At 49.8% G+C, this 71,541-nt stretch overlaps 1 protein-coding gene across 2 annotated transcripts; it reads right to left on the minus strand.

Annotated features, from left to right (window-relative positions):
- Nucleotides 1-15,230: 15,230 nt before the first annotated feature.
- On the minus strand, nt 15,231-58,941 carry USP22 (ubiquitin specific peptidase 22). Of its 2 annotated transcripts, none has more exons than XM_031656999.1 (13): nt 58,486-58,941; nt 43,943-44,075; nt 37,120-37,233; nt 35,129-35,230; nt 33,750-33,919; nt 31,439-31,685; nt 28,643-28,748; nt 27,021-27,179; nt 23,237-23,363; nt 22,258-22,349; nt 20,298-20,360; nt 19,591-19,740; nt 15,231-18,762 (listed from the first exon to the last, which is right to left on the minus strand). In XM_031656999.1, exons 1-13 carry the CDS (start codon nt 58,654-58,656, stop codon nt 18,720-18,722), a joined length of 1,677 nt encoding a protein of 558 aa, XP_031512859.1. In that variant the 5' UTR covers nt 58,657-58,941; the 3' UTR covers nt 15,231-18,719. The 2 variants fall into 2 exon arrangements, with proteins under 2 accessions (XP_031512859.1, XP_031512860.1); XM_031657000.1 differs by having other exon boundaries at nt 31,538-31,685; nt 58,486-58,881.
- Nucleotides 58,942-71,541: the final 12,600 nt, after the last annotated feature.

The raw sequence follows: 71,541 nt of genomic DNA on the forward strand, positions 1-71,541 counted from the left end.
GTGGTTGAATTGATGCCAGGGGGTTGGAAGCCAGTGCACACTATGGTCAGGCCAGACATGGGGTGAGTGAGAGCCCCACGATCATGGGGAGGAAGGACGTGCCAGGGAGCCCCAACGTGACATGGAATCATGGTAGCCTTGAGAGCAGAGGCAGCGCCGTGGCCGGTAGGAGCAGGGGCCCCAGGAGTCTGCCTGGATGGCAGCTTCAGGTCAATGCTCCACTGAGACCTTAGCTCAGCTCTGCCGGGGTGGAAGTCGGGGGTTGGAGTCACATTGCTTTTGCTCCAGGAACTGCTCAAGATGTCACTTATTTTAGGTGCTAGAACTAGATGGGGTGGCCCTGGCTGCAGGCCTCCTGGTTTGCATTGCATTTGTGTATCTTGGGTTGGAAGGGTGCTTTTGCTTTTGTCCTGACCGTACCATGTGCCCTCACAAGGGGGCAGCAGGATGCTCCGGTTTTGCTTCCTGGGGTTGAAGCCAAGGTCCAGGGACCTACAAGGCAGGGACAGAACCACAGGGGAGAGGGTGGGCCAGTGTCACAGGGGTGAAGGAACGCCCCTAAGGAGATGCTGCACAAGAAGCTGGAGTCAGATGTGGGGATCAGGGAGGCTTTGTTTCAATGGGCGTGATCTGGGTGCTGGGAACAGGGGCTGAAGTCTGTGTGTCCCTACCACCAGCAGGATGGAGGTTCACCTTAAAGAGAGGTGGCCCCAGAAAGACCCAGGGACCCCAGGCCCAAAGGAGAGAAGGAGGTGACACTCTGGAAACCACTTCAGTCCAAGGCCACACACCAAACGGGAGACTTACACCCAGCCTGCCCTCCTGCCTTTTCCTGAACTTATACACCTGCGCATGCATGCACGCACATGCGGATATGCACGCACACGCACGTGTACACACACACGCACGTGTACACACGCACGTGTACACACACACGCACGTGTACACACGCACGTGTACACACACACGCACGTGCATGCACATACACAGACACCCGGAGGACGTAGAGTCCTCTGCAGGGAAGGCCTGAAGGTGTGCACATTTGGAGGTTGTGATGACCTCACAGGGAGGCTGTACCTCACATAGAAAAGCCCCTCTTAAGCACTGGCAGCCCACCATGTGTCAGGGACACACCTGGAATGTTCAGGGCGCCAAGAGCACAGGGAGGGAAGGAGAGATGCTTGCAGAGCAGAGGGATCAGGAAATGGGGACTATCAGGGGGAACTGCAGCCCAGGACCCCCGAGGAGGGTGGCAGAAACCTTGGCCGGGCAAGAGGTCCAGCAGTCCCTGCCCACCCCTGCCCACCTTGCCACCAGGCTCCCCTTGCTGGCTGGGCCCCCAAGGTGTGAGTGCATGGCCACTGGCTGGAACTTTCTACCCAGGTCCCCTGCCTCCTGCATGTTTGCAGGGACCTTTGCTAAAGCCAAGCCCGTCTGTGGAGAGAGAGGGGTATCGGGCCCCACTCTGCAGATGCAGACACTGAAGGCGAAGGCGGCTGAATCAAACATCCAGAACCATAGCCCCCTACCCTCCTGCTCCCTCCCTGTCCCCCGCCAGGCCCACCCCTAAATGACAAGTCCCAGTGCTGCCTAGGGGGCTGGCCCGAGCCTGCGCTGGGAGCCGCAGCAGGCTGGGGAAAGTATTTTTGGGTGAGAAATGGCTTTGAAAACAGTTTGAAAAACAAAAGAAAAAGCGTAGAAATAAACTTTGTGCCAGCCCGCCTGGTCCCAAGGCCGCGGAAACTGTGGGTGCTGCCTCCTGGTGGTAACACCTGCAAACTGCACCTCTGGGACGCTTCCCCCTGGACTTGATTTTCAGACAAGTCTAGAGAATGAGCAATTTTTTTTAATTTTTATTTTTTGGCAAAAGCTTGCGACTAGGCCCCTTTGGTCCTGGGGAACAGTAGACAGTGAGCCGCAGGGCAGGGCCTCTCCATGCCGTGGATTCCCGCCTGTCCTTTCTCACATAATCTCAAGCAAGGCTTATTTACAGCTCCTTGTCTGCCTTCCACTGGGGTGGCATCAGAGTGCCTGCCTGGCTATTCTCACCCCACATCTCTTGGGGAAGTTCCCTCTTAGGACACATGGCCCTGCCTCATTGGCTGGAGTGACTGTGTGGTATTCCCTCTCGGGAGCGTGCCATGCTGCATTTAACCCTTCATCCCCTGTAGATGGAAGGCTAGGCTGGATCCAGTCTTTTGCAACCTGAACAATGTTGGAGGAATACGATTTGTGTGCTGGGGGAGATGCAGCCCTAGAAGTGAAGCTGATGCAGCAAGGGGAGCCAGGGAGGCATGTTGTAAATGGTGGGGGGTGGTTCCAAATGGCCCTTGAGAGTCCACCCCACCACCAATATGCAAGGTGCCTGTGCTCCCACTCCTGGCGTGACAGGTAGAAAGTGATATTTTTCTTAGTTCTAATTTGCATTGATTTTCTTAGGCTAGGGATTTTGAATCACATGTGTATCCTAGGGGCCAGGCAAGAGCTATGTTTCATTTTCCACAGAAAACCTCGGATCACTGGCCTGGGCAGAGAGGAATGAGAAGCTGGGGCACCTTCTTCATGTCCTCAAGAGCAGCGAGTCTCTGTTCTGGTCATTCAAACTCAGTGCCCTAAAAATGACCATCATGTGGCCTTGCATGGCTCTGTGGGGTGGCGGGGCTCAGCTGGGTGCATCTTCTGCTGCTCTTGCTTGGGGTCTCTCAAGCAGATGGTCCTGGGGATGGAGCCATTGGAGGCTTGGCTCTGATGCTGCGATGGTCAGGCCTCGCTTCTCCTCCAGATGATCTCAGGACCTGTCCCTCTTCATGGGGCCTCTCCACCTGGATGACCTGAGTGGTGCTCAAAGCTCCTAAGGGAACAAAAACCAAGGGTGTCAGGCCTTCTTGAGGTGGAGGCCCAGAGTGGCACAGCCTCACCCCCACAGCACTCTCCTGGAATGAGTCCCAGATAGTCCACAAAGGAGTGATATTGGGTGACCGAGCTCTGGGCGTGGTCTCTCAACACTCACTACCCCAACCTCAGAGTGTGGTCTGGGTTTCAGAATCTCACATTGAAACATTTGAAATGTGTGCACATGTTTAGTCTTCCTGATTGAATCAATCCAGTTCATTTTCACTTAGTAACATCTTGTAGCCCGGTGTTCTGTCTGTGCTCTGAGGGCTGGCAGCGTCTCCCCTACTCATGCTTCCAGGGTATAGTTTGTGTTTGATTCCAGAGGTGAGTAGGAGCAAGTAAGCCTTGGGTGTGTGGCACCAAGTTTGCTGGTCCTGGGGGCTTTACTTTCCTCCTTTAGGCCTCTCTGAGCTCTGGGCACCGGACATGAAGGAAGCCACCGGCTGGTGGAGTGACACTAACTCATCCCAAGTTCCCATCTCCCCCCTGTAAATGTCAGAGTGACACTGATGACCCCTAAGAGTCCTAGCAGCTCTGTCACTAGAGATTCCTGAATCTAAGAGCGTGTGTGAGGAAGAGGGGCAGCACCAGCCCTGGGGCCGCTGTGTGGCCCTCAGGCTTGGAGCACCCACCTGGGAGTTGGTCAGACCGACCCCCAGGTGCAGCTCTGTGACTGGGAACAATATCTTAAAGACTCAGTTTTGTCATCTGTAAAATGGAGTGTGAACGACGGATGCTGTGCAACACAGTCCAGCAAGTCCTCAAAAAATGAAACAGAGTTATCATGTGACCCAGCCATTCTTCTCCTAGGTATATACCCGAGAAAATGGAAAACATTTGTCCACACAAACATGTGGATGTGAATGTTCACAGCAGCATATTCATGATAGCCAGAAAGTGGAATGAACCCAAATGCCCTTTCCCTGATGAATGCGTAACAGATGTGTCTGTCTGTTCCGCCTAAAGAGGAACGAAGGTCTAATACACAGCATGGCAAGACGTGGTGAACCCTGAAAACACGAAGCCAAGTGCAAGGAGCCAGGCACAAAAGACCACGTGTTGTACGATTTCATTAATATGAAATGTCCAGAATAGGCAAATCCATAGAGACAGAAAGGAGATGAGCGGTTGCCAGGGGCTGAGGAGAGGGGATGGGGAGTGACTGCTGATGAGACAGGGTTTCTGTTTGGGATAAAGATGGTCTCAGATTAGTGGCCATGGCTGCACAACCTTGTGATGTGTTGTACATTTTAAAATGGCAAATTTGATGCTATACAAATTCTGTCTCAATTTTTTTTTTTTTTTCAGACGGAGTCTCACTCTGACGCCAGGCTGGAGTGCAGTGGCGCGATCTCGGCTCACTGCAACCTCTGCCTCCTGGGTTCAAGAGATTCTCCTGCCTCAGCCTCCTGAGTAGCTGGGACTACAGATGCATGCCACCATGCCCAACTAATTTTTGTATTTTTAGTAGCGACAGGGTTTCACTATGTTGGCCAGAATGGTCTCGATCTCTTGACCTCGTGATCCGCCCGCCTCAGCCTCCCAAAGTGCTGGGATTACAAGTATGAGCCACCACGTCCAGACTCAATTTTTTCAATAGGGGTAGTTGTCCACCATCAGAGCGGGAGGATGAGGGGGGTGCTATAGGGGAAGTGCCCGGCACAAAGTGGGACTCGCTCTTCTCGACATGTCGTTTTAAATCTGGCTCATCTGTCCTTCCACCCAGTGCCTAGAGGATGCCCAGCTCCAGGGACAGGGAAGAGCTTTTGGGATAAGGAGAACTTCCAAGGGGAGGGCTTTTGCCTGGGCTAGGCCTGTCTCTGGCATCCAAACCGGGAGGCACAAGTCCTGAGTCACAGGGCGGCCAGGTGCCCTGATGCCCAAGGCCCACCTGGTGGCACCTGCAGTCCTGGGTCTCAGTGTGATGTCGCCTGTCCTACTCTCAAACCACAGTGCGCCCTCTGTGTCATGCGCCCTAAACCTGTGGATTCAACCAACAGCGGCTGTAAAATACTCAGTAAAGAAAGTGAATAGTTGCATCTATACTGAACCTCAGCAGCCGTTTTATCTTGTCGTTATTCCCTAAACAATACAGTATAACACCCATCTACATGGCATCTATATTGTATTTGGTATTATAAGTAATCTAGAGATGACTCTAATTGTACACAAGAATGTGCATCGGTTATATGCAAATGCGAGGCCATCTTGTATCAGACACTCGGACATCCGTGGATTTTGGTAACTGTGGGGGATCCTGGAACCAATCCCCCATGGATACCAAGGGACGACTATAAACGCTCACCCAGAAAGGTTTCTCCTTGGAAGAAGGGCCCAGTTCAGTATGCCCAGGGACATGCTCCCTGGAGCACTGTTTATCTGTCTATTCACCCATCAGCCCATCTCCAGCGCTCTCCCAATTACAGCCCTAGCAAGTGGAGACAAGAAGGCTTAGCTCATATTTCCAGCTCCCGTTTCCAGCTTCGAGGCCTTGGGAAGTTGCTGCCAGGATCGGGGGAGGGATCAACCTCCTCCAGCAGCCTGGACCCAGAGAGCATCCCAGCAGCCTCAGGGTCAGGAAAGGAGCCCAGCCTCTCTAGGAGCCAGACGGGCCCCCAGCAGGGAGATGGGAGGATGTGGATTGCTTGAGCCTAAGGAGGGGAAGAGGAGAAGGCACTGCAGAGAGGGGTCTCACGCTGTCTTGCAGCTCTCCTGGGGCTGAATCTGAGTGCGGATCAGCTGGCCCTGGTCTACAGCACGCTGGGGCTCTGCCTGTGTGCCGTCTTCTGCTGCTTCCTGATGGTGGTGACCTGCTTCCTCAAGAAGGCGGGGTCCCTGCTCCTGCCAGCCCTGCTCAAGGACCTGTCAAAGTACAGCCAAGTCGTCCCAGGGTGAGTGCCTGAAACTGGGGTCCTCGCCCTTCTTGCTGCTTGGGTGACAAGCCTCAGGCCATCCCTCAGTCCTGTCACTGCCCCTGCTTCTAAGTGGAGAGGCCCGGGGCTCATCCTTGTTATTCAGGCCTGGGGCTCATCCCTGTTATTCGCTGTAGCTTGATAAAATCAGTTTAAGACATCCTGGCAGGCAGATACCCAGGAGACTGGCACCCGGGAAGGGTGGGTGTGGAGTGCCGGCCCTCAGGTTTGCCTGGGCCCAGGATTCTCAGGATGCGGGCCTTCAGGGCTAAGCCCAGGAGGAGGTGTCCCCTTGGGGGGTGTGGCAGGCTTGGTGCTGTACAGAAATGAGAGCCACAACCCAGGGTAGGGACCCACGGGAAGGTGGCAAGATGGCAGGGCTCAGGAGCCCTCCTGGGCAGCACTGACAGCCCAAAATACCAGGCAGGATGCGGGGCCCCAGAAACTCATCCATGGCTGGTGGGAATGCGACAGGGCACAGCCACTTTGTAAGTCAGATGGGCTGTGGCTCACAAAGCTCAGTGGCCTTGTACCACATGTCCCCAAAGTGTCACAGATATTGACCACATTGATTTGAAAATTGACTTGCAAATAAAACCCGCCTGCCACATTCACTGCTTGACTGATTGTCGCTCACACCCGGAGGCTGCCCAGATGATCTTCACATGGGAACTGGGGAGGAAGGGGGTTCCACTCTTCAGACAGAGACAACTCCGTGAGGAAAAGGAGCGAACCCCTGATGCCCGCAGGAACATGGGTGGATCTTAGATGTGTGTTGCTGAGGGAACGAAGCCAGACCCAACAGGCTACCACCACAGGATTCCAATTCATCGGCCATTCTGGAAAAGGGCAAACCAGAGAGACAAGAGAACAGGTCAGGATGGCCAGGCGCTGACAGAGCTGGGAGACTGCAAAGGGGACACGCTGGGGATGAGGATGAAGGAGCCGCTCCAGGAGGGGCTGCCGTGGTGGACGGGAGGCTCTGCACATTAGTTAAGAACCGTGGAACTGCATGTTCCGAAGACTGGACTTCAATGTGTGCAAAGTGAGAAACAGGGGAAGGAAAAAATCAACCAGAGTGAAAATGATCACTGATCCGACTGCACCCCTGTGATATTTGCATCGCAAGGAATGTGGGTTTTACTGAAAAAACTCCTAAAAACTCAGGTGTCCTGAGGAGCTCACAGATCATCTGAACCCAGAATTGTGTTCGTTGTCAGGGTTTGTAGACAAAAGGAAACTGACAGCATCCACACAAAACAAAACCCCCTTTTCCCTCTTTTCTAGGCAGCAGGAATTATGTGACATCCTCGTGGCCTATTCTGCATATAACCCTGTGAGTATTCCCGGGCAGCGATATTCCTGGGCCACGAACCCATATTCACAGGCATGGGTGTCTCTCGGGGGTGTTGGCACTTCTTGAAAATTCAGTGTTCGTGACCCACCAGGATGTAGTAGGCAGGACTCAAGCTCACTTGCTGGCGTGGACACCCAAGCAAGGGGGCGGCGCAAGGGGTCAAACTGAGATGGAAAGGGGTTGAGGCCCAGAATCCTGGTGTCACCTGCACCCAACCACCACGTCTCAGACGAAGAAATGACCTTGCGGCCGGGCGCGGTGGCTCAAGCCTGTAATCCCAGCACTTTGGGAGGCCGAGACGGGCGGATCACGAGGTCAGGAGATCGAGACCATCCTGGCTAATGCGGTGAAACCCCGTCTCTACTAAAAAATACAAAAGAACTAGACCGGGCGAGGCTGGCGTGGCGCCTGTAGTCCCAGCTAGCTCGGGAGGCTGAGGCATGGAGAATGGTCGAGAACCCGGGAGGCGGAGCTTGACAAGTGAGCTGAGATGCCGGCCACTGCACTCCAGGCTCTGGGCGACTGAAGCGAGTTTGCATCCTGAGGAAGCCTCTTCTTCACCAGAAACCTGGAAGGGATCCAATTTCCCCTTTGCCCGAACCCCGTAGGAGCCCAGCAGACAGGGAGGGGGTCACCCAGGTGATTGCTCCTGCTCAGTTCCCGCTTTCCAGACCATTCCAGGCAGGAAGAGCCACTAAGCCGACTCCATGGGCTGCCCACATTTGGTGTGCACCCAGCTGCTCTCCTGTGCCCAGCAGGCAGCCCCTGGGCCATCACAGGACCCTTTGTGTGGTGGTCAGCACCCTGCCACCTGCCCTCATGGTGGGTGCAGTCCACAGGTCCTACTCCAGGCCTATCACAGTGGCCTCCCCGGCCTGGCCCAGGATAGGGGGCATGAGCAATTCTTGTCTGTGCCCTTTTGGGGCCATGTGAGCTTGGGCGCTGGCTGCAGGAATCCCTCCAGGCTCCTTGTCAACTGAGTCATGTGTGACCTGTTCAGTCCTCATTCTGAGTGCCAGGGGAGAGGTGCAGCCTCTGCACCCCAAATCCCCGGGGACCTGTGGCAGGTGTCCCTGAGGACCTCTGCCATCTCTGGTGACATGAGTCCTCCCAGGTGGCCTCAGCCCTCCCAGGAGACATCCTTCCATGGTGACTCTGGCTCTTGCAGGAGGTGGGCTACCACAGGGACCCGAGCCGCATCACCGCCCCCCCCCCCCCCTTTTTTTTTTTTTTTTTTTTTGAGACGGAGTCTAGCTCTGTCGCCCAGGCTGGAGTGCAGTGGCCAGATCTCAGCTCACTGCAAGCTCCGCCTCCCGGGTTTACACCATTCTCCTGGCTCAGCCTCCTGAGTAGCTGGGACTACAGGCGCCTGCCACCTCGCCCGGCTAGTTTTTTGTATTTTTTAGTAGAGACGGGGTTTCACCGTGTTAACCAGGATGGTCTCGATCTCCTGACCTTGTGATCCGCCCGTCTCGGCCTCCCAAAGTGCTGGGATTACAGGCTTGAGCCACCGCGCCCGGCCACCCTCCTCCTGTATCTGCTGGAGGAAGATGCTTTCTGGGTGTTGGACAGCTGCTGGACAGTCAGAGGCACTCCCTGCAGGGTAGGTGGACAGCTGCCCCCGGGCCTCTCACAGCAAGGCCAGGGGACGGCCACCCTGGCCGGTGATCCCAACTTCCAGGCAAGGTGTCTTCCTTGCATCCCAGCTTGTTTGGAGTCTCCAGGATGTCCCTGCTGAGGTCCCACAGCAGCCTGGGCCTGGACAGGGACCCTCTCACCTCAAGTCAGACGCTTTTCATCCCCAACAGCAGAGGGACCCATACCTCCCCCTGGCCGCCCTCTGTTGCCCGAAGCCAGCCCCGACTTTGTGCAGGCGCCACTCACCTCCCTGAGGGTCCTCCTGCCTCCCAGCTGGCTGCGCTCCCAGCCACCCTCCCTGCACATGAATGGGCCGACGAAGCCCAGATAGCAATGTCTGCCCATCCCATGTCCCCTAGCCTGACCCCACATCCAGCACCCCAGCACCCACCCCCTTCTCCCTGCTGGCACCCACTTGCCTCAGCCCTGCCCCATGGTGTCAGAGGCAGGCCTGTCCTCCTGGCACCTCAACCCAGGAAGCCACTGGGCAGCGCTTCCAGCCAGGGCCCTCCTCCTCAGGGCTGAGGCTGTGTGGTGGGATCACTGGATGGTAGAGAGGGAGGCCTTGGGGCCCGGGGTCCCCTGCCACTACCCAGCAATTCCAGCTGACGCCTCCACATCTTGGGCGTGGGCTCTGATGGGGTGATGGGTCGGGGGCTTCTCAGTATTCTACAGCCCAAATATTGCCTGGCTCCGGAGGCGCCTATCGCACCAGGAGCAGGTGCTGCAAAGTCCTTCCCGAAGATCATGAGACGCGCCTGGTGAGTGAACGACACCCTGGGTCCCATGGGCCAGGGGAGACTCGAGCCCCTCATGGGGCTGGCAAGAGGCCGAGTCCCAGCCACGGCCCGACCTGGGATGGGGATTCTCCATGAATTTGAAGTTGGGTGTCCTTTTCCTGCCCCAGAGGATCCAGAGGCGCTGGGAGCAGGGCTGAGCTCTGGCTAAGCAGGGCTAAGGGAAGTGTGTCCACCGGGCGTCGTGCATGGATGTGTTGGGAGACCCTTGGGCTTTGCCCCCTGAGGAAGGGTCTGCAGAGGGGCCTGGAAGGGAGGATTGCAGGGGCCTGGAAGGGAGGATTGCAGGGCAACTCAAGGGGCCCTGAGCACCTCTGCCCCTCCCTTTAGGACAAGGAAGGGCTGTGCGTTGATGGTTTCATGCTGCAGTGGCTCCTCCGGTGTTGCACTGATGGGGCAAGGAGGCACAGGGAGACCCCAGCTCATGAACACAGTGCCCAGCTGCTGCAGCCCAGGGGTCCAGCTCCACCAGGAGGACTCGGCTCACCCCCAGCCCGTAGGAGGCACAGGCAGGTCCCTGCATGACACACACACCAGGCCCTGCTTGAGAGGGGGCATCCCATGGCAGAGGCCAGGGCTTAGGCCCAGCCTTATGGGCAGACTGGGCCAGGACCCGACTTGGGAGGACCCAAGGAAGCCCAAAGTCCTCAGGAAGCCCCGCCTTCCAGAAGCCACATCACTGCCGAGGTGTGTCCCCCATGAGGAGCTGCAGGACCTGGTCTGACCCAGCTTTATAGGGGGGTCTCATCCCATGGAGAGGAGTCCCCAGCACTCCAGGGGACTGAAACCCCAGGGCGCTCTGCTCAGGCCTCCGATCCCAGCCCAGAAAGACAGGTCCTCCCACACTTGCTGTCCTCACGAAATCCTTCGGGCTCACCCTGTAACTGTGGGATGTGCTCGTCTTGGAGGGCGAGCGGGTACTGATGGCCATGGCGCATGCATCATTCAAAATACACAGGGGTAAGTCCCGTGTGCCCGAGGGTGCCTTGGGGAGCACGAGGCACAGACCCCGGCTGGCCTGAGGGACGTGTCCTTACACTGTTCCTGTGACTCTCTGCTCTGTCTCAAGGAGGGGTCTGGCCTGGTGGGCTGGGCAAGGCATGATGACACTGAGCCCACCCTGTACATGACCCAGATGAAAGTCAGGAGTGTGGTGAGCACTTCCCTGCCCGGCCTCCCCCAGCGGTGGCCTCCTGTGCACAGCCGGACCCTGGGGTGGCCAAAAAGGACCTGGCATCACCCAGTGGGAGGTGGGCCTGGTGGAAACAGGGAGCGGACACCGATCCCCTGCAGGGAACCCTCCCAGCCTGATGCCCACCCTGTCCCTAGAGCGCCTCATGAAGCTTTGCTAGAGCACCGTCTGGGAGTTGCAGGAGCGACTGTCTCAGAGCTGGGCCCTGGAGGACAACGCGGTCCTCAGGAACCTTCAAACCTCCATGAAGGAACTCAAGGAAACACCGGGACCTGCCACCCCCAGGTGAGCCCCAGCACCAGGTCCCCTCCCGAGTCACCCTCTGGGACAGTCAGTGGCGGGGAGTGCCCTGGCCCCACCAGCCCTCCTACCTGGTCTTCCTCCTGCATCTCTTCCTCCTCTACTCTTTTTATTTGTTTGTTTTTCTGAGACAGAGTCTCGCTCTGTCACCAGGCTGGAGTGCAGTGGAGTCGATCTCGGCTCACTGGAACCTCCGCCTCCCAGGTTCAAGCAATTCTCCTGCCTCAGCCTCCCGAGTAGCTGGGACTTCAGGCACACGCCACCACACCCAGCTAATTTTTGTATTTTTAGTAGAGATGGGGTTTCACCATGTTGGCCAGGCTGGTCTCGATCTCTTGACTTTGTGATCCGCCCGCCTCGGCCTCCCAAAGTGCTGGGATTACAGGCGTGAGCCACCGCACCGGCCTTCTTCCTCTCCTCTAAGGAAATAAAATGGGTCTGCCAGCCCTCAGGGCAGGCACTGAGCGCATGTGTCCTGGCCATGAGGTACAGATTGGCAATGGCTGTGGGCAGGACCCCTGACTTCCTTCCCCCACTTTCCACATTGTCCCCATCGCCCTCTCAAAGGGCCCTGAAGGGCACTGGGACAGTCAGATCCAGGTGTGGGAGCCCCTGCCCCCACCTCCAAGCAGCAGGAACCCCTCATTCTTGAGTGCCCCTCCAAGGGTGTCAAGACAACAAACCAGGTGGACAAGAGAACCAGTGTCCCTGACCCAGAGAGGATTTGGGCAGAGGGCATGGGGGAAGCCCTGACCCAGAGCCAGAACCAAGAGTTCAGCCGGGCGTGGGATCGGTCCAGCCCTGGCATGGGGTGGACGGCCTGGAGGAGAGAGGGAAACCCGTGCCCATTCACTTCTCACTCACTGTGGAGACAGACCCCATGCGAGGTGGCAAGGGGGTGGGTGATAGGTGTCACCTGAGTTCTGACTCGGGGCTGCTGAACAGCCCTGAGATGAGGGCGTGAGGCAGGAAGCCCCGAGCCAGCCGGTACCCTGGGGACCATTTCAGGAGCGACCTGAGGTTCCCTGAAAGCTTCCCCACCCCAGGCTGCACACAGCCCTCACCCTGGGATCAGCAGCCTGCAGGGGCGTCCTCAGTGTCCGGCCAGGGGGTCACACGGGGACCTGGAGGACTCCAGAGGCCCAGGCCTGTGGGGCCCAGCCCTGGAGAGGCCCCATGGGCTCGGTGAAGATGCCGACCATGTTGGTTTTTTCCAGCAGAACTCAAGTGAGCATCCTCAAGGGTGTCCCCTGGCATTGGGCCCCTATGTGAGGGGGACAGACTGGCTCTCCCCACCCCACCAGCTCAGCTCCAGGGACTCATGCCATCAGTCCCTGCAGGACAAAAGCCTTGTCCTCCCCCAGCTTGGCCTGACTGGGCTGTCCTCAAGGCTGAGGCCGAGGCCCAGCAGCACAAGGCGGCTTCACCAGAACCCAGTGAGGCAAGCCACTCTGTGAGGGGCCCAGAGGCTCAAGATGAGGCCAGCCTGTCACCCAGTGAGGTCAGGCCTTGTATATGAAAATGCCTGTGCTGGAACTCTATGCCACAGCGCCCGACAGACCTGGACGTTGGGAGCCCATGGTTCCCCAGCTACAATTTTGAACAGGGCTACTGTGCCCCTGTCACTTCCAACATCTTACCTGGGCAGCTCTGGAACCACAGGCCAGGCCTGGTCCAGCAAACCCCCTGGGACCCTGACACCAGGCCCTGCCTGGGCTTATGACAGAGAGGACGCAGGTCGAGAGACCCCCCAGCAGCAAGGTGGTGCCTGCCTGCAAACCCCCCTCGGTAGAAGAAGAACTTGGAATGGAAGGAGCCCAGACGGTACCCGCCCAGCTGCCTTACAGCCCCAGATGGCTGCTGGACCTTGGTTTTTATTGCTATTTTATTGTTTGGCCTTTGGGCCTTGGGAAATCCCATTTAGTGGGGAACTTGGTCCCATCAAGGCCTCTGGAGGGAAGGCTGAGCATGGGGGTCCTGCAGCCCCAGCCAGCCTGCCTCAGGCCAGGGGGCCACACGGGGACCCTAGGACTCCAAAGGCCCAGGCCTGTGGGGCTCAGCCCCGGAGAGGCCCTTGGGGCCTCTGACTCCACCTGTGGGTCAGAGCCCATCCCCCAGGTCCTGAGTCCCAGGCCAAGGGGCCTGGCTTCAACTCCAGTCTTAGGAGGACAGGGGCACCGCAGGCCCCCAGGTGACCACGTAGGGGACCAGGGCACTATGAGCCCTGATGCTGTAAGGATTCACATCGGAGAACCTGGGTAAGCCAGGCCAGAGACGCTGAGCCCGTGCAGTGATGAGGATGTGGGGGGTTGGCTCAAGGGGTCAACAGCTGTGAACACTGCTGCCCTTTCCCAGCCTCATTGCTGCAGTGCAGGCAGTCTGCACCCCGGAGACTGGCCCACCAGTGCCCCGAGTGCCCCAGCTTGCTATGCCAACATGGCACCTGGAGGCTTCGAGGCCCCGCCTGCCACACCATCTCCCTCCTGGAAGCCTTGTCCTGCAGCCTAGCCCCTGCCGCAGCCACAGCAGGCACCACAGCCAAGCGCCTTCCAGCCGGGCTTCCCAGAGGGCAGGGGTGCCCTGCAATCACCTCCTCAGCAGCTCACACTGTGAAGATAGTTTCATCCACATTCCCATGTTCCCACCAAAGAGAATCGCTGCAGAGGATGCTCTTGATCCTGAGGTGGGGAAAACGGCACGCCAGGTGGATGGAGTCAGCTCCTTTCCCCAGCCACCACGACTGCTGGATGGGCCCGTGGACAAAGTGGCCATCAGACAGACATGGGAGGGAAGAGGCTCAGCATCCTGCTCGTGCCCTGACCGGGTTGACCAGGCCGACACCACTGCCGAGTGCCCCATCTGCTGATGAGAGACTTGGTGTCGATCACTGTTTCCCAGGAGGACCGGTTGGCCACCTATGGGCAGGCTGCCCACACTGTGGAGAGGGCTGAGATCGGCCTTCACTGCAGGGAGCCCCTACCTGGACACAGACTCGCCGGCCCTGCCTGTTGCCATCACAGCAGCCCACAGGGCATTGCTTGCGACCAGGGTACCCCATTCACAGCGAGGGATAGGCAGCCGTGGCCCCTGACCAGGGAACTAACTTCTCACTGTGTCAGCCGCCACCTGGAAGCAACTGGGCTTACGATCGCCGGTTATGCTGAAGTGGTGAGGTTGTCTTACGAGATGAATGTTATGCTTTCCACTGGAAACCAGTATATGGTGCTGACTCTCCCACAACCAGAAGGTGGAGTTGTGAGAGTGAAGGTGTGAAAGTGGACGATGTTGACTATTGTACCCAAATGTCTCCAAGTTTTCCTACGCCTGTTCCGGAGAAATGGAGCTTTGCTGGTTGGAAGGTCTGAGGACCCAGGCAGAGTGAAGCTTCCCCCAGGCGACGTAACAATGGTTCTATTTAATATGAGGAGACAGAACTAAAGTCTGAAACCCGGAGTGTTCTCTGGTGTTCTTGGTGTTTCCATGTAAAGGAAGTCAAATAACTTGCCATAAAGGTTGGCCACAGAAGCATCTGAAAAAGGAGGGGGCAGAACTATTCAGAACTCAAGAGGCTTCAGAATTGAAGATGAGGCTGAGCAGGAGACTCCTGACCCGCTGAGGGCAGGGGAAGTATGTGGGGGCGGCTGGGAGAGGATGTCATCGAGGTCCACCATGGCCTCGTGACCTGTCACAGAACCATGCACTTGAATAGCTGTTCACATCTTCTCTCCACTGAGGACAGTATTTCTATCCATTTGCTACTCTCCATGCAGGGAGCTTGCTACAAAATGCACATAACCACAGCCTGGGTCTTGTAATCCAAGCCTGGCAAGGATTTAGCATGTCAAGGGCTTCAGGTCTGAAGGTCCATGGTTGTCCTGAATCCAGGATGTCACCTTCCTGCCCAAAAAAGGAGGGACGAGGCTCAAGCAGCAGCAGGCCACTCACAGAAAGGGACGAAATGTTGAGTGCATGGCGTTCCTGACACCCAGACAAGTCTTTAGGCACAAAGCCAGGCTGTAGCTCTGGCCACTGACTCAGACCAGGGACGCCCCCATGCAGGCCGGTCTGCCCTGGCTGCTCTTCTCCCTCCTGCCACCCTCTCCTCGGCTGCTTGTGTCAATAAAAGGAAAACCGGCCAGTTTTCAGAGAAAATGTAGCTTTATTATGACAGAAAAGAGACTACAAAGCATTAGGGGAAGAGAAGGAGTCACAGAGCTCCTCAAAATGGGAGGGGAAAGGAAAGAGTAAACATCTTGGTAAATAAAGTCTCCAACCACAGCACAGTCAATTGGAATTTTTTTTCTTAATTTTTATTTTCAAACTTACAGTAAACAAAACAATCACTTAAATTGGCAAAAGAACAGCAATTTTACACAATGAAAAGCATACACACCAAGCCAAAATACAATAGCACTCGGGTCTATATGTTGCAGTGGCGCTGGCGCCGGAGGGAACGCCCAGGGAGGTTGCAGTGCTCACCAGGGAGCCCAGGTCCACAGAGGGCCCCGGGGCCGGAGGGAGGCCGCCCACATTCCCAGCACATCCCCTGTCTCAAAGCACTCCCTTCAGGCATCTGAAGAGGGAAAGGCCATGTGGCTTCCTGGGAAGCACTGAAAGGCCAGCCAGCATCTCCGAAACACAGGCCATTTTTAACAAAGCTGTGAATGTGTTGGGGTCACCGAGGGGGCCCATTAGTGGTCAGATGCACTTTGTCACAATTTACACCTACATGGGGCGATTACTAGGCAACGGGAGAACAGGTTTCCTGAATTTCATAGCCAGATGGGGAGCTAAAAGGAGAGATTCCTGAACCCAACATGTAAATATTTTGTTCCGACAAAGTAAATTCACAAGAGCACATCAAACACAAGACCTAATGCAAGGGGCAGTGCCGGGGCCGCTGCCTGCCTCCGGTGAGCAGCTCTTCAGCAGCACGCATGGGGTAACTGCTTAGAACGGCAGTGCCACAGTGGAAGGCGGCGGATGAACTTGGATACAAAAGTTTAGAATAATGCCCACCAAGAATGCATGTGACTCCACCTCTCTTCCCAGTTCTAATGTTCTCAGAACACCAGACATCCCCGAATGCAAGTGGAAAGAGGAAGGGGACCAGGGGTTGGCAGTGGGGAGGGGAGGCAGGGCCTGGCCAAACCCGGGCAGCTGCCAGAAAGGCCCAAGGCCCACACACTGCCTTCTGCATTTCCGCAAGACACCCCAGTAAACCAGGGCGTCCCAAGGTGGCAAGCCTTCAGGGAGGCACTGCCCAGCTCAGAATCCTGTGGGCCAACTTCAGTCAACTCTCCTATTAGATTTGTTCCTGATTAAAAGACTGCTCACAGGCCAGGCGCAGTGGCTCATGCTTGTAATCCCAGCACTTTGGGAGGCTGAGGTGGGTGGATTGCCTGAGGTCAGGAGTTCGAGACCAGCCTGGCCAACATGGTGAAACCCCATCTCTACTAAAAATACAAAAATTAGCCCGGCGTGGCGGTGTATGCCTGTAGTCCCAGCTACTTGGGAGGCTGAGGCACGAGAATTGCTTGAACCCCGGAGGCGGAGGTTGCAGTGAGCCGAGACTGCGCCACTGCACTCCAGCCTGGGCAAGAAGAGCAAAACTCCATCTCCTCACTTCATTAAAAATCGTCAATATGAACAGACTGCTCATCCTCAAAAGAGATCTTCAAAGCACTGTCATCGAAACAGCAAAACTTGGTCACAAGGGGCCATTTCTGAAAATCTCAGCCCATCTGTTTCTCTGATAATTCATTTTATAAAGCATGCTTCCACGTGAATTAAATGCAGAAAGACGACAGAAAATGAACTGAGCACGTGGGCAAGAAACTGCATCCCTAAGGCTTCTAGCGCCCATGACGGTTCTGCGGGCTGTGATCGCCAAGTCGTGTGTTCTCGTATTTTCTACATTGAGCAGTGAGTAGCTACTCAGCTGCCACTGTCACCGCCCCCTCCCCAGCCCAGCCAGCTAAGGAGCTGGGTCTGATCCCCACCAGCTTCTCCATGGCCTGTGAGCTAAGAATACGTTTCATGTTTTTATATAGTTTAAAAAAAAAAAAAAATCTAACTTTCTTGACACGGAACATTATATGCAATTCAGATTTCTGTGTCTAAAAGTTGTACTGGACATAGCCACACTTCTGCACTATTTATGGCAGAGACCACATAGCCCACAGAGCCAACAGTGTTGACTCCCTGGCTGTCTATAAAAACATCCGCCCACCCCCGAGACAGATGATCCTGTTCCTGCAGGACTGAAGAAGCCTCAGTTCAAATGCAGCTGGGGCTCCTGGGACAAGCCAGCCTGAGACACAGTTGCTTCATAAACTATGTTTAAGTACTTTTCCTCCCTCTTGCCCCTAGTTTATAATTTCTCAGTGGACAAATGGACAAACCATCTCTGTTTGAATACACAGATACATGCAAAATATCTTACAAGGAACAACGCATATCCTTCTACTTTCTCTTTTAGTTCTGCTGACAAGCTCAATCACGATGTCATTTTACCGCCACCACGCCCGAAAGTACACCAAACGTGAAGCAGAGGCAGACGAGACAAGATGCAGGCTCCACCAGAGGCCACTCCAGATTTGTGACCAACACACTTGGCTGCCAGGCAGTGGTCGCCAGGCAATGGGACAGAAGGCAGACAAAGAAAATATGCGGGAGGGAACCTATCAGACACCGGCAGAGGCTGCATTTACTCCAGCCTGAGATACCAGAGACACAGGATGAGCTGCAGCATGACTCTCCTCCACTGCGCTCACTGCCAGCCCCCAGCAGACACCAAGGCACCCAGAGGAGCCAGGCACACAGGGCGGGCAGCAACATAAACGGCACCGATTAAAAAGCAAGACTCGCTCTCAAGACTAAAAGAGAAGTTATCTAAATTTCAGTATAAACTCAGTACTTCATTCACGTTACTAGTATTACATTTATGAAATTCACCTTTGTGGAAAAAGGAGAGGGAGAGGGATAAGAAAATGCCTGTCTCTAGAAAACTGCGAGACGCTTCCACGTGCAGCTTGATGCTAAGTTACCTGCGGAACAGACACGCTTGAAAACGCGACGTAGTGTCCTTACTTCCGAAGCTCTGGAGGCTGCTTCACAGCCGCTGAGAAAACGGAGGTGAAGAATTCCATACTCTCCGTATTTTAACACTAAAACATGAACAGAAAGGCATCTGCAAGGCCCTCTGTCCCACATACTACGCCGCTGCGTCTTCAGCTTACTGCTTCGATGGACCCATAATCTTACGGCAGGCAGGGGCCTTTCCACACCGAGTGCTGGGGAATGCCAGGCGGCGGCCACTCCGTACTGTGAGGCCCTGGTTGCACCCCCCCATATCATGAGGATCCAGGAGATGTTCTGGTGACGGGTGTACGCTGCTCCTCCCACCCAGAGCACACCCCTCATCTCATCCATCTTCAATGCAGCTCCGGGAGCCTCCCCGTCCGTGTGGTCCATCCCGACCCCATGGGTCCCAGGTGCAGACGGGCCACATCTGCATGGGAGGTGGTGTCACCAGGCCGGGGAGGCGGCGGGAGGCGGGAGAGGCAGGGAGGATCACTTTGTGAGGCTTGCGTTGCCTTCGTTTTTCTGACCAGCTACAGATAAGGCTACTCGTATTCCAGGAACTGTTTGTGATAGAACAGCAAGTACCTGTGGAGGCAGAGACAGGGAGGAGTTTTCAAGTGGGTCCAGTCCAGATCCACCTCATCGCCCTGAAGGCTGTCCTTAATCCCAGATTCTTCCAAATAAAACCTCTCAAGAGGGCTTCCATGTTGCTCAGAATGTGAAGTGCAAAGCCCTCAGGGAGCTCATGGCAGCTGGGGTCCCCCTGACCCCTGGAGGGTCAACAGGTTTCTATGCCATGAAGGAACGAAACTGGAAAGGAGAGAGGAGCTGATAAAGAACTGATGTGGGCCAAGCCCGGTGGCTCACGCCTGTAATCCCCATGCTTTGGGAGGCTGAGGCAGGAGGACTGCCTGAGGTCAGGGGTTTGAAATCAGTTTGGTCAACATGGAGAAACTCCATCTCTACTAAAATACAAAATTAGGCGGGCGTGGTGGCAGGTGCCTATAATCCCAGCTACTTGGGAGGCTGAGGCAGGAGACTGACTTGAACCCAGGAGGCAGAGGTTGCAGTGAGCTGAGATCGCACCATTGCAGTCCAGCCTGGGCCACAAGAGCGAAACTCCGTCTCAAAAAAAAAAAAGAAGAACTGATGTGTTCAGTTCACGTGGTTAAAAAACAACTGCTTTGATGTTCTCTGTGCTAAGGAAATGCCTCCAGAGAGGGCCTTTGCTCAGGCACCTCTTCTGCCACCATCAAGGCTGGCATCCTATCCAGCACAGGCCTCATTACTTTGGTAAATGAAGGTCAACACCTTTGAGTGGTCCTAGGCTCAGACGTGGGCTGGTCTCAGCTATACCAGAGGGGAGAGCACCGTGGCCACCACAGGGCCTTCCTCCCACCCGACAGGACGCACCCTTCACTGTCCAGCACATCCTTGATGCTGGCCTTGGTGATGATGGCATCGTCACACTTGAACCACTGGTCTTTGTGCTGCCGGATAAAGCTGGTGTAATGGCCACTCTCCAAGGTCCCTTGATGGTTAACAACAGCAAACAGGGAATACCTAGTGCGGGAGGAAAGGAGAGGGAGGGCGCAGGTGGCTCAACGCCGCCACTCGAGGCCATCACCATCAGAAACCAGGCAGCCCAGGGAAGGAGTGGGAGGCCTGTGGGCCTGGCTGTCAACCCCCAGGGCTTCCGGCTGATGCACAGGAGGCTGCAGGAACTAAGGGAGCCTGGTCACACTCCCTGGCTCTAGCCTGGGTCCAGGCGCTTCCTGGAACCGCATGTCGTGGGAGTGGTGACTGCAGTCAAGCAGTGGGGATCCTGGAACACTCCAGCCTTTCATTCTTTCTACCACCCTAAGGCAAGAAGAATGGACATCGAGCTTTCCAGATGGAACCTCCCTCCTGCCAGAGGCCAGGAGTGGGACTGGGCTCCTCCAACAGGAGGCAGCATTTGTGGCGCCGCGTGGAGCGGCCTTTCCTAGTGGAGCTGCGGGCAGCCAAGCGGGAAGCAGGTCAGTGGTGGGGACCTGCGGGGTGCCCTACAGGGCAGACAGGAACCCACCCCAGCTCTTGGCCCAAGGCCTCGGACACCCACACCGCTGAGCACCACTTACTTGTTGTCATTGTTGAGACTGTCCGTGGGCTGCTGGTACTGTCCATTCATCCTGCTCTCTTTGCTGTAACAGACAACGGCAGTATTCAGCATCGTTAAAATCATCAGGCCCAGAGATACAAGCCTCTCCTGAAACTGACACTTATCCAGGCTTGACCATGCAGACGCTGCACCGGGCTGCGCTTTATGCTTCAGGTAGAAATCTCCCCGGGTTTCGTGAGGACACTGACACTCGAGCTGTGGAGGCCCCTGCCTCAGAGCACACCTGGGTCCTGGGGCCACCTGGTGTGGCCCCTGGTTCTTCCAAGGTGGGTCCTGAATAGGGCTGGTGATGGGAGCTGGATCTGGAGGAATCTGAGTTTGGTTTGTGACAAAGTAGATGGTGAAGGCGCCCTTCCTCCCACATGTAAAAGGTTAGCTTGAAAGGGTAAGCTGAATCCATTTCACAACCTAGGCAGGTGCCTCCTCAAAAGGGACAAAGATTGCTGCTCATTGTTTCATGACCAGCACCTCTCCTAGTGAGACAGGGGAGAGGCGGTGCTGGGAACAGGAAGCCATGAGCATTGTTTACTGCATTTTCCCATGGCTGTGTTTGGCAGGAAACACCAAGATCTTTGAGACCCTGACCTTAGAACAGTACTGTCACCTCCCTCAGTACGTGACCATCGTGGTCAGGCTGATGGCATGGAGCTCTGACTCTGGTGGTCTTGTTTTATTCAGGAGGTCAGCTGTGTGCCACAGCAGTGGGACAGGCCAGTAACTACCAAAAGGCAACATGCTTTCCACAGTGCTGGGGCTAGGACTGTGGCCGCCAAAAAATAACACCCTGCAAACAACAATACCCACGTCTCAACCCTCAGAACCTGAGACTGGGACCTCATTTGTAAAACCAGTCTTTGCAGAGACTCGAAGTAAAGATGTTGAGATAAGATCCTCCTCGATGATCTGCCTGGGCCCTAAAGCCAGTGACCACTGTCATGACAGAGAAGCAGAGGGAACTGGACACAGACTCAGGGGAGCCGGCTACGTGACCCAGAAATGAGGGGAGTGGCGCAGCCACAGAAGGAACACGTGGAACCACTGGCAGCTGGAGGCGCTGAGGAATGGAACCCCCTAGACCCCTGTAGGACCATGGGGCCCTGACAACACCTTGATCTCAGATTTCCGACCTCTAGAACTATGAGGAAATTTAATTTTAAGCCACCAAGTTTTTGGTCATTTGTCACAGAGCCACAGGAAACTCCTATTTGTCTCATGCACTGGTAAGCAGCTCAATGCCAAGTGCCCCATAATAGGCAGATGTGGAAAGGAAAATGCAAGCTACAACTGCAACACCGGCTATGTCTGTCTGTACTTCCAACATCTGTTCCATGAATTGAAGTGCTGCCTTCTCGCTGTGATCCTACCTCGAGGACTTTGCCGGTTCGAAAGTGGATTGAGAATTGTTAAGAGAAACATTCAAAACAAAAACAGGGTATCTGATGAAAAACCACTCATTAACATGTGCCGCATCTTAAGATCAGGATACACAGATTTTGGGAAGGTGGGGTTTATATTAATACCAACAGTCATCTTTTTTTTTTTTTTTGAGATGGAGTCTCATTCTGTCACCAGGCTGGAGTGCAGTGGCGCGACCCTGGCTCACTGCAACCTCCACCTCCTGGGTTTAAGCATTTCTCCTGCCTCAGCCTCCCAAGTAGCTGGGACTACAGGCGCCTGCCACCACATCCAGCTAATTTTTGTATTTTTAGTGGAAACGGGGTTTCACCATGTTGGCCATGATGGTCTCAATCTCTTGACCTCGTGATCTGCCCTCCTCGGCCTCCTGAAGTGCTGGGATTACAGGAGGGAGCCACCGCACCGGCCAACAGTCATCTTATCATAGGAGATCCGAGCTGCATTCCTGTCCTGATAAGATCACGGCCCCTCCAGACACAGAACCGGCCTACACCCCCACCTACCTGGAGGCCATGAAAGGGGTCATATCCAGCTCCAGGGGGAAGGACACATACGTGGTGATCTTCCGCCGCAGCTTGGCTGAGTGTTCAAATCGCTGCAGAAATAGGAAAGGGGCAGAGGGAAGAGGAAAGAAGACCAGAAATGTCATTGGAAGCTTCAGGGGCTTCTTCCAATGACAGGTGTCTGTGTATCTCTTTGTATTTTATTGAATTGCCTTGTAGCTACAGCTAGAATTACAGATTCAAAAACATAATGGTAATCCACCCAAGTCCTCACGTACAGGGTTCAAGTCAAGTCTTCAGATGATGGGACTGTTCAGTGGTAACACCAAGGGTACAAGAAGTAATCTCACAGCACACCCAGCAAAGCACAGAAAACAAAACAAAGATCCATGGCTCGTGGCAGCAAAAACAAGCAAATTGTTCCTTTCACCAGACAGAAGACATTCCTTTGCCTAGATCAGGAGTCACCCATTCCAGCCAGCAAGCTAGGAATGGGTGCTTTCCATGTTTAAAGGGTGGTAAAATGAAACAAAGAACATGCAACAGAGAATCGTAGGATCGCACGCAGCCTGTGGAGCCTGACATCTTTACTATCCGGGCCTTCAGAGAAAGAGCTTGACAACTCCTGGACCAGATCTGAATGCTGAGGGCCTTTGTCTTAAAAGAAAACGGAAAACCAGAGGAGGGGTAGCTGGAGGAACGGCAGGAGTAAAAAAAAGTCACAACCACTCCGCTTCCCAAGAAAAGTAACTCTCATCCTACTTTCACTGTGAAGCCACTGATTTTGTTTACCGCAGCACAGACAAAAGGACAATTCACAGACAGGAGGACAATTCACTCACATCGACCCTTCCTCGGTGTTCTTCCTGCTTGCTGCAGTTATGAAAAATGCAACCGCACAGCAAACCAAAAGGCTGAGGGCCGTACTGTGGACTAAAAACTAAGTCTGCCATCAGAGTTGGCTTTCTGGAAAACTTACTTTGAGATGAAAACAGGCTACGATGGGCAGTTTCTTCATAGTGAGCTGCTTCGTGGACTCCTGGTAGCTATGGCAACCGCTGCATTTGATCTTGGCGCTGCTGCCCAAGTGCTCTGGTCTGGTGAATCTACAGGCGTTTAAAGAAGACAGAAGCAGTAAGGGAGATGTAAGAGACAGAAAAACGGCAGGAAAGAGGTATTTTATCTCTTTCAATGGGTTCATTTCCCTACCAAAAACATACACACACAACTAAAAATGAAACAATGAATAAAACAGAAAATGTTGTCCACCTTCGCTGCCTGTCTCTTTAAAGAACGTTTATCTTAAATATTTTATTTCCAGGATAGGCCTGGGGGAATGGTAATAATTTTCTAACTACCACATGGCCCAGCAGTTGAATTTAAGCCAGAAAAATGAAAACGAATGTTCACACAAAAACTGTCCACAAACGTGTGCCAGAGTGTTACTCGTAAGAGTCACAAAACTGGAAACACCTCGCTTCTTCCCATGGGTGAATAATTGAAGAAACTGTGGAACACTGTACCATGGAATATGAGTCAGCAGCAAAAAAGGAAAGAACTACTGATCCTAAGCTGCACCCTGGATGCATCCCGAGAATTAGGATGCACAAGAAAAGCCAATCTCAAAGGGTTCCCTGTTACGTAATTCGGTTGACATGACATTCTAGAATTGTCAGGTGTATGGAAATGGAGAAATACGGGGTGACTGGGGTTACGGAGCGGGTGGTGGGCAGGGAGGCAATGGAGATGCTGGATACTTTCTGTATGCATGTCTGAATCCTGGCCGGGGCATCGCACCACAGGGCTGAAGAGGTCGCCATTGGGGGACCAGAGTAAAAGGTACCTAATGGCTTCTTACAACTGTATGTGATCTCAACACAAGCAGTTTAATGTAGAGAGGTGAGAGGTTGGCCAGGTGCGGCGGCTCACGCCTGTAATTCCAGCACTTTGGGAGGCCAAAGTGCTGCTCAGGGCGGATCACCTGAGGTTGGGAGTTCAAGACCAGCCTGACCAACATGGAGAAACCCCGCCTCTACAAAAAATACAAAATTAGTCAGGCAACGTGGTGCATGCCTGTAATCCCAGTTACTCGGGAGGCTGAGGCAGGAGAATCGCTTGAACCCGGGAGGCGGAGGTGCAGTGAAGCCAAGATTGCATTACTGCACTCCGGCCTGGGCAACAAGAGCAAGACTCCATCTCAAAAAAAAAAAAAGCGAGGCAAGAAGTCTGGGAAAGGTAATTTCCTGACAGTGCAGAGGCAGGAGGTAGGAGGGCTGCATCAGAAGCGTGTCTGGCACAGGTGTCAGCTGCCACTGACAAAACACATGGAACAGATGATTCAACAAAGCGCACGCCAAATTTTGAAGCTGAAACACCAGTAAAAAATTCAATCTTTTCACAACCAGGTATGTATGGAAAGCCCTTGTTTATGCTCTGGAAATTCTGCCATCTTATCTAGGGCAAGATGAGGGGGCCTCTGGGCAAAGCTGCACCTGTTTCGTTGCTAGCTTTGTGATCTGCTCTCCAAAGGACTTGAAAAGGAGCCTTTGCTTGCAATACAAAGTGGGGAAGGGCGCACTCTACCTCTCTTCCACCTTCCTGGGAGCCAGCACCACATCATGTCTCTCCTAACAACACAGGCTTTCTACACGTTGTAGTTTGTGAAGTGTCTCCCTCATGGCCTGCTGTTTTGGCAAAGCTTTCATTTTATTGGAATTTATGATTAAATTTAATTTAGCTGCAAAGACTTTCTTTAAAAAGGTTTTGGTTGGCTGGGCGTGGTGGCTCACACCTGTAATCCCAGCACTTTGGGACCCCAAGGTGGGAGGATCACGAGGTCAAGAAATCAAGACCATCCTGGCCAACATGGTGAAACCCTGTCTCTACTAAAAATACAAAAATTAACTGGGCATGGTGGCGGGCGCTGTAATCCCAGCTACATGGGAGGCTGAGGCAGGAGAATCGCTTGAACCTGGTAGGTAGAGGTTGCAGTGAGCCGAGGTTGCGCCACTGCACTCCAGCCTGGCGACAGAGCAAGACTCTATCTCAAAAAAAAAAAAAAGGTTTTGGTTTTCATTGTTTGAGGTAATTTTCCAAATTAAAAAATATGATACTCTATTATGTGGACTTAACAAGGTAACAAAGTTGATGCTTTCAAAATTCGAAACATGCAAACTTTCAGGAGGGCACAGTGGCTCATGTCTGTAATACCAGCATTTTGGGAGGCTAAGGTGGGGGGATCGCTTGAGCTCAGGAGTTCAAGACCAGCCTGAGCAATGTGGCAAGACTCTGTCTCTACAGAAAAAGAAAAAAGGCCTGGCATGGTGTGGCTCACACCTCTAATCCCAGCACTTCGGGAGGCCAAGGCAGGTGGATCAACCTAAGGTCAGGAGTTTGGGACCACCCTGGCCAACGTGGCGAAACCCCGTCTCTACTAAAAATACAAAAGTTAGCCAGACATGGTAGCGGGCACCTGTAGTCCCAGCTACTTGGGAGGCTGAGGCAGGAGAATTGCTTGAACCTGGGAGGTGGAGCTTGCAGTGAGCCGAAATCACACCACTGCACTCTAGCCTGCACTCTAGAGAGAGCGAGACTCCGTCTCAAAAATAAATAAATAAAAATAAATAAATAAATCACAAAATCAGCTAGGCATGGTGGCACGCATCTGTAGTCCCAACTACTCAGGAGGCCGAGGCAGGAGACCAAGGCTGAGCCCAGGAGATCGAGGTTGCAGTGAGCTATGATGACACCACTGCACTCCAGCCTGCATGACAGAACAAGACCCTATCTCAAAAAATAAAATAAACATGCAACTTTGGTCCTGCTGACTATGCAGCCAGACAGAAACCAAAGGCTTGTACCTCTTCTAAGGGATACTTCCACTCAACAAGGACTCTTCTGCGTTACGTTTAACTGATGCAAATAAAGACTATAAAACAATAGACAAAGTTTAGGAAGGTTTTCTCCTGTCTTTTACAATTGTATGCTACAGCTACTTAAATACATTTTTAAAAAAAAAAAATCACTCACAGTTGTGGTGACTCACGCCTGTGAGCACTTTGGGAGGCCAAGACGGGCAGATCACCTGAGATCATGAGTTCGAGACTAGCCTGGCCAACATGGTAAAACCCCCGCTCTACTAAAAATACAAAAATTAGCCAGGCATGGTGGTGCACACCTGTAGTCCCAGCTACTCAGGGGAATCACCTTAACCTGGAAGGCAGAGGCTGCAGTGAGCAGAAATCACACCACTGCATTCCAGCCTGGGCGACAGAGCATGACTCTGTCCCCCCCCAAAAAAAAAAATCACTTTGTAAATATTGCTACTTATCCCAAATGAAGCAGTACATGCACAATTTCAAAAACGGCCCTAAGAGTACAGAACATCACAACTAAGTTTCAATCATGTGCAGAGAAGGCTGTGGACCATGGGGAGAGGGCCAGGCGCGTCTCAGCTCACACTCCAGGGTAGGTGATTAGAACAAGGGCTAAGGGAGCATCCAGTTTGGCTCTGGGTACATTTACATGCGGAGGTTGGAATAGCAGATGCTGACACCGACACCTGGTGCTGTGCAAAGCTGGGGGACAGAAATATCGAGTCATCCGGTCAAAACAAAGGACGAGCTAGCACCAGAGACTGCAGCCAACCCAGGCAATGCCGCATCGTTGCCCAGGTTCTGTCCTCTGCCCAGGCCTTGGTCCTGATGGAGCACAGCCTTCCCGCCAGAAGACTCGCCCTGGCCGTGTGGGTGCAGGCCTCTCACCGTCGCAGGCAGTCCGTGAGCGTGGTGGTTCCCGACATGTGGCTTTCCCCGTTTACCACGTTGCCCTCGCTCCCTGGGCTCAGGGGCCAGAATGGGGTGGAAGAGCCGGGGAGATCCAAGCTGATGTCCCAGAAGGGGTCGATGGTGGTGGAGACCCCACTGGAAGCAGAGGGAAAACATGGCTGTGAGGACTGACACCAACCCAGCTCGAGGCAGCCTGGGGGGGGGGGCATTCCCACATCCCTTCCTCACTGTGCCCTTTGTTGCAGTGACACTCAGGTGGGATGGGGCAGGAGCAAGAGCAGCCGTGCTCACACCCAATGTGTCCTAGCTCCCAAGGTGGCCCTGGGGAGGGGCGTGTGTGAACTCGGAAGGCGAGGGGCGCTCCTCAAACAAGGGCTTCCCAGTCTGGAGACCATCACAGTCACTGAGGGACTTAGGAGGAGGATAAACTCATGGGTCCCATCAGAGGCTCTGAATTGAATCCACAGGTCTATCTCAGCTGCATCTAGAACTTGGGGCCTGTGACCCTAGGTGACACTGGAGACCTCCACACACTTCACAGTGTGGCTTTTCAACGCTGCATTTCACAAAGCCAGTTCCTTGCTAGAAATTTATTTAACAATACAAAAAACAAAAACTCGCAGACTGGGAAATTTACTCTCGATATTTACATGGGATTTAAATCTTGAGACAATCTCGTGCTAATGGAATTCAGCAGTTAAGGAACAGCGAGAAGGTCCAAATTGCTCAGAGCAAACTCGGTTTCTAATGCTCAGAGCCAAGGCCCCTAACGGTCTACGTTCCTTATAGAAAACAGCCCCTGTGACACAGGCAGCACTGGCCTTTCCCGATATTTGCTGGTCTTAAACAGTTTAGAAGTGACGATCCATTCCGGGTTCTGAAAAATTTCGGCGCATCACGTCTAGGGTTTTTAAAACTTCAACTGGAGTAAAGAACAGAGCCAGGCACAGAGGCCTACACCTGTAGTCCCAGTCACTTGGGAGGCTAAGGAGGGAGGATCGCTTGAGCCCATGGGTTCAAGGCCAGCCTGGGCAAAATAAAAAAGACCCCATGCCTTAAAAAAAAAAAAAATACCAGCAGCATGCACTCAGGTTGGATGAGAGGGTCCCTCTGACCTAATAAAGCAGTGGATTCTCCCTGCACTCAACACTTGGGGCTCTAAGCAGAGACCACACCCGAGAAGAATCAGGGCCACTACATCAGAGAAAATGGAACCAGAAACCATAAAATACCAACACACTTTGAAGCACGTATGCAAACAATCCATCACGCATGAGCCACGCCTTCTTGAAAAGGGCTATTTTACTTGGTCCCTGGTCAAGGACTGTAAGATGAGAAATGGGGGAAGCTTCCAAGAACACACTGCTGGCTGTGGACAACAGCCAAGACCTCAACACAAAGGGCTCGCATCCCAAGGGGACACCTCCGCAAGAGGAAGCACCCCCACCCCACAGCCTTCACTCTCAGGGCAGCTGTTAATCATTTTTCTTGCAGCCTCCTTAAAGACCTCTCAGAGCACACACAGCTCTGGAGACTGGGAAGATGTCAGTACGGCCCCAGAGGGTTTGACATTGCCGAGCACGCAGCCTCTCACTTACTGGCAAACTTGGCAGGTGACGTCTGACTGCAGCCCGCCTGTGAAGATCTGGTCTATGATGCAGTTGCAGTGGTTGGGGTTGTTGGCCTTCTTCCCGTTGTCATCACCTGGGGACAGACCACGGCTCTGGGATTAGCGTCTGCGCGCCCCAAAGATGGGGAGTCTCTAAGGAAAGAGCAGTTCACCCTGCAGAGGCCTGGGGAAGCCAGGGCCGGTGCTTTAAAAGGCCACGTGAGGACATGCCTCATTTTAGCAGAGGGTCTCCTCGTTATTTTAATGTGATGAGAAATTACAGCACTTGGATTTTCAATGTTCCTTTTTCTCATTCCCTAAGAGCCCCACAGCTTCAATCTCGCCAAGAAAACCCACCTAATGCCCAATGACTGAGCAGGGTAATTGATTCCCATTTTCATACGAAGAATGATTGAATCAATATTGTTCCGGTGAGACAGCTGAACATACGGTGGGCCAGGTACACCTGGGGAAGCCCCATACAACCCTGCTCCCTGACTAGGTAGCATGGTGCCCCGAGTTCAGAAAGTGACACCGCAGGACACTCTCAGGCTGTCCTCATCAGCTGGAGCCCCCAGGGGACAGCGTGTCTTCCAGTCAGTTGCATCTGGAAGTGCCACTCACATCCTCTCTATTCAATACACGCTTCATTCATATTCATGTGTGCAATCTGCAAAGAAGAAACTTAAGTAGCAGAACTTAATTCATACGTGGAATACATATTCTAAATAACTTCACTAGACAGTGGGGACAGGGCACGAGGCCACCTGTATACATGTCACAGTTCAAAGACATTGAATCATGACAGTGGAATAGAGAGTGGCCACTGACTCTTCTGAGAGGGATCTCAAATTCATGGGACAAAATGTTAGGGGACAAGAATATCCATACAGGAAGACGCAAAGAATGATGAACAGAATGGCCGGGCGCGATGGCTCACGCCTGTAATTCCAGCACTTTGGGAGGCCGAGGCGGGCGGATCACGAGGTCAGGAGATCAAGACCATCCTGGCTAACACAGTGAAACCCCATCTTTACTAAAAATACGAAAAACTAGCTGGGTGTGGTGGCACACGCCTGTAGTCCCAGCTACTCAGGAAGCTGAGGCAGGAGAATCACTTGAACCCAGGAGGCAGAGGTTGCAATGAGCTGAGATCGCACCACTGCACTCCAGCCTGGCGAGACGGCGAGACAGCGAGACTGTGACTCAAAAACAAAAGAAAACAAAACAAAAGTCGATAAACAGAAAGATGCCGTGGAGGCCAAAAGGATAAACAACTGCACGTAACCAAGGGCACGTGGCCAGGCACTTGCTAAATGGCTCTGGCAACCACGTTTCTAAACAGAAGAACCCGACATCAGACATTTCCAAGGGAATTCTGTCAGAAGCACGTCAGTGGTTTTGTCACATTTTTGGTCATATGAATATTTTAACAGCGATGCATTTTTGAACAAGTGATTTTTAGAACATCTTTCTGCTGCTTGCAGAAGGCTCTTCGTTATTCTGACTAGGTGCTTGAGATAATAGCGTAGTCGACTTTCACAGTGCTCTTTCCTCTCATAAATCATACTAGGAAACAAAACTCTACCTAAGCTACTAAACACTAAGTAACTTTCATTTGATTTCTAGGGTAAGGATTAAAAGGATCACGCAGTTTTTCAGAGCGGAAAAAAAAAGCACCAAAAGAAAACAGAACCCAGTCACATTTGACCAAAACCAGCCATTTTAGCTCAACTGTGGGTTGTTTCTGGGCTGTGATCTCAGAACCCACAGGGTGTGCGTAAGCGCCTAGCCCCGGCTGCACAGCCCTGAGACTGGTGAGAAGCGATGGGAAGGCCAGCCCACCAGGCTGCTCAACTCGGTGAACTGTCAGAACAGGACTCTGTTCTCTAAAAGACTCCAAGTTAAAATTAACCGGTAGGATATTGCCTACAACTAGCTGTGCCAGCCCAGAAGCCACAGGTAACTCACAAGCAACCAGGTGCCCTGTTAGCTGAGGGCATGGCTTCTCAGAGTGTGGCATCTGAACCAGCGGCATCAGCATCAGCTGGCAACCGAGTAGGAGTGAAGCAGCCCTTGCACCCCGGAGACCTGCTGAATCAGAAACGCCAGCACGGGCTTTAGGAAGACCTGCAAGTGACCAGCCCACTGTGTGAGAATCACCCCTCAGTCTCTCTGCCTGTAGAGACAGACTTCAGCTGCAGGTCTCTCACACTGGGATCTCCACCGTGAGGAGTGCTGAGGAGCCGATCTTGGCTGAAGTCATTCAGTCCTAGCCTCCCACCTCCAGCCCTAAGAGCTGCCCCCGCCAACTATCAACAGCACACACCTCTGAGAACCTCGTGAGGGCACCACCCTGGGGCCAGGCTGTGGGACGATGTTGTGGGGGAGATGGCCCAGGCCCAATGAGACCCCAAGAGAAGCTTTGCTCGTCCTATGTCCCAGCTCTCCGGCTATTTCAGAGCAACCACCAGTCCTTCTGGAGAGTCCCCAAGGGGAAGGAGACGGCTGGCTGATTGTGTTTGGGGGATGTCCAGAAGCCTCAGGCCTGATAACCCACAGGATCCCAGAAATGCCAAGGCAGGCAGGGACCTCAAAGCACAGGCCCAAGAGGGCTCCAAGAACTTGCTGTTCACTGTGATGGGTCACTGAGGACCTGCCATACTGCTGGAACTACTTCCTCGCCTCTTAAAAACAAACCAGGAGGAGCCTCTCTGAGGTCATTAGTTATGGTGACCTCAGAAACAAATGACAACAAAGGCTACAAAACAATGGAACGTGTCACCTGTGCCCCTTTCTGCACGAGCGCACACGCTCGCTTTGCTTCCTTCCCCTTCGAGGAAAACATCCTGCGCTGGTGGAGGGCACAGAGCCCAGCGCCCACCTTTGCAGTGTCGGTGGAGCACGTCCAGGGCCGCGATGAGGAACTCGTGGGCATCCTGCTGCTCGTAGCCTGCCAGGTGCCTCGCGTGGGTCCACACCAGGTGCAGCAACTTATAAGGGATGTGAGGGGACCGGTGTCCGGAGTAAAACTGCCACAGGGTGGGGAAAGGAAACCTTGTCAGGAATAAATGTAGACTCTGAACACAGAGTACACACAATCAAAACCTTTATCAGATGCCTACCATTGGCTGTCGTTCATTTGACACAAATGGTTCAATTTTACTTTTCTACTTTTTGCAAAGTCTATTTTTATCTGGGCTCATTGGACTTTTTGAGTCCTCATATGAATTTTTACCTTTCCACCATCTAGTTTTCCACATATAAGCCTAAAAGATGAATTATGACTTGCTACTATGAGATCACAGGCAAATAAAAGTGACTCGATTTGCCCAATACTAGTTTCCTCAAAGCACCAGCCAAACCACTCCGGCCCATGGACACCAGCACCGCCACAAAGGGAAGCACATCACTGTGATGATGCAGAATTCACCAGCATCAGCCACAGGACTCTCTGGCTCTGAGGCTAATGGCAATGAGCTCAGGGCTTGCCAGCCAATCAATCCTCTCCACCAGCTCCATTCAGGACCCAGACCCAGCAGCACACCTTCCATCCCACGGCTCCCTCACCAGGTCAGACCCACAGAAGGGTCTTGCCTGTTCAAATACAGAATTCATGACAGTTTTGTTCCTCATCAAAAAACCCCAAAACCATAGACCACCCAAATGTGTCTGAATTGGGAAACAGACAACCATAGCCTATCTACATAATGGAACCCAACTCAGCCATCGAAAGCACACGTCATGGATGCACGCAAGACACGGGTGAATCCACCCAGTATTATGTTAAGTAGGGACAGCCAGATTCTGAAAGGCTACTTCCTGCATGCATCCATCCATATGATGTGCTGGTAAAGGACACTCAAGGGACCGAAGACAGATCGGCGGCTGCCGAGGTCTGGGGACTAGGGGTTGACTTCAGAGGGGCATGAGGGAGTTTGGGGAGGTGACGGCTCTTCATCTTGAGTAGCAGCAGTTACAAAACTATGCATTCATCAAAACCCATCTACCTATACACTAAAAGGTGGATGTGACTGTAATTTACACCTTAACAAACCTGAGTCTAAAAACAATCTAACACAAGGAGCTTATCACTAAAGTCAGTGACACAACCGCCCACCAACTTCCCAGCTGCCCCCTCCTTTCTCCTATTTGGGCCGTGCCCCCAGCAGTTATGGCACATTGCAGGTACTTTGAGGAAATGGCTTAGGCGCAACCAGAGGCTGGCAATCTGTTTTTGAAAGGCCCAGGCAGTAAATAATTTCCGCTTTCCAGGTTGAATAGCCTCTGTCCAAACGCTCAACTCTGCAGCTGTGTTGCAGAGCTCAACTCTGCAACTCCACAAAAGTGACCAATGACCAGACATACACGAGTGAGCCGGCATGGCTGCGTCTCTCAGAGGTTACCAACAGAAACAGGCCAGGGCTGTTGGCTGGCTGCTGTGCAAGGCACCTGAAGAACAGGCACCAGCCTGGTTATTAGTTGAGGTAACTGAGCTGCTTCAGCTCTGAGAGGCATGTCTGAGTCACGGAGCCGGTGGGGGCTGAGGCGGCAGCCGTGATACGCCTTGCCCTGAGCACTGCCATGCTCTGACGCCAGGGACAGACGTGGACAGGAATGCTACACATGCAGCCCACAAGAACTGCCAACGTGTAGCACGTAGCTCATGAGGACAGAGGCTCTGACTGGGCATGCTTAGAGAGGCCTGGCAGCGGAGGAGACCCACATACCAGGGCGCAGGAGGGTGGCACATGCATGCCCTTCTGAGCCAGGAAGGTAGACCATGGAGGAAGAGGAATGGGGAGAATCACCCGCCTTTAGAGACAAATGTCACCCGCCAGGGAACTCTCTGCCACACGCCTCTCAAAGAGCTCCTCCTTGTTCTGAGTCAGCAGCCCGTCCCCCCAAATCATGTCAGGTCTTCCCTTTTTGGAAAACTGTGTTTTCCATAATAGACATGTATATTAAACAGTAACTTACTACAAAAGGTTCTAAATGTATCTTTCTTTATCACGGTCCACCCTATTGAACTTTTTTTTTTTTAAGTGGAAACAAAGTAACAGAAATGCTCCCCTGCATTAGTCAATGGTGCTCACCTCCTGAAACAGTGAGGACATCTCACAGACCAGACAGGAGCTGGGGCTCTGCATCTCACAGCGGTGCCTGTCAGACAGGAAGAAGTCCCGCAGAAGTGGCGTGTGGGTCAGCGCCTGCACGATGCAGTTCATGAAGCACGTGTTCCCAAGGTTGATGAGCCCGCGCAGACCTGGACACAAGTCGCCGGAGAGCCGGGGTTACCCATGTGCTGAGCCACAGGTGCCGCTGGATCCCAGTGGCTTCCTCTACCTCTACATACTCATTTTCTTTTATTCATTCATTCAAGAAGCCGGAAAACGATGAGGTATCGCATTTTGCTAGTTTTACGCCACTTTTACATGAACGGTATTGAAGAATGTCCACCACCATCGCCCCCTCCCACTTCGGCCGTTGTATGCTTTGACAGAATTACATAAATATAGTTTCTATGGCAACAGGCCAGGTCAGAGTGGAGCCTAACAAACAAACAAAACAGCTTTTTAAAAATGTTCTAGGACACTTGGACACACGAAGGGAAACATCACACACCGGGGCCTGTCGTGGGGTGGGGAAGAGGGATAGCATTAGGAGATATACCTAACGTAAATGACGAGTTAATGGGTGCAGCACACCAAACACGGCACATGTATACATATGGAACAAATCTGCACGTTGTGCACATGTACCCTAGAACTTAAAGTATAATAATAATTTAAAAAAAAAATGTTCTAGGGCCAGGTGCAGGGGCTCATACTTGTAATCCCAGCACTTTGGGAAGCCAAGGCATGAGGATCACTGGAGCCCAGGAGTTCGACACCAGCCTGGGAAACATGGTGAAACGTCTCTACGCAAAACACAAAAATTAACCAAGCATGGTGGTGTGCACCTGCAATGCCAGCTACTTAGGAGGCTGAGGTGGAAGGATCACTTGGGCCCAGGATCACTGCTCGGAGGCTGCAGTGAATTGCACTCCAGCCTGGGCGACAGAGCAAGACTCTGTCTCAAAAAAAAAAAAAAAAAAAAAAAAAAAAAAAAAGTTCTAAAGGGTATTCCCTCAATTTGTAGAAAATTCAGCGAACACTTACACTCACACACATTTCTCTCCCTGAAGATTACTGTGCCCAGCCTCACCCTGGCCAGAATCAACTTGAGTCCCTTTACCCACACAGACACCGAAGGCTGTGAGGGCAGGGCCATTGCCACACATCACTCTGCACCCCACGCCCGCTACAGGTCCCTGCAGAGAACAGGTGCTCAAGAGCTGGTCGCTGAGCACATCGATAAGTGACAGTTATGCAGGGCTTCAACAGAATCATGTGGATTTACGAAACTCACAATTCTGTATTTACTTTTAAAGCCCGGAAAGAAACCTGGCTGAGTGAGGACGCCCTCCACCCACCTATGGTGCAGTTCGAGGTGATCTTTCTCCTTTTTGGGTTGTGCTTCAGCAGTTCAAGCTCCCGTTTGGTTGGTTCCCAAGTTGAAAACTTCTCTCCAGCGCCTAAAGCAAGCAGATGAAGGATAGTTCCAAGTGCTATTAGCTACATTTTCACATCGAGTGTGCTTACGCATAAAATCTGTGGCGCTGTGCTGTCTGTCAGGGTGCATATTTCAGTGGGCGACACCCACAGCACCACGGCTTTCTCAAACTCAACTGTGCTGACACGGGCTACACACAACACTTAAAGGAGCTTCTCACAGAGGGCATGAGCATGTGAGCTACGTTTCCTGCAAGAAGAAAAGCAGCACCCCCAGTCAAAACTACCCCAAAGCCAATGCCGAAACAGTTGTTTTTCAAATGTCTTCCATCCTTCAGCACACAGATGGCAGCATCAGCACCAACGGGAACTTACATGAAGGATTCTCCTGCAAACAAGTGAAACTGAAGGAGAGAGCATGCACTTTTCAGCAAACTGAAAGAGCATAAACACAGCGTAGAGTTACCAAACTAAAATAGATGCAACAGTTAAAAATGTGTGTGCCACAAAATATTCAAAGAGAGTGGTGTAAATGCTAATCGGCATCGTATTCCATTCAATGCACACCCTATGCACTCAAGAGGTACTTGTTCCATGCCAACCAACATTTATGAATACTTCAAAATACCTTAAAAGACACGTCATGTAGGATAGATGGAATTATAAAATGATTCTAGAAGAATTCCATTTTAATCCTGGACAAACATTTCTTAGGCCTGTGCTTTAAATGCTCTGCACAAAACAATACACCCACACTTAGTCACAATGTTATTACATTTCTGAGAGTGTTCCCTGAGAAGAGGGAACACAAGTCAAAGATTGCTCTCCAGAAAAGACTCGTTAAACACAAATAACTCTGCTCACTGAAAGTGCCCCTGTTGCTACTCTTCCCTTCTCAAAACACTGGGGTGTGTTCAATGGAGAGTAATCAAGGCAAGAATGTAAAACAGGTGTCAGGTTCATATGTTTCCTTTGCCAACAGCGATGGCTTTGCTACCAGAGAGATCAGATGCTCACCTGTCAACTGGGGCAAACCACACCTGCCACTATGTCGCTATCATTGTCAACCACTACGAGCATCTGTCAGAATTAAAAATCAAAAAAAAAAAAAACACAAACAAACAAACTCAGGGAAGCCAAGACAAAATAAATGATAAAAAGCAAATGACTGCATGTTTGCACCTCTCCCTCTGTGCAGACAGCAACCAGAGCATGTGGCCACAGAGAGGCAACAGCAAGTGCAAAACCCACACTGGTGCAAGAGCCACAAGGGCAGCTCACAGGATTGCAAGGATCTGACTGTGCAGTGGGGCTGCTGGGAGACTCTGTTTCCATCTGGTGGGTTCACGCTGCTGACATTGATTTAACATCACCCAAACAGTCCAGAGTTTTAAAACAGATTCTACGACAACTGATCAGAAAATAGTCTGCTCTCCTGGGAGGAAGGAGGTATGTTTACACATAACATTACTGCAAAGAGATCGCTTGCTAGAATTCAACAGAGCTGAGGGCAAACCACTCAGGGACGTCCAGGTACGGAGTCGCCTGTCCCCGAGAGGTGTGACCTCGCCACACTGGTTCAGCCCCACATCTGCAGGTGTGCTGTGGGAGAGCTTAAGTACTGCTGGAGTTGTTCCCCTGACCCAGCTGCGGGCCCTGGGGGACCTGCAAGGGAACACCTTGGAAGCGGTCCCAGGCAAACAGGCAGCTATGCATGCCTCGACGCTAGCCCCCTCCCCTGCCGTGCACAGCTTCAGCTGACTCCACTGTGGGCTCTAGGGGAAGGTAGGGGGCCTGTTCCCACCAGCCCACCACTTCCCACCCAGCTACTTCTCTTTCTCCTACTGGGTCTGCCCTTGATGGACATGAGGGAACTGCAGGATCAAGCAGGTAAATTGAGGTGGAACCAAACCTTGCATTTTCCAAGCCTTCCGCTGCTCCTCCTTGGCGATTATTTCCATGTCTTTGTCGTAGATGTAGTCCTGGCACAGAAAGCAGTAGATGCCTCCGTACATCAGATCAATGGCTGAGGAGAGAAAGGAGGGAGGAGAAACCGATTGAATTAAAAACCACAGGGTAAGGCTGCAAGGCAGAGTTAAACACAGTGAGGTTCTGTAGACACTGACTGTCCATAGCACCTTCCTATGCATAAGCGGGGAAGCCAGTCCAGTGGGGTCTCCTATCCTGAGCAGGTGAGGGGCATGCACTGTGTTTGGCAGCTCACATCCAGGGCTGAGGTGTCTAAAAAACAGAGGCAACCCACACATACTTTTCAAAGCAGCCAATACTCCAGGATCGGGACCTCTGCCACCTTCTCTGCGTGGTATTTAAAACTGGTACAACTGCATTGGATATTTTCAGTCCTGGCCACCTGACACGGAGTGACTATGCTTCCCTCCATCTAGAATTCCTGACACCATCACCATAAAGAATGTGACAGCAACTTGCTGTGACTTTTGTGATTGGCGGCATTTGCTACTCTTACCTTAAGGACAGGGGGAAAATAGTTTCTTATCAGATGACCTTCATTGACATCTTGACCCAGAGTTACCTGAAGGTGGGTCTTCCACCACAGTTTCTCAACTGCATCTTCTATAAAATGGGACTAATAGGTTGGGAGCTGTGGCTCATGCCTGTTATCCCATCACTTTGGGAAGCCGATGTGGGCAGATCATTTGAGGCCAGAAGTTCAAGACCAGCCTGGTCAACACGGTGAAACCCCATCTCTACTAAAGTACAAAAATTAGCCAGGCATGGTGGCACACGCCTGTAACCCCAGCTACTCGGGAGGCTGAGGCATGAGAATAGCTGAAAGCTGGGAAGGGGAGGTTGCAGTGTGCCAAGATCTTGCCACTGCACTCCAGCCTGGGCAACAGAATGAGACTCTGTCTCAAAAAATAAAAATAAAAAAATTATAGTAATACTAGTATATTCTTTTTACAAACAAGAAGAGATACAATATGTATGTATAAATTTCAATTTTCTAAAACAGTGACAAGAAACTGTTCATAGTCGTTTCCTTCGAGGAGAAGTATACCTTTTCATGTTGTTTGAACTTTCTAATCATGTGCATGTCCAGTTTTTAATTGTCAACATAAACCTTTATTTTATGGAAATATCCACTTTTGCTTTCTTTGTTAAAAGGAATAATTTGTAAAAAGTCAAAAAAAAAAAATAAAATAAAATAAAATAAAATAAAATAGGACTAATAGCTTGGGCTCTTAATTATTTTATTTATAAAAGCAAGTGAGATAAAGTCCTCTGAGTGCCTGAAAAAAGGTACTGCGTCTCCATTTAACAATTTAAAAACAACCGCGGTTGGCCAGGCGCGGTGGCTCACGCCTGTAATCCTAGCACTTTGGGAGGCCGAGGCAGGTGGATCATGAGGTCAGGAGATGGAGACCATCCTGGCTAACACGGTAAAACCCTGTCTCTACTAAAAGTACAAAAAGTAGCCGGGCATGGTGGCATGTGCCCATACTCCCATCTACTCGGGAGGCTGAGAAGGAGAAAGGTGTGAAACTGGAAGAGAAACCCGGCATGGTGGCTCACACCTGTCATCTCAGTGCTTTGGGAAGCTGAGGTGAGTGGATCACTTGAGCTCAGGAGTTCAAGACCAGACTAGGCAACATGGTGAACCCCCATCTCTACAAAAATTAGCCGGGTGTGGTGGTGCATGTCTATGGTCCCAGCTACTCAGGAGGCTTAGGTGGAAGGATGGCTTGACTGAAGTGAGCCAAGATTGCACCACTGCACTCCAGCCTGGGCGAGAGTGGCAGACTCTTGTCTCCCAAAAAAAAAAAGGCGGGGGAGAGTGGGGCTTAAATCCACGCAATGTCAGACACCTGGGAGACAGCAAAGCACAGAGGAAAGAGCATGGATTGAGAGTAACTGGCACCAGCCCTCACTCTGCCACCTGCCAACTGTGTACCTTTCATCAGTTACTCCACGCCTCTGAGCCTCAGTTTCCTCTGCGGTAAGATGCTGATAGCAACCGCACTAGTGCTTCCCAAGGCTGTGTGATGGTTAGGTTAGTATATAATTTAAGTGCATCCCCAGATAAACAGGGAAGTCTTGGAACATCGCAGTTTTATTCTACTTCATGTCTTAAGCTACTATGACTTAGACTGTGGTAGCTCTTTGAAGTCTTCCAAAGCAGATCTGTTGAAACTCAAAATAGCAGTTTAAGATTCCCAAGGCTACCTTCTGCCCTACTCAAAACATTCACAAAATGCCAACAACGATGTTAAAGTCCTGGTGGGAGCTGTCGCAGAGCTCAGCCATCAACCCTTTGCCACTTCCTGTTAATCAGCAGTACAGCCCCAGCACATGGACATCACAGAGAAATCCTGACAGAGACAAGTTTACAATAAGGGTGATGAGAATTTACAGTAAGGCCGAGACATTCCGTGAAAAACAGCCCACACACATAGCTGACAACAAAAATTCTACCCTGGGAAGATAGATCACCATTCCAGTGCCTACTATGTAAATCCTTCTAGATCTAGGCCTTCTTTAAGACGCCTTCACACTGCAACACTCCCACTGCCTAAAACCAACTGACATCCACAAGGCGTCAGGACCATTCGAGGGGAGAGGATATCTCTTTAACAAATGCTGCTGGGACAACTGTATATTCACATACAAATCCTTACCTCATACCGTATACAAAAATTAACTCAAATGGATCACAGACCTAAATAGGAGAACCAAAAGTATAAAACTCGTAGAAGAAAACACAGGGGCAAGTCTTCGCGACCTCGGATTTGGTGAGCAATTCTTAGATCTGACACCAAAACCACCAGCAACAAAAAAGATAAACTTGGCTGGACGGCGGCAGCTCACACCTGGAATCCCAGCACTTTGGGAGGCGGAGGCGGGAGGATCACTTGAGCCCAGAGTTCAAGATCACCTTGGAAACATGGTGAAACCCCATCTCTAAACAAAATACAAAAAATTAGCCAGGCATGGGGGTGCGTACCTGTGGTCCCAGCCACTTAGGAGGCTGAGGTGGGAGGACAACTTCAGCTTGGGAGGCTGAGGCTGTAGTGAGCTGTGGCTGTGCCACTGCACTCCAGCCTGGGTGACAGAGTGAGATAGTGTCTCAAAAAAGGAAAGAAAAGAAAAAAGAAACTGGACTTCATCACCATTAAAAACATCTGATCGTGTGCTTCAAAGGACACTATCAAGAAACTAAAAAGAACCTACAGAAAGGGAGAAAACATTTGCAAATCATACATCTGCGCAGAGTCCAGCATCCAGAATATACCCACACACTGCAACACACGCTCACACTGTATAATGTGCATGTGTACATACAAAGAGCAACAACCACCGAACAGTCCGATTAAAAAAACGCAACGGATGTGAACTGGTATTTCTCCAAACATACAAATGGCCCAAAAGGCACATGAAAAAATATTAAACATTATTGGTCATTAAGAAAATGAAAACCAAAGCCACAATGAGATACCATTTCACACTCACTATGAGGGGTATTAAAAAATAAATGTTGGCAAGGATGTGAACAAACTGGAAAGCTTGTCCATCACCGGTGGGAATTAAAAAGGTGCAGCCACAAAAGAAAAGATGGTGCTTCCAATAAGTGAAGCAGAGTGATTTGATGACCCTGCCAGCTCACTTCTAGGTGTACATCCAAGAGAAATGAAAACATGTCCCCCTAGAATTACACACGATGTCCATAGTGGCACTATTCCTAAGAGCCAAGAAGGTGGGAACAACCCAAACGTCCATCAGCAGATGAACGGATGAAAAATGTGGTCTACATACACAATGGAGCGTGACTGAGCCATAGGAAGGAATGAAATACTAATCCATAACACAACTCGGATGAATCACAAATGCATGCTAGCAGAAAGAAGCCAGACACAAAGGGCCACATGTTATATGATTCCACACATATGAAATATCCAGGATAGGCAAACCCATAGAGACGGAAAGCAGATTCCAGTCACCAAGGGACAGGAGAGAGCGACAGGCGGTGATCTGTTAATAGCGCATTCCTCTGCGGTGCAAAAAAGTTTTGAATTAGAGAGGTGGAGGACACACAACACTGTAAATGTGCTAAATGTCACCGAGTTGTAGACTTAAAAATAGTTAATTGGGCCAGGCGTGGTGGCTCAAGCCTGTAATCCCAGCACTTTGGGAGGCTGAGGCGGATGGATCACCTGAGGTCAGGAGTTCAAGACCAGCCTGGCCAACGTGGTGAAACCCCATCTCTACAAAAATACAAAAATTAGCTGGGCATGTTGGTGTGCATCTGTAATCCCAGCTACTCGGGTGGTTGAGGCAGGGGAATCGTTTAAACCTGGGAGGCAGAGGCTGCAGTGAGCTGAGACCGCGCCATTGCACAGTGTGATACTGAGGTGACAGCTTCCAGATGTCCATAAGAAAACAACTGGATCATAAACACATCATAGAAGACAGAGGTATATTTTGCCTTAAAATCATCTCACTTCTTTTTTATTTTTTTTGAGTCTTGCTCTATCATCCAGGTTCGAGTGCAGTGGCTTGATCACAGCTCACCACAGCCTTGACCTCCTAGGCTCAAGTGATCCTCCCACCTCAGCCTCCTGAGTGAGTAGCTGGGACCACAGGCACACACCACCATGCCCTGCTAATTTTTAAATTTTTTTGTACAGACAGGATTTTACCATGTTGCCCAGACTGGTCTTGAGCTCCTGAGTTCAGGTAATTTGCCCACCTCAGCCTCCCAAAGTGCTGGGATTACAGGTGCAAGCCACACCGCTCCTCCCTCGTCTCACTTCTTTAAAACACAACAGAAAAAAAATTACTAGGAACAAAATCAGACACACCGTGGCCAGGCATGGTGGCTCAGGCCTGTAATCCCAGCACTTTGGGAGGCCACAGCCAAAGGATTGCTCAAGCCCAGGAGTTCAAGACTAGCCTAGGCAACACAGTGAGACCCTGCCTCTACAATTTTTTTTTTTTTTTGAGACACATTCTTGCTCTGTCGCCCAGGATGGAGTACAATGGCCTGATCTCAGCTCACTGCAACCTCCGCCTCCTGGGTTCAAGCAAGTCTCCTGCCTCAGCCTCCCAAGTAGCTGGGGACTACAGGCGCGTGCCACTGCACCCACCTAATTTTTTTGTTATTTTTAGTAGAGACGGGGTTTCACCATGTTGGCTGGGATGGTCTCAATCTCCTGACCTCATAATCTGCCTGCCTTGGCCTCCCAAAGTGCTGGGATTACAGGCGTGAGCCACCGCACCCAGCCAACAAAAAATTTTTAAACACAGGAAGTCACTCGGCCTCCCAAAGTGCTGGGATTCCAGGTGTGGCGGTGTGTGCCTGTGGTCCCAATGAGAGGCTGAGGTAGAAGGATCTCTTGAGCCCAGGTGGTCAAGGCCACAGGGAGCCAGGACTGCACCACTGCACTCCAGCCTGGACTCCAGACAAAGCAAGACCCTGTCTCCAAAAAAAAAAAAAAAGAAAAAAAAAAAATCAGACACACTTTTCGTGTCAGCCTCAGTTAAATCTGTGGGTCTTCTCCTTTACTATGAGTACTCCTTGTAGAGAGCTGTACGGGACGTGGGTGCAGTAACTTTATGGACTCACACGATGTTTCCAATAGGTCTTTCTAGGCTAACGCTTTTAAGAGAGCATCAAATTACAGAACTTCGGGGTGGAAAGGCCTAAAAATATCTTCACCTGGAATTGCTAAGCTCACATGAACTATTAGCTAAAACAGGTCTCCGGCTTGAACCCCTTGAAAACGCTATTCTGAAGGATATCCTGCCAACTCCATCAGCATTCCAAAGAAAACACTACTGTGTAGAAGAAAAAACATTTAATGCACAAAGTCAGAAAAAAAAGCCAGCCAGGTGCGGTGACTCACGCCTGTAATCCTTGCACTTTGGGAGGCCGAGGCAGGAGGATCATGTGAGGTCAGGAGTTTTGAGACCAACCTGGCCAACAGGGTGAAACCCTGTCTCTACTAAAATTACAAAAATTAGCCAGGCGTGGTAGCAGGCACCTGTAATCTGTTACTTGGGAGGCTGAGGCAGGAGAACTGCTTGAGCCCAGGAGGCAGAGGCTGCAGTGAGCCAAGATCAAACCACTGCACTCCACCCTGGGTGACAGAGCAAGACTCCATCTCAAAAAAAAAAAAAAAAAAAAGGAAGAAAAAGTCAAGCGCAAAACTGAGTTTTATGTAACTTCTAGAATGTAGAATGAGTTCGATTTTGCAAGGCTGTGAAAGGTAAATTAATCTTGAGGCCACACACAATGCTAAGGGAGCCTTTTCAAGAACTGTGTGACTGGAAACAATGAAACCCATTGCTGAAGGCCATAAAATCACCTACTCACATCCAACCCCTCGCTGGCCTCAGGGACCTCACATTGCATGGAGCTCTTTCCGTATAAATGTTTGCCTAAGGTGATTCCTAACTATGTGTTTCAAAGGGTCTGATGTTTCATTAGCAGGGACAGTGTAACTTTTCACAGGAAGTCAGCTGGACACAGCAGGCCATTCACTCAGAACCCTCTGATGCTAAGGCAAACTGGGGGCGCTATTCAGCTGAGCTCGGCTTGTCCCTTTCACTTCCCTTGCCAAGTGTCACCAGTGAGGGGCACGCGTTATTTGAGATAAATGACAAAGTGGACTTTTGGAAGAGTGGAACTGCAAATTAAAAATTGAACAGTAGCAATTTGGGGGCCACAACTATCCCCCCATCCCAGAAGCTTGCCTCACCCAGGTTGTGCCGCTTTGACTTCGCATGCTCGTGAATATGCTTCTTTGTGAAACAGCCGAAGAAGACGCAGTAGAGGCAGGAATGCAGCCTGTTGAGGTGGACGCCACAGACATGGCAGATGCAGGACTTGGCCTGAAATTCAGAGAAGAGGAAGGGTGAGCACTGTGTGATAGGACAGGGGTGCTCTGAGAAAACAGTCAAGCAAAGTATTCCCCCAAGACAGCTACTGGAGGAAAGGACAGGGAATTCCATCTCCAAGGCTTATCACTCTAGAGGATCAGTTTAATCCTTTCAATTCTCCCAAACAGGACTTCATTGAGTTGAAAACTAGCTCCCCATAAGAAAACTCAGCCCACAACCACAACTGCCAAAACCCTGTAAGCTACGGGGATGTTCACACACCTCCTCCTCCTGATCCTGACGGGCACCCCAAGCCCAGCTCCCATCCCCACTGCAGGCCAGCAACTCACACCTAGTCACCCTTAACCCAGACGTCATTAAAGGTTTGTGAATCCAGGTTCCAGGACCACAGCAAATTTAGAAGCAGTAAGAAAAAGGGAGGGAGACATGAATCAAAGCAAAGGACAGAAGAAAGAAAAAGGAGCAGGGCACTACCAAGAAACAGACCTCAGAAACCTGAAATGTCAATCACGGCAATGATGAGCACAGTGCTAACCAATCCTTACACTCCCAACCACCCAGGGGCGCCACTGACTCAATACTAACCGGATGTGTGAAAGGGGACAGCCACCACTGGCAACATTTGCATGATTCGAGCACAGAAATGAATAAGAAGACTTACTTATACTGAGTTTTAAAAGAATCCCTAAGTCCAGATTGATAAAACATATACACCTACTATGTACCCCTCAGATTTTTTAAAAAAGAAATTAATACTATACAAACACAAAGTCTTCTTCACAGAATTCCATCTAATAAATATCGTAGAAAGACAAAAATACAAGATCTTCATTTTATATTTATCATAGTAATAACTGATTCAGGCAAGAATCATCAGTGGATGCTAGAATCATTGGGTAAAAAATATTGTGTTGGCTGGGCGCGGTGGCTCAAGCCTGTAATCCCAGCACTTTGGGAGGCCGAGACGGGTGGATCACGAGGTCAGATTGAGACCATCCTGGCTAACACAGTGAAACCCCGTCTCTACTAAAAAAAAAAAAAAAAAAAAACTAGCCGGGCATGGTGGTGGGCGCCTGTAGTCCCAGCTACTCGGGAGGCTAAGGCAGGAGAATGCAGTAAACCCAGGAGGCGGATCTCAGTGAGCTGAGATCCGGCCACTGTACTCCAGCCTGGGTGACAGAGCGAGACTCCGTCTCAAAAAAAAAAAAAAAATTGTGTCATTCACAACTGTCAAAATAGTAGAAATGGCCCATATATTCATCAACAGATGAGTGGATGAACAAACTGTAGCATATACACAATGGAATATTAATTACTCCACCACAGAAAGGAGTAAAGTACTGACACACACTACAGTGCAGACTAGCCTTGAAAACATCATGCTAAGTGAAGGAAGCCAGAAACAAAGGATCACATATCCTATGAGTCTGTTTATATGAAATACTCAGGATAGGTAAATCCACCAACACAACTCAGATGGGACGTTGCCAGGGGCTGGGGACAGGTAGAACAAGGAACAAATTAAAACGTTTTCAAATTTGATAGAGGTAGGGCAGTGACTGCACAGTAGTGTGAACCACAAAATGTTGCTGAACAATTCCTCTGAAACGGTTAATTGTATTATGTGAATGTCACCTGGATAAAAAAATACATTAAGTTACATATACACCTGTCCCTCAGTATCTAGGAATTGATTCCAGGATCCCCTCAGGTACCAAAATCCATGGATATTCAAGTCCCGGATATAAAATGTACTTGCAAAGAACCTATGCATATCCTCCCATAAACTTTCAATCATCTCTAGATTACTTACAATACCTAACACAAAGTAGATGCTATGCTAGCAGTTACAGTGTATTGTTTCAGGAATAATGAGATAAGAAAAAGTCTGTACATGTTCATTACTGATGCACCTATCCCTTTCTTCCCCCAAATATCTTTGATTTGTGATTGAACCCACAGAGATGGAACTCAGACCGCTTGTGTATGTATGTATGTATGTACGTATGTATGTATGTACGTACGTATGCATGTACACATGTGTACTTGTGTATTGAGGCAATAGATACCTACAGTTTCAGAGTATCACTCCAGACTACTTCAGTCAATTAAACAGGAAAAGATTACCTCTACAATAGAGAACTCTGGCCAATGCCACCCTAACCAAACTTATCCCCGCCGCGGAGCACGCAGGTGCAGAGGACAATGTGGCAGCGCCTGTGGGGTGCTCAGACCAACATGATCCATCTGGAATCTGCTCCTGAGAAGTAGGGAGGCGTGTCCAAATTGAAAGACTTCTGCAAAATGACTGACCTGAGCTCTTCAAAAATATTCATGTAATGAAAGAAAAATAGGCTAGGAATTTCTAGATGACTCAAATCTAAAGACATATGAAAACAAATGCAATCCATGATCTTGGATTGAATCCGATATGCAAATTTTTAAAGGCATAAAGGATACTGGAACAATTCAGGCATTTAAAGTTGGACAATATTATGTTAGACAATACTATTTGAAAAGTTAAACTCTGAGTGTGATAACTGTATTGTGCTTATGTAGGAGACTATCCCAGTTCTTAGGAGGTAAACTATCATGATGTCTACAATCAGCCCTCAGGTGATTCAGAAAAAGATACGGAAATAAAACCAGTTAGCAAGAAGCTAACAACTAATGAATCCATATAAATGTATACAATATTCATTTTAGCATTCTTGCTAATGGTTGTAGGTTTCTTATTTTCAAAATAAACGGACAGAAGACAACTATTAAACTGAACATATGTACCCTACAGCCTAACCATTCAACTCATGGGTTTATATACAACCAAAGACACGTACAAGGACTTTTGTAGCATTATTACTTGCAACACCCCAACACTGAAAACAAACAAAATGTTCATTACTAGTAAAAAGAATAAACTCCAGTACAGTTAATTCAGTAGACAGCAATGAAAAGGAACCTATGATATACTCAACAGCATGGATGAATCTCAGAAATATAACACTCAACAAAACAGCTAAACACAATAAGCCCCTGCTGTGCTACACACTCCATTATATTCTATCTCTATTATACAACCTAGGATGCTCTTCTGCACGGGTTTACCAATCATCAGGGAAGACACAGTTTACAGGCCTTATGGAACCAACACAGCTAAAAGACAGCTTCTCTAACATTATTCAAGCAGCCAATCAACAAGACAATTGGCGCTAAATACAATAAACAGCTGTCTCTGACATACCGATAAAACCTTAATGTCTGGTATAGTCACGCACCACATAGCAATGTTTCAGTCAATGACAGGTTGCATGTACAATTGTGGTCCTGGAAGATTATAGTATCATATTTTTACTGTAACCTTCTCTATGTTTAGCTATAGATACACAAATGCTTACAATCGTGTTTCAATTGCCTACAGTGTTCAGTACAGTACATGCTGTACAGGTTTGCAGCCTAGGCACAACAGGCTCCATCACACAGCCTGGGTGTGCAGCAGGCTGTACCATCTAGCTTTGTGTTAAGTCACTCTATGACGTTCACACAAAGACAAAATTGCCTAACAATGCATTTCTCAGAATGTATTTAAACAATGCCAAAACTGTATTATTATTTTTCCCCAATCTACACTGTGGAACAGCACTTCCATTGATAATACTGTATCAGATTTAAATGTAATAGAGCCAGACGCATGAGTGATGTAGCACGCGTCTTCCGGTGTCTGGAGGAGGCCAGGAATAGCCTCTGGAGCGGCTACCCTGCAAACACTTTATTTCGGACTACTAGTCTCAGAATTTGAGATGAAATTTCTGTGGTGCTTAGTTACTTGGTTTGTGGTGGTTTGTTACAGCAGGCCCGGGTCACTCACGTGGGATTCACATTCATTTTTATTCTATCTCCCTTCACAGCACTGTAAAGTATAAAACACAGTTAGCGCATTGGCTCACGCCAGGAATACAGCATTTTGGGAAGCCGAGGTGGGCGGACAGCTTGAGGCCAGGAGTTCAAAACCAGCCTGGGCCAAATGGTGAAACCTCATCTCTACAAAAAATGCAAAAATTAGCTGGGCGTGGTGGCGCACACCTGTAGTCCCACCTACTCAGGATGGTTTGAGCCCAGGAGGTCAAGGCTGTAGTGAGCCAAGATCACACCACTGCCCTTTAGCCTGAGCAACAGAACCAGATCCTGTCTCAAAAAAAAAGAAAAGTTGAAAATGCATTCCCCGGCCGGGCGTGGTGGTTCACGCCTGTAATCCCAGCACTTTGGGAGGCCAAAGCAGGTAGATTATGAGGTCAGGAGATCGAGACCATCCTGGCTAACACGGTGAAACCCTGTATCTACTAAAAATACACAAAAAAATTAGCCAGGCATGGTAGTGGGTACCTGTGGTCCCAGCTACTTGGGAGGCTGAGGCAGGAGAATGGCGTGTACCAGGGAGGTGGAGCTTGCTGTGAGACTAGATCGCGCCACTGCACTCCAACCTGGGTGACTGACCCAGACTCCATCTCAAAAAAAAAAAAAAAATTCATTCCCCAGGCAACCGTGCGGCTCATGTTCCAAACATATCTTAGGACACATTTGCAGACAGTGGGGCTGGTGAGTAAGCCAAGGAGAGAAGCCCAGTGGGGGCACCCACATGCTAAAATGGACCCCGGAGGGGTGGCTCTGTTTAAGCAGCCCAGTACACCACTTCCTGGTGTGGTGGCTCCTGCAGAGGCAGGATTCCCCAGGCTGGCGGGTTTTCCTAGAAACTCAACCTAGAATCTACTACTCCCATAGCCCTTGCAATGATTTCTGAATTAAATCCCTTTCTCCTATAAATTAATTCAACTAGATTCAGCAGACTGTAAGTAAATCCCGAAACATCACTAGGATTTGTATATGACAGGAATTAGGAGAAGAATCAGCAATTTAATTGTTGCTCATCTTACGCAGTGCAGAAACACCCGCCAAATTCATTAATTCGGTCCCAATATTAAGAATATTCCTCTGAATATCCTATTCTCTTACCTCCTTACTCACACTACCTCCCACCCCAACCAAGAAGGATGGGGAGGAGCAAGAGGTTCGGAGGCCTTGTAGTCAACCAGATGTGGGCTTACCCTATGGGATGACTCAACAGTACATTGAATTGAGTCCAGTTTTTTAAAGTGTGCAAACATGACACACCACCTTAAGAGGTAGTACACTTTTCACACACTACCCATGACTTCCTACTGGTCTAAAACCTGAGCATCTTAGGAAGGTAAGTTTAATTCTTGTGCTTTCTCCTCAGCAACTTTTTCAAGGACTCAAATACCGACATAAGTGAAGGGACAAGTATAAAATAAATTTTTTTTTTTGAGATGGGGTCTTGCTCTGTCACCAGGCTGGAGTGCAATGACACAATCTCAGCTCACTGCAAGCTCCGCCTCCTGGGTTCAAGTGATTTCCCTGCCTCAGCCTCCCGAGTATCTGGGACTACAGGCGCGTGCCACCATGGCCAGCTAATTTTTTTGTATTTTAGTAGAGACAGGGTTTCACCATGTTGGCCAGGATGGTCTTGAACTACTGACCTCAGGTGATCTGCCCGCCTCGGGCTCCCAAAGTGTTGGGATTACAGACGTGAGCCAGCATGCCTGGCCTAAATAGTCTATCTTTTATCGGAAAAAAATATGGCACTAAAAAGCTAAAGACTTCACCAAAATTAGATAATCTTCTCAAATTAAGTTCTCCAACCTCAGAAACCTCAGCGTACAGACTCAGGCCCCTCAACCTCAGAGCCAAAATCAATCTCAGGGTACAGCGACTACAGACCTTTCAATCTATAAAATGGGTAATTTCATTCAGCAAGGGCAAGACCTCAGACTGACCTCATTTAAGGCTGGGACCCAGCAGTTACTGGTGATGTCCTTGGACAGGTCAGGAGACTTACTTGCCAGGCCTACCTAAAAAGTGTATCCCAAGTACCAAAACCAGAATGAAATTATGTATGAAATATAAAATATTGCAGCAGTCCTCCCTTACCTACAGTTTCACTTGCTGTGGTTTCAGTTACCCACAGTCAACCTCAGTCTGAAAATAGTAACATGGAAATGCCAGAAATAAACAATTCAGAAGCTTAAAACTGCCTGCCGTTCTGAGAAGCAGGATGAAACTGAGTGACAACCCGCTCTGTCCCATGACCATCCCTTTGTCCAGCTTCTCCATGCCGTCTAAGCCACCTGCCCACTAGTCACTTGGTAGCTATCTTGCCGATCACATCAACTGTTGCCGTCGTTTGTGTTCAAGCCACTTTTATTTAGCTTAATATGGCCCCAAAGCTTGAGAGTACTGATGCTGCAATTTGGATATGCCAAGAAAAGTTGTAAAGGGCTTCTTTTACATGAAAAGGTGAAAATTCTTTTTTTTTTTTTTTTGAGACGGAGTCTTGCTCTGTCACCCAGGCTGGAGTGCAGTGGCCGGATCTCAGCTCACTGCAAGCTCCGCCTCCCGGGTTCATGCCATTCTCCTGCCTCAGCCTCCCGAGTAGCTGGGACTACAGGCACCCGCCACCTCGCCCGGCTAGTTTTTTTTGTAATTTTTAGTAGAGATGGGGTTTCACCGTGTTAGCCAGGATGGTCTCGATCTCCTGACCTCGTGATCCGCCCGTCTCGGCCTCCCAAAGTGCTGGGATTACAGGCTTGAGCCACCGCGCCCGGTTGTGAAAATTCTTAATAAGGAAAGAAAACAATATTAAATGATGAGTTTGCTAAGATCTACAGTAAGAACAAATCTATCCATGAAATTATGAAGGAAAAAAGTTTGCACATAATACATAAGGGAGTCAGTATTATCTGTGGTTTCAGGCATCTATCGGGGGTCTTGGAATGTATCCCTCAAGGATGGGGGTGAGTACTGGATTATCATAAATGGGAAATGAGGAAGCCCAAGAGATGCTGGGAGCTGCCGAGGGACACACACTTGGGCAGAAGCAAGCCGGGGCAAAATCCTCCTGGTACTGACCAGCTTAGGCTAGCCTTCCTTTAAATTGAGTTCACCTCAGCCGGGGCGCAGTGGCTCACGCCTGTAATCCCAGCACTTTGGGAGGCCGAGATGGATGGATCATGAGGTCAGGAGATCGAGACTATCCTGGTTAACACAGTGAAACCCTGTCTCTACTAGGCAGGAGAATGGCGTGAACCCGGGAGGCGGAGCTTGCAGTGAGCCAAGATCACGCCACTGCACCCCAGTCTGGGCAACAGAGCAAGACTCCATCTCAAAAAAAAAAAAAAAGGAATGAACTTTCAATCCACTCAATGGATATTGCTAGACGAAAGAAGCCAGTATGAAAAGGTTGCAGACTGTATGAACCCAATGATATAACATTCTGGAAAGGAAAAAACCTCCGAGACGGAGAAGAGATCAGTGGTTGTGGAGAGTCAGTAGGTGAAGCACAGGGATTTCTTCGGGTAGTGCAGCTATTCTGTACAGTGCTGTAGTTGTGGATGCCTCTGTCAAAATCCACTGAGCTTGAAAGCACAAAGAGCAAACCTTAATGTAAATGATTTTTTAAATCATTGATGAGGCCCTACGGAATGCAGGCTGAGGGAGAAGAAACAGATTGTATTACACACATAGGACACAACTCCGCCAAGAGGGGTGGGGAGGGAAGCACCTACATAACGTGGAAATGAGGGGAGAGTGTACAACTAAAAGCAAAAGGAACTGTAACTGAGCACAGTACTTCAAGGGGTCGTTTTGCAAGGGAGTACAGGACAACAATTCTGAAACCTCTATTCAGGTATACCAAAGCAGAAGAGGTAAGTAAACAGATTGTGGACAGTGGGAGCCAGGATTTTCTCTGCTGGACAGAAAAGTTACAGATAAGCTGGAGGGGAAGGCTAGAATAATCCCTATAGATATGGATGAGACCTGGAGATACCAACATGAACTCATGTAGAGCTTCATGTGGATGCTGATGGATATATATCAAAATAATTACAGACCTGTATATACACGCATTTGTATATACACACCTGTTTCCCAGCTCTGTCCCTTGAGGGGGCCAAGAAGCCAGGATATCCCAGTAGTAATGAGCACACCAGTGCCCAGATCTTGGTTTCTAATTCCATTCTCCCAAAAAAGGAACTAGGGATCCTTGGAAAATGCTGGAGTCTAAGGCTGGGGCAGAAAACACATAAGATGATCCCAGAACATAGTGTCCTTCCAGGAAGTAAGGAAGTGCTCAAAAACAACAAACAAAAAATCATGTGGCTATGTGAAAGGGACACCGGAGCCAGCTGAAAGAGCTCCCAGTGGATACAGCCAGATGATGGGAGCAACAAAACCACACAGCACTGGATGATAACCCAAAGCATACATTCAATATCCACAAGTCCATGTTGATATACACAAGTGAGTAAAAACACGAGTGAGGATGAGCAAATCTTCCACACAGAAATGTTCCAAATAATTTAAATAGCTACTCCACCCTCAAGGAGGAGGAACAGAACTCCCCATCCCAGTAGAGTACCTATGCAGAGTAACTCTCTTCCAAAATAAACAGTACATAAAGGAGGGAAACAGTCACTCCGCACTGGAGAAACCTGGCAAACATGACCTCAGACATTCAGTCAAGGCCAGCAACCCAATACATCTTGACAGCATCATCCTTAATATACGGGAATGAGAAGAGCACTTCACCTCTGTGGTCTTCCTTCCCCAAACCCATAACCACAGCTGAATCACGAGAAAAACATCAGAAAACCAAAACTGAGGGACATTCTACAACTACATGACCAGGACTCCTCAAAACTCTCAAGGTCACTAAAAAAGACAGCCTGAGAAACTGTCACTGCCTAGAAGAGCCCAAGGGGACATGAAGACTCAAAGTAATGTGGGATTCTGAGACAGAATAAGGCCATCAGATAAAAACCAATGAGTTCCAAATAAAGTACGCAGTGTAGTGAATGAACTAAATACACAAACACAAATGAGTAGAAGTAAAAGCGGGGAAATCTGAACGAGACGGTGGATTTTATCAAAGATAGACTGTACCAATGTCAATATCCTGGTGGTAATTGTACTCCATTTCTGCAAGAAGTCACCATTAGGGGAATGGGGAAAGATACACAGGATTACTCTATTTTCTTACACCAGTATGTCAACCTATAATGAACTCAAAATTAAAACCTTAAACAGAAAAATGTTTACATTTTAGATCTTTTACTTAGACCCCACTTAGTATGAATGGTGTAATGTTTTGTTGTGATGATTTGAAAGAGCCAGTTCACTATAAAGTAAAAAGTACACTCCTCAAATAAACGAAGTTTAAAAGTCTACTTTTAAAATAGCACGTATCATCCCAGCACTGTGGGAGGCCAAGGTGAACCTCCTAAGGCCAGGAGTTCAAGACCAGCCCGGGCAACATAGGGAGACCCAGTCTTTGTTTTAAATAAATAAATAAATAAATAATAAAATACAATAGCACGTATCAGGAAAATGAGCTAAACTATTAAAAACAAGTAATAAGAGCTGTCTACAATGTGCTCACCATCATCCCAGCGCCTGGCTGAGCCAGTAAAGACTAACTGAGGCATTGTTGAATGGCTGGGAGGGATGGCTCATGCCTGTAATCCCAGCACTTTGGGAGGCCAAGGCAAGAGGATCACTTAGCTCAGAAGTTCAAGACCAGCCTGGGCAACATGGCAAAACTCATTACTACCAAAAATACAAAAATTAGCCAGGTGCAGTGGTGCATGCCTGTAGTCCCAGCTACTTGGGAGGCTGAGGCAGGAGGATCACTGGAGCCCAGGAAGCCGAGGCTGCATTGAGCCATGATCATACCACTGCACTCTAGCCTGAAAGACAGACCGTGTCTCAAAAAAAAGTAAATACATAAAAAATAAAAAAATAAAAAAATGTGTTTTGAGAACACAGTGCTATAAAATTTTAGATTCAAAGAGAGAAATGATCTTAAATATATTACCTGTTCTCTGGCCAGGCATGGTGGCTCATGCCTGTAATCCCAGCATTTTGGGAGGCCAAGACAGGCGGATCACGAGGTCAGGAGATAAGAGAGCATCCTCACTAACAGAGTGAAACCCCGTCTCTACTAAAAATACAAAAAATTAGCCGGGCGTATTGACAGGCACCTGTGGTCCCAGCTCCTCAGGAGGTTGAGGCAGGAGAATGGCGTAAATCCGGGAGGAGGAGCTTGCAGTGAGCCGAGATCGCACTACTGCACTCCAGCCTGGGCGACAGAGCCAGACTCCGTCTCAAAAAACAACAACAACAACAACAACAACAAAACTTACCTGTTCTCCAAAGTGTCTATATTCAAAATATAACGTAGAATGTTATATCACAATCACTTTCTGCCAGTTCCTATCTTTACAGACAAACCCTGAAATGGTAATAATTTTGTTATATTTAACACACACCAAAAACACAAAGGAGAGGCCACTGTGGTCGTGCCAGTCCTAAATCATGGAAATATATATATATCTTTTTTTTTTTTGGAGACAGAGTCTTCCTCTGTCGCCCAGGTTGGAGTGTAGTGGCGTGGTATCAGCTCACTGCAACCTCTGCCTCCCGGGTTCAAGCGATTCTCCTGCCTCAGCCTCGCGAGTAGCTAAGATTACAGGCGCGTGCCACCATGCCCAGCTAATTTTTTATATTTTTAGTAGAGACAGGGTTTCACCTTGTTAGCCGGACGGTCTCGATCTCCTGACCTCGTGATCCACCTGCCTCGGCCTCCCAAAGTGCTGGGATTACAGGCATGAGCCACCACGCCCAGCAGAAATATTTTTATAGTCAGCAATACAAGAGTTTTACTGCAATTCTGGCCAGGTGCAGTGGCTCATGCCTGTAACCCCAGCACTTTGGGAGGCTAAGATGGACAGATCACCTGAGGTCGGGAGTTTGAGGCCAGCTTGACCAACATGGAGAAACCCCGTCTCTACTAAAAATACAAAATTAGCTGGGCGTGGTGGCGTATGCCTGTAATCCCAGCTACTTGGGAGGCTGAGGCAGGATAATCACTTGAACCCAGGAGGCAGAGGCTTCGGGGAACCAAGATCGCACCATTGCACTACAGCCTGGGAAAAAAGAGCAAAACTCCATCTCAAAAAAAAAGAGTTTTACTCCAATTCAAGCTTCTTTTGGACAGAAACTTATCAAGCCTGGTCATGTGTTTGTCATGTTCTGCCTATTAAAAGAAAAATCAAGCCGGGCGCGGTGGCTCACACCTGTAATCCCAGCACTTTGGGAGGCCGAGACGGGCGGATCACGAGGTCAGGAGATCGAGACCATCCCGGCTAACACGGTGAAACCCTGTCTCTACTAAAAAATACAAAAAAAAACTAGCCGGGCAAGGTGGCGGGCGCCTGTAGTCCCAGCTACTCGGGAGGCTGAGGCAGGAGAATGGCGTAAACCCGGGAGGCGGAGCTTGCAGTGAGCTGAGATCCTGACACTGCACTCCAGCCTGGGCGACAGAGCGAGACTCCGTCTCAAAAAAAAAAAAAAAAAAAAAAAATCAAAGTTTGGGTACAAATTCCATAACCCACCTGTCCTTAGATAACAAAACTCGTAATTCCTATTCATTCTGGGATTCATTTCTGTAGTTAAACTGTACCTGAGATGTCAATCTCAAAAAGTACTTTTGTTTACAAAGATTATAATTCAAGTTGAAGTTTGTTTTGAGATAGGTTTTGTTGCCTAGGCTGGAGTACAGTGGCACAATCATCAGCTTAAAGTACTTTTACAGTCAAGTTCACATCATTAAAACCAAAAATATGGCTGGGCTCAGTGGCTCTGGCCTGTAATCCCAACATCTTGGGAGGCAGGAGGATGGCTTGAGTCCAGGAGTTCAAGACCAGCCTGTGCAATATAGTGAGACACTGTCTCTACAAAAAGTAAAAAAAACATTAGCCAGGCATGGTGACACACGCCTGTAGTCCCAGCTACTCAGGAGAGGCTGGAGTCCAGTAGCCTGAGGCTGCAGTGATCACTGATCAGACCATTGCACTCCAGCCTGGGTCACAGAGCAAGGCTCTGCCTCTACAAAAAAAATGATTTTTAATAAAATAAAATTTAAAAAACAAAACTGTCCTAAGCTTACAGATCTGATGGGAATCCTATGCAGGTTGTCCAACTGTTAACCACCAGGTTTGTTAAACTATTTCTCAAACCAACTCTTGCTTAACTGGGCCACTAGAGAGTGCTAGAAACGCAGTACACCGCACATGAAGTGATACAGGTCAGTCCCGAGTCAGTTAAAAGCATGGAGGGCTTAAGGGGCTCCTTGCTGGCACACTGTCAACTAGCACTGCAGCAGCCCCCACCTGAATTTTGAAAACTTTTTTCACTATCCGTATACAGCTCAACTTCTAACTGGTAAATAACATACATGTGGCTCAACAGTTTTGAAACTAAGCAACTGACATCTGAAATTAAAAGATTAATCAGAGCCATAAGTAACGCAAAAAAAAAAAAAAGTAATTCTTTCCTTTAGGAAATTACGCAAAGTTAGTTAATAATGGTTTAAACTTGACTCCTTCAGCTTTGTTAAAAATACCAGAGGGGGGGAAGAAAGGGAGAGAGAGGGATGGAAGGGAAAAAGAAAAGGAGGAGGGAGAGGAAGAGTGGGGCATTCCCCACTTCATCCAAAGTACAAACGAATCTTGGGCGCCTCACGTCCCAATCCAGACACCAGAAGGCCGGCTTCAACCAGGTCATCTTTTTTTTTTTTTTCCAGACAGGGTCTTGTTCTGTCACCCAAGCTGGAGTGGCCCGATCACCACTCACTGTAACCTCCGCCTCCCGCGTTCAAGTGATTCTCCTGCCTCACCCTCTCGAGTAGCTGGGATTACAGGCGCCCGTCACCACACCCGGCTAATTTTTGTATTTCTAGTAGAGACAAGGTTTCACCATGTTGGCCAGGCTGGTCTCGAACTCCTGACCTCGTGATCTCCCTGCCTCAGCCTCCCCAAGTGCTGGGATTACAGGTGTGAGGCCACCGCGCCACGCCAGGCCATCTTTTCTTCAAGACACACAATTCTACTAGCAAGACTCTAACTCCGATCCTAACAGAAACGTTTTATCTCTGATTTTAGTTCATCTAGACATAGTGCTTCCCGATATCTTTACAGATAAAAACAATTTTGAGTCCGGGCGCGGTGGCTTACGCCTGTAATCCCAATACTTTGGGAGGCCGAGGCGGGTGGATCACCTGAGGTCAGGAGTTCGAGACCAGCCTGGCCAACATGGTGAAACTCCGTCTCTAGTAAAAATACAAAAATTAGCCGGGCGTGGTGGCAGGAGCCTGTAATCCCACCTACTCTGGAGGCTGAGGCAGGAGAATCGCTTCAACCCCGGAGGCGGAGGTTGCAGTGAGCTGAGATCGCGCCACTGCACTCCAGCCTGGGGAACAAGAGCGAGACTTCGTCTCAAAAAAAAAAAATTTTTTTTTGAGTTGCTGCTTAATATACCCTACAATCTCAGCAGGCCTGTTGGTATTCCCATAAAAAAAAAATGCCACTCAAGGTAGAAACTGCCCTCACAACTCCCAATCTCGGACTGTAATCTACAAAAGCGCGTGAAACCGTAAAAATAAAGTTCACTCACATAGAAGAATCATGTTACGTTCTGATTTCCAAATCCTTAGCAGGCCTAACTGCTGGACGCCAAGACCGGGCTCCCGAAGGGGACTCGTTCCTGGCTAAGGCTTCCCACAACACACGGCGCGCTTCCAAGTCCACGTCTCGGCCGCATCGAAAACCCGGGCCGCGGCTCCGCACCCACAGGCTCGCTCCAGCCCCAGCACCTGCCGCACTCCACCTCCAGTTCCCCGCGGGCCCCAAGGCAGCCGCGAAGCTGCCGTCCAGCGTCCCCCAACCCGCCCCCTGCCCCAGCTCCCGTCCAAGGTCGCTCCCAGCGGCGGGTGATCGCTGCAGACCAACGCCCAGACCCCGACGGCATCCCCCACCCTTTACTCATTTTTTTGAAATATTTCTTTCTCTGCACCCCCATCCAGCCCCGAACCCTCTGGAACCAGGAGAGTTCCCCGCAGGGACCTCCCGCACGAACGACCGGGACCGCCCACTGAAGTCCCAGGCTCCCCAGGCAGCCGGGCAGGAGAACACCGCCCCCCGCCCGGAAGCACTCGCCCCTCCCGGGCCAAGAAGGATAAGGGAGGGGGAAGGCGGAGAGAGAGGAGGGGGAGGGGAGAGAGGAGGGGGAGGGAAGAGAAAGGAGGGGGAGGGTAAGGAAAGGAGGGGGAAGGGGTAAAGAGAAGATAGAGCAGAAAGAGAGGGGAAGAGGAGGAAGGGCAGGGAAAGGCAAGGGGGAAAGGGAAGGGGGAAGGAAAAGGGCCCCTCCCCCGGCCGGCCTCAGGAGAGGCAGGAGGCCGCGAGCCCGCCCCGGGGTGGGCTGCCGGGCGCACCTTGCGCTTGCGGGCCTCAGCCGTGCCGCTCCACACGAAGCACTGGTAGATGGCCCGCAGGTTCTGCTTCCAGTTGTCCACTTTGAAGCTGCCCAGGTGCGAGCAGCCCGGCGGCGCTACCGCCAGCTCGGCGTCCATGGCCTCGCCCTCCGGCTCTGGCCGGGACACCATGGGGGGCAAGGCCCGGCCGCGCGCGGGGGGCGGCGGCGAGGGGGGCGAGGACGACGCCAGCGCGGCGTAGGGGCTGCTGGGCGGCGGGCCTGGCCGGCCAAGGCACGGGCGCCGAGAACAAAGCGCGGAGGCCAGACAAAGACGGGGCTGCGCGATCGCCGAGGGGAGGCTGCGGGGCAGGCACCGCCCCCGAGCTGCGGCTGCTGCTGGCCGCCGGCGCTGCGCTCTCCCGGTTCGCGGAGGGCGTCGCGGGGCGGGGCGCCGCGGCCGCGGACGGAGATTACGTCACCCCCCCCCCCCCCCCCCGGCCGGCACCGCACTGCGCAGTCTCCGGCCCGCGCCAGGCCCTTCCCCCCTCTCGCGCGCCCGTAGGCTCTGGGTAGACCGGAGCCCAAGGAAGCGTGGTGGGGCGAGGGGAAGCTAATGAGAGCCCGCCCCTTCCCTTCCTCTATTGGTCGCCGGCCACCCCCCAGCATCTTCGGCCATTTTCATAGGCTCTCAGTACAGTCCGTCTGGCGACTAGAGGTTCCCTGTCTCTTCCATCGGACTAGGGAGGCGGGGGCGTGCTGCGGTTGGGCGGCGCGAGGCGTCCGTCCTAGCACTGAACCGGTTTGCGCCGGCCTGAGCTCTGCCGCAAAGAGGCGGGGCGACGAGCTGGATCTCTGCAGGTCGGGCCTCCATCCAGGGCCTGCGCTTTCCCACCCAACAGCATCCCCTGTTTGGGCGCTGTCTGCAGGGCCCCCGGTTACCGTAACCTGGGTCGGGCCCTGCAGTGCCGTGGCTCGGGGCTGGAACTGCCAACTGCCTGCTCCGCGCCGCTCCCTGCCTCAAGCTGCGGCACCTCCTGTCGGGAGCCCGCGGATAGCGAGGGCCACCCCGGCGCCATCCAGTTGAAAGAAGATACACGCCACACGCTGACACTTCGCATTTGCTGGTGGCTACGTTTTTCTAATGAAAAGAAAGTTAAATATAGTAATATATCTTAACCCAATAGGGTCAAAATATTTCAACATGTACGCAGTATTGCAAAAATCGTTAGTGGAATATTTTACAGTTTTTGCAAGTCTTCGAAATCTGGTATTTACACAACAGCACATCCAATTCCTACTAGCTGCTACCGCAGTGGGCTGCACAGGTGTAATCGGTATACAAACAACTGACCCAAGGCAAACTGAAAAGACCTTTAAAGACGAATGCAAACAATGTTCTGGGAGAGCCAGGGCGCCAAGAATCTGGGGGAACTTGGATGAAGTGTGAGGCGTGGTGCTGCTCCCTGGTACTCCTCCCACTGCTAACTGCTTTGCTCATTCATCCACAGATTGCAAGAAACAGCAATTGCCGTCCAGAGCCATCACAAGTTAAAAAATAAAGATTGTGATCTCACAACACTTAAAGCTACAGGGTTTAATGGGCTGACGACTGGAATAAAGTTTTTGTGGCCAAGATAAATTGCCTAGCACAGGTTTTTGCCTCATGGCCTTTGTGCTTGTAGTACCCTCTGCCTAAAACGTTTTCCCCACCCCCTAATCCCGCCTGCCCCGCATCCTTATATTCCATGGCTGATCGCTCACCTCCTTCCAGCTTTATCACACACCTCCTTTTCCGTGAGGACTTCCACTGCCACCCTAATAGAAAATTGCAAGCCCCCCAAAATTCTCCATTCCCTTACCCTGCTTTTTCTCCAAAGAATTTATCACTATCTGGCGTAATGAATATTTACTTTTTTTTTTTAATTGTTTCTTCCCTTAATAGCATGAAAAATTCCAAGAAGGTAATGATTTTTTTCTTTTTTTTTTGAGACAGAGTCTCACTCTGTTGCCCAAGGCTGGAGTACAGTGGTGCAATCTCAGCTCACTGAAACCTCTGCCTCCCAGATTCAAGCGATTCTCCTGCCTCAGCCTCCCCAGTAGCTGGCATTACAGGTGCCTGCCACCACACCCGGCTAATTTTTGCATTTTTAGTAGAGAGGGGCTTTCACCATGTTGGTCTGGAACTTTCACTAGAGATGGGATTTTTCCAGGCTGGTCTTGAACTTCTGACCGCAAGTGGTCCACCTGCCTCAGCTTCCCAAAGTGCTGAGATTACAGGCGTGAGCCACGGCGCCCGGCCTCCAAGAGGGTAATGATATTTTTATGTTTTATTGACTACTACAGCCGCAGGTTCCCAGAACTGTATTGGCTACGAGCAGGTACTCAAAATTACCTGGTGAAGCCCTGTAGTAGTCTCACTGAAAAGTGAGAATAGATTCAGAGACAGGAAGCCCCAGAATCTATGCATAAACTACATCCAGGGGTCCGCTTGACCACCAAACCACTCCTATGTGGTAAATTCCAAGCAGCCAAACCAGAACAAAAAGAAGTGAGCAGAGATGTAAGCTACTAGTCAGGAAACCACTAAAATACCAGTAATTGCCTGCTAAAACAAAAATATTAACTGTCTTTGGAGGTATATAACAAAATTCATATTTTCAACAACATAACAGTAGTAATGTCCAGGATATGATCCAAAATTATTATTATTATTATTATTATTATTATTATTATTATTATTTTGAGATGGTGTTTCGCTCTTGTTGCCTAGGCTGGAGCGCAGTGGCGCAATCTTGGCTCACTGCAACCTCCACCTCCCAGGTTCAAGCAATTCTCCTGCCCCAGCCTCCCGAGTAGCTGGGACTACAGGCATGCTCCACCATATCTGGCCAATTTTGTATTTTTTAGTAGAGACGGGGTTTCTCCATGTTGGTCAGGCTGGTATCGAACTCCCAACCTCAGGTGATCCACCCACCTCAGCCTCCCAAAGTGCTGGTTACAGGCATGAGCCACTGCGCCCAGCCCAAAATTATTTGACATATGAAGAAACAGGAAAATGTGCCCTTTTCTAAGAAATAAAACAGCAAAAATGACCAACCATAAGGTTTGTCAGATATTGAAATTAGTATATGAGGAATTCAAAGCAGCTATGGTAACTGTGCACAATGAGGTAAAGGAAAGTATGTCTGAAATGAATGAAAAGATGGAAAATAGCAATGAAGGCCAGGTGCAGTAGTTCACACCTGTAATCCCAGCACTTGGGGAGGCTGAGACAGCAGGATAGCTTGAGGCCAGGAGTTCAAGACCAGCCTAGGCAACATAGTGAGACTCTGTCTCTACAAAAAACAAATTCCAGCCTGGATAACATGATGAAACTCTGTCTCTACAGAAAAAAAAAAAAAAGTTGAGCTGCATGTGGTGGCACACACCTGTAATCCCGGCTACTTGGGTAGCTGAGGTGGGAGGATCACTGGAGCCCAGGAGTTGGAGGCTGCAGTGAGCCGTGATTACACCACTGCGTTCCAGCCTGGGCAACAGAGCCAGACCCTGTCTCAAAAGAATATAGCAGTGAAATGAAAACTGAAAACTATACAAAAGAACCAAATAGAAATCCTGGAACTGAAATATCAATATCTGCAATAAAAAAGTCACCAAATGTGCTTAAAGGCAGAATGGAAATGACATAAGAACAAAGCAAAAAAAATAGTTGGTAAGAAAAAAAGAACAAAGTCTCAGAAACTGTAGGGCAATATCAAAGGCCAAGCATATGTGTAATTCAAGTCCTGGAGGGAAAGGTGGAAGAATGAGAGAGAAAAAAATATCTGAAGGGATACTGGCAGACATTTTCCCAAGTTTGCTGAAAGATGCAAATTTACAGATTCAAAAATGCCATTGAATTCCAAGTAGGATCAATGAGAAGAAAATGCATATAAGCCCATTATAGTTTAACTGCTGAAAACAAATAGTAAAGAGCAAATTTTGACGGAAGCCACAGGAAAATAAGAGATTATTTAAAGGGAACAATGGCTTTTTTCTTATCAAGAAAATAAGAGGGCTGGGCACAGTGATTCAAGCCTGCAATCCCAGCACTTTAGGAGGCTGAGGCGGGTAGATTGCCTGAGGTCAGGAGTTCAAGACCAGCCAGGTCAACATGGTGAAACCCTGTCTCTACTAAAAAATACAAAAAAAAATTAGCCAGGCATGGTGGCATGTGCCTGTAATCCCAGCTACTTGGGAGGCTGAGGCAGGAGATAGCTTGAACCCACGAGGCGGAGGTTGCAGTGAGCCGAGATCACGCCACTGCATTCCATCCAGCCTGGGTGACAGAGCGAGACTCCATCTCAAAAAAAAAAAAAAAAAAAAAAGAGGAAGAGTTGCACCAAAATCTCAGAAATCACCACTAAAGAACTTGTTCAACTTATTCATGTAACCAAACACCACCTGTTCCCCAAAAATCTATTGAAATGAAAGAAAATAAGAGAACAGTGGGTGCCACATGGCAGTGGAACAGTATTTTGAAAGTGTTGAAAGACAAAAATTGTCAACACCTATTTCTATATGTAATGAAAATATCCATCAGTGATAAAGATAAATAAATTTCACATAAAATAAATTTAAGAGAATTTTTCTCCAGCAAATCTGTACTACAAGAAATGAGGGCTGGGTGCAGTGGCTCATACCTGTAATCCCAGCATTTTGGGAGGCCGAAGTGGGCAGATCACTTGAACTCCGGAGTTTGAGACCAGCCTAAGCAACATAGCAAAAACCCTACCCAACAAAAAATACAAAAATTAGCTGGGCATGGTGTCTTGTACCTGTCATCCCAACTGCTCAAGAGGCTGAGATGGAAGAATCACTTGAACCTGGGAGATGGAGGTTGCAATGAGCCGAGATCACGCCACTGCATTCCAGCCTGGATGACAGAGCGAGACTCCGTCTCAGAGAAAAAAAAAAAAAAAAAAAAGAGAAGGAAGTTCTATGGGCCAAAGGTGAAAAGTACCAGATGGAGATTTAGATATTCAAGGCATAAAATGAAGAGCATCAGAATACATATGATTATTTAAAGCAAAAATCATAACATTGTTTCCAAGGATTTATAATATATGCATAGATACAATGCGTATGATAGCTATTACACAAGGGACAGGAAGGAGTGTAAATGGACTTATAAGGTTCTAAGATTTTCATATTTTATGTGAAGAGCTACAATATTACATTTAAATAGATTATGAAAAGACAAAGGTTGATGTTATAATCCCTACAACAGCCACTTTTAGGTGTAACTGAAATTTTTTTTTTTTTTTGAGACAGGATTTCACTCTGTTACCTAGGCTGGAGTGCAGTGGCAGGATCTTGGCTCACTATAACCTCTGTCTCCCAGGCTCAAGTGATCCTCCCACCTCAGCCTCCTGAGTAGGTGGGACTACAGCCACGTGCCACCACCCCAGCTAATTTTTTTGTATTTTTCGTGGAGACAGGATCTCTCCATGTTGCTCAGGCTGGTCTCAAACTCCTGAACTTAGATGATCCACCCACTTTGGCCTCCCAAAGTGCTGGGGTTACAGGCGTGAGCCACCATGCCCGACCAGAAAACAGAATTATAACAATATTCAAATAACCCAAAATAAGGCAGGAAAGGAAGAAAAAGAGGAACGAAATCACAGAGAACAAACAAAAATCAAATAATAAAATAGCAGATGTGACTACAAACATTATCAGTAATTCCACTAGATGTACTAGACCAAATGTCTTGCACTTCCAGCTGCAATGGAGTGTCAGGACAGATTTTACTTCCTGCTTTAAACAACAACAATGAAAACCCAGACAAACTATAAGAAACATTGGTTTCCAAACACTGGAAAACAGGAAGTGCAGAACGGTGATTCCAGCCCTGCAGCTCTCCAGCTGCTGCCTGGACAGAGCTTACAGGCTACAGTATGAGGCCAGGCAGCCCAGTGTAGGACACCTGAGATTCCCCAGCTTTGATGCCAAGAGTCCTGGTCCTGGGAACCCCTCAGTCCTGGTTAAACTGGGAAGATTGGCCACTTTCCCAGACAGAGACCAACACGTTCCATGAGTTGAGACTGTAGGGAGGTAACAGTGGCTGGGATTCACGGGACAGATGACCAAAGAGAGCTGGACAGAGACATCATTTCAGAAATCTGCCACTGATCCCCTCAAGGCTTTTTGCTTACAGGCCGTTGTAGGTTGACCTGTCGTGGAGGCTTCAAGTTAAGTTTTTACTGAAATTACACGAGGCAGGGGAAATAACTGCCAGAAAAAAAAGCAGATGGAACAATTCCTGGAGCTCACAGGGCTGGAAACAGTTCACATTCCCAACAGCCAGAGTGGAGACAGCTGGTAATACATAGGTCATCGGGAAGGGAGCTCAGGAGGGGATTGCCTTAGTAGTGGGGGCAAAGTAGCCCTAGAATAAGGCTGATCTACCTGGTCATTCCTTATAAAGCATAAAAGCTTAAAAGGAACAAACTGCTTCCAGTAACTTACCTGTGATCCAGAACAAAGCCTCTCAAACGATTAAGGAATACAGAACCAAAATATTTTTTAAAGAGAAAGAAGGCGGTGGGAAGGAGAAGCATCAAACAAGGTAAAAATGTCAGTGTCTAGCATCCAATCAAAACTCACCAAGCACGCAAAGAAGCAGAAATCCGCAACCTATAAAGAAGAGAAAATTCAGGCCACAGAAAGAGACCTCAAAATGAAATGCAGGACACAGATTTAGCAGGCAAGGGCACTAAAATGGCTACTGCAAATATATTCCGTCTGTTCAAAAAGCTAGAGGAGAGATTGAACATGTTCAGTAGAAACATGGTAGATATAAAAAAGCAAACAAAAATGAACGGAGCTTCAAGCAACATGAAGGACAACTTCAAGCAACCTGATTACATGGAATTACGGTCTCTGTAGGAGAGTCAGTAGAGCCAAGTAGCCAAGGCATTCCAAACATACAGGTTTTCCAAAACCGAATCAAGAATCAGTTTCTCAATTTCAATTTCAATTAATTAAAATTAAATAAAATTAAACATTCAGTTCCTCAGTCATGCTAGTCAGATTTGAAGTGCTCAGTAGCCACATATGGCTAGCAACTAGTGTATTGGACATGTCAGATGTGCATATCTTTTTTTTTTTTTTTTTTTGAGATGGAGTTTCGCTCTTATTGCCCAGGTTGGAGTGCAGTGGCGTGATCTTGGTTCACGGCAACCTCCGCCTCCCAGGTTCAAGCGATTCTCATGCCTCAGCCTCCCGAGTAGCTGGGACTACAGGCATGTGTCACCACACCCGGCTAATTTTGTATTTTTAGTAGAGACAGGGTTTCTCCATGTTGGTCAGGCTGGTCTCAAACTCCCAACCTCAGGTGATCCACCCGCCTTGTCCTCCCAAAGTGCTGGGATTACAGGCGTGAGAGTCACTGCGCCTGGCCCCAAACATTTGCATGTCTTAAGAGTGTGTCAGCGGGCCGGGCGCGGTGGCTCAAACCTGTAATCCCAGCACTTTGGGAGGCCGAGACGTCACGAGGTCAGGAGATCGAGACCATCCTGGCTAACACGGTGAAACCCCGTCTCTACTAAAAAAATACAAAAAAACTAGCCGGGCGTGGTGGCGGGCGCCTGTAGTCCCAGCCACTCGGGAGGCTGAGGCAGGAGAATGGCGTGAACCCGGGAGGCAGAGCTTGCAGTGAGCTGAGATCCGGCCACTGCACTCCAGCCTGGGTGACAGAGCAAGACTCCGACTCAAAAAAAGAAAAAAAAAAAAAAAGAGTGTGTCAGCTTGGATGGGAGCTACAGAGTTCTGTGGGTGGACAGAAGGGATAGGTCATACGCATGACTAATCCAGAGACCCAGGCCATGTGACCCCTGCCCACTTCAAGTTATGGGATCACTGACATAATAACCATAGCTAGTGGTCAGATTAGACCCTCTGGTTCTCAAACCAGAACCCAGGCAGAGCTCAGTTCATAGTTGGGATCAACCACAGCCACACAGGCTGCAAACGGCCTGGGTCCTTCCAGTTGTCAGATGAAGATGTAAAGCAAAGTCACCGATTTTGGCTTTGAATCCCAGGCAATCCTTTGCAGGGAGGCTGTGGGGCTTTCCATGCAGGTTCTGGGTGTTCCTTCAAAACCTCTCTTCTGGCTGGAAGTGGTGGCTCACGCACGTAATCCCAGCACTTTGGGAAGCCGAGGAGGGTGGATCACTTGAGGTCAAGAGTTCGAGACCAACCTGGCCAACCTGGTGAAACCCTGTCTCTACAAAAAATTAGCTGGGTGTGGTGGCAGGCGCCTGTAGTCCCAACTACTAGGGAGGCTGAGGTGGGAGAATCCATTGAACTCAGGAGGCAGAGGCTGCAGGGAGCCGAGATCTCACCACTGCACTCCAGCCTGGGCGACAGAGCGAGACGCTAGCTCAAAACGAAACAAAAATCTCTCTTTTAGTCCAATTTCTTTTCACGTTACTAAGGGCCTGCCAGGCCAGCCCTGGGTCCCATAGCAACACATCCTTTCCAGTTGGAAATCCGGAGGACACTGACTGCTTTCCACCGCATAGGCCGGCTGTGAAACTCCCTGGGCCCCCTTCACCATGCAGTATAACCTCACCGTATGTGGGTTCGTGCAGCTCATTATGAGAATCACCCACGCACGGACACCCCGCACAACCTCACCAAGACTGCCACCGTCACGGGAGAGCCTGGCTTGTCTACCGACACAGACACAACTTAAGCTTGAGAGCTTTGAAGGGTAAACAGGGTACCCGGTGGCATCCAGACTGAAAGAGTGAGGGCCACACTGTGAAGGGAGGTGTGAGGATGACCCTAGGACCACAGCTTGAACTGGATCCTAAAATGCCCTGGGCACAGTGCCACTTACAGCTTCAGAATCATCTTTATCCTGTCCTGTCCACCTGGGAGTCCTCCTTCCCCGTCTTACCGTGACCACCTGCAGGAGTGTCTCCTAGCCACAGTCCTCCTCTGTGATTGTCAACCTATGGAAACTGTCGACTATGGATTGTAGAGAACCTTGTTCTGTAAAGTCACGGACTGCCAGAAACTCTGCTGTTTGAAACCGTGTTAGTGAGACGGGAACATTATTTGACATAAAGAAGCAGCCTCAATTTCCAGCCCAAATGCAGAGCTTCAGAAACAGAATTTTTCTCTTTTCTTTTCTTTTTTTAGAAAGGAGCTTTTTAACTTTGGGAGGCTGAGGTGGGCGGATCACAAGGTCAGGAGATCAAGACCATACTGGCTAACACAGTGAAACCCCGTCTCTACTAAAAACACAAAAAATTAGCCGGGCTTGGTGGCGGGTGCCTGTAGTCCCAGCTGCTCAGGAGTCTGAGGCAGGAGAATGGCGTGAACCCGGGAGGTGGAGCTTGCAGTGAGCTGAGATCGCGCCACTGCACTCCATCCTGGGCAACAGAGACTCTGTCTCAAAAAAAAAAAAAGAAAGGAGATTTTAAAGCACAACATCCTACATTTATTTTAACTTTGTAGTTTCTAAGGGAACAGAACCCTGGGTCGGCTTCTAATGTTAACTCCTTTACAGCTTTACACACGTAATCCTGTTCGCTTCGCACCTATCCACAACACTGCTTTGTTTATATTGGACCTAACCTCCACCCTCCTCCAGATCCTGTAAGAACCCTGCCCCTGCCTCTATCTTTGTTTGAGGAGGACACCAGTTTCCTCCGGTAAGTGATCTCTTTTGCTGCAAGGAGGCTAAGAAATCCATTTTTTTGGGACTACAGGTTTGTCCCTGTTAGGTTGTATTACCATCCTGGAAATGGTACATTTATAGCCTAACAAATATACAGGAATGGATTTTTACATCCACAGAGTAGAGAACAAAGAGGAAAATTGCCCCTCTGTCATCACAGAACTTTACATCATGTATTCTAAAAGTTTAAAACTCAAAAATGTGGCCAGGCGCGGTGGCTCACACCTGTAATCCTAGCACTTTGGGAGACCAAGGCAGGCGGATTGCCTAAGCTCATTAGTTAGAGATCAGCCTGGGCAACATGGTGAAACCCCGCCTCTACTAAAAATACAAAAAAATTAGCCAGGCATGGAGGCATGTGCTTGTAATCCCAGCTACTCGGGAGACTGAGGCTGGAGAATTGCTTGAACCCAGGAGGCGGAGGCTGTAGTGAGCCGAGATTGCGCCACTGCATTCCAGCCTGGGTGACAGAGTGAGACACTGTCTCCAAAAAAACAAAATAAAAACACCTCAAAAATATTCCCTAATGTTATTCCCGTGAATAACTTGTGACTCCTGTACAGACCTTCAGTAACACCCTCCCCTTTGAACTTTTGAACTGATGCAGGAGAGCTCCCTTATTATCAAAATGCGCATTTAGATCTGTTTTCAGATGTGCAGCCTTTAAAAAACTTTTCTATGGAATGTTAGAATGAATATTACACTGAAGCCTCAGATAAGGCCAGCCACCCAACTGAAAGGATGACCAAAAACTGAAAGGATGTCAGTCTTGTCAGAAATTGCATCCTCTCAGCCAAACCCACAGCTAGGGTTGCGGCAAGTATGTCCCCTCAAGGGACTGCCCCAGACCATTCCTGAATGGGATTCCAAAGGAAGAAACGCTGAATGCCAGGATGACCAGTGCAAAGCATGCATTAGGGCGTTTACATACATAGGGCTCCCACAGTCCTCAGGTGGCCTTCAGGGAAACAGGTGCCCGCCCGGGAGGAGCCCATGGAGAGGGTGCCCCCCGAAGAGGAGCCCATGCAGAGGGGTGGGGGGAAGGTGTCAGTTGCTACATGTTTAGCAAGATGTTTGACCTTGAAGTGTTTTGAACAACAACGTAAGCAAGTTTATCAGTGCGTGGGAATGTTCAGGGCCCCAGCCCAGGTTCCAGCCCACAGGGGAAGCATGCAGCCAGCCAGATCACAGAGTGGCCAAGGTGCTCTCTGTTTCTCAGAAAGAAAGTGGGAGAAACTGGGAGACCCTACACATATAAGCTTCTACCCAAACTCCCCAATTCTACCTTATTTTTGACTATTTTCTAACCTAAAGAAAAGTCATAAGAATTATGCAGTGAGCACCCAAAGATACTTCATCTAGATTCTCTAATTAGCGATACGTTTTTAATCTAGTTTTGTTACCACTTTGCCTTATCTCTCCACACATATTTTTAATTTAAATTTTGTGTTTGAGTTACTTACAGACACACTTTGAGTTGCTTGCAGACAAACTAGAAGAACTAGTTTCTTCGGCAAAACCATGGTACAATTATCATATACTGGAAACTTTGGTACAATACATTCCACTATACACATTGCCTTATATACAATGCATTTCATAAGCCTTGTGTAATTTCTTTATTATCTATTTATTTATTTTTAAGACAGGATCTCACTCTTTCAACAAAGCTGGAGTGCAGTGGTGCAATCATGGCTCACTGCAGCCTTGACCTCCCGGGCTCAAGTGATCCTCTTGCCTCAGCCACTTGAGTAGCTTGAACCACAAACCACAGCCACCACACCTGGCTTTTTTTTTTTTTTTTTTTTTTCCGAGAGACGAGATCTTGCTGTGTTGCCCATGCTCTTCAAACACCGGAACTCAAGTGATCGTCCTGCCTTGGCTTCCCAAAGTGCTGGGATTACAGGCATGAGCCATTGTGCCTGGCCTGAAATTTCTTTACTTTGGGTGCACAGGGCCCTCTCCTCCCTGCAAATCCCAAAGTGATTTCTGGTAGATATCTTGGGTATATTCAGATGTAAAAGACAGTTTGTCATTTTGATGTGTTAAAGAACTTGGGGGGTCAAAGAGTCCCAGACTGCCCTGTGGCATTCTCTTTCTTCCTTCTTGCAATGTAGCAACAAGCTCTTGTTTTAAAATTGTATACCTCTGGCTCTCTTTCTCCCACAAGGGGAGCTGCAGACGGAAGCTGAAGGAGCTGTGAGTCATGCTGTCAGGATGGGGCTCTCCAGGCCGCCAGGGAGGGAGAAAAAAGTGAGGAGATGCATGTTCCCTGCAGTTGCCAAGAACCTGGTGGTCCAGGGTACCGAGAGGCAAACCCTAAGCCACATGCCATTCAAACACAGCAGAGAGGTGGCCCCCAGACCTCATTTCTACTAAAGCACACATTGCTTAGACATGATATAATCCTTATTGTTTGACTGTCTCTTTCCACATAAATTATCTTGAATTTTGTAATGATATGCGGGAAAAATGCCATATCAAATAGACTCTTTTTGATTTGTATCAAAGTTTGCAGTAAGAAATAGTAAGAAATACGCTCTTCGGCCCAGCACGGTGGCTCATGCCTGTAATCCCAGCACTTTGGGAGGCTGAAGCGGGAGGATCACCTGAGGTTGGGAGTTCGAGACCAGCCTGGCCAACGTGGTGAAACCCCGTCTCTACTAAAAATACAAAAATTAAGCTGGGCAGAGTAGCTCACGCCTGTAATCCCAGCACTTTCAGAGGCCAGAGCGGGCAGATCACAAGGTCAAGAGATCAAGACCATCTTGGCCAATGTGATGAAACCCTGTCTCTACTAAAAATACAAAAATTAGCTAAGCATGGTGGCGCACACCTGTAGTCCCAGCTACTTGGGAGGCTGAGCCAGGCAAATCACTTGAACCAGGGAGGTGGAGGTTCCAGTGAGCCGAGATCGTGCCACTGCACTCCAGCCTGGACCACAGAGAGAGACTCCATCTAAAAAATAAAAATTAACTGGGCGTGGTGGTGGGCACCAATTATCCCAGCTACTCAGGAGGCTGAGGCGGGAGAATCACTTGAACCCAGGAGAGGGAGGTTTCAGTGAGCCCAGATTGCGCCACTGTACTGTAGCCTGGGTGACAAGAGTGAAACCTCATCTCAAAAAAAAAAAAAAAGAAATATGCTTTTATTTAAGCAGAAAAGGAAGAAAAGGACACCACTGCTGGGTGCAGTGGCTCATGCCTGTAATCCCAATACTACAGGATCCTTGGAGTGTCACTTCACCAGCCAGAAACCTCTGTGGCCAGTGGCACCTTTGTCCAAGTTTTGCTCTGGCCTGTTGGGCTCATTCTGCCCACTCAGTCTGGCAGGCTGTGCTCAGCT

Source organism: Papio anubis, chromosome 17 (assembly GCF_008728515.1).
Source record: "Papio anubis isolate 15944 chromosome 17, Panubis1.0, whole genome shotgun sequence".
Lineage (NCBI taxonomy): Eukaryota > Metazoa > Chordata > Mammalia > Primates > Cercopithecidae > Papio > Papio anubis.

Coding starts and splice junctions, on each gene's coding strand:
- USP22 (XM_031656999.1), bottom strand. CDS start 58,656: ATGGTGTCCCGGCCAGAGCCGGAGGGCGAGGCCATGGACGCCGAGCTG. Junction 22,350..23,236: donor TAGCCTGTTTTCATCTCAAA/GTAAGTTTTCCA, acceptor CTATTTCTGCAG/CGATTTGAACACTCAGCCAA. Junction 19,741..20,297: donor AGTCTCAACAATGACAACAA/GTAAGTGGTGCT, acceptor CTCCCGCACTAG/GTATTCCCTGTTTGCTGTTG.